Raw genomic sequence first — 71,717 nt, forward strand, 5'->3', positions numbered from 1 at the left:
TGAACTTTGAAAACATGCTAAGTGAACATAAGCCAGACACAAAAGGCCACGTATTATTCCACATAATCATATATGATTCCATGGATCTGAAATGTCCAGAACAGGGACATCTATAGACACAGAAAATAGATAAGCGGTTCTCAACCTTGGGTGGGAGTGGGGATGGATTGGGGAATGACAGTTAATGGGTACAAAGTTTCTTTTGGGGGTGATGAAAATGTTCTGGAATTAGATTGTGGTGATGGTTGTACAACATGCTGAAAACCACGGACTTGGAGACTTTAAATGCGCAAGTTGTATGGCATGTGAATTACGTCTCTATAAAGCTTTAATTTTGTTTCGAAAGACCGCTCTGGTTGCTGGTGGGGGCAGAGTGGCAGCAAGTCGGCCAGGCAGCCAAGAGCGCCATCGCAGGCTCGGAGTGCCCAGCGCACAGTCTGGGGATGCCTCGCACAGGCTGATCCCTGTTCGGGAATGTCCTTCTCTTCCTATCCAGGCTTTCTTAACTCTGGACTGTTCACATTTTGCGCAGGATCATTCTTGGTTGCGGAGGCACCAGGATGTGCTTCACGGGATGTTTAGCGGCCCCCCGGCCTCTACTCGCTAGAAGTCAGCACATCGCCCCACCCCAGCTGCGACAATCAAAAATACCTCCTAGGGGACTACACCGACCCCAGTGGAGAACCACTGCTCTAACCTCTTTTGCTTAGCTGGTGAATTCTTGCTTATCCTTCCAGAATCATTTCCCATATCACCTCTTCTGGGGAGCCTTCATCCTTCATTCTCTAAAGTTTCCCAGTTTCTTAAACAAACCCCCATCATAGCCCTGGCGTGCTGTGTTCACACCACTCTACCCCGCAGCTGTGCAGAAATGGCACCTTATGTACCTTTGGGTCCCAAGCATAGAGTGGCCCTCTGGAGGTCGCTACCGAGCCTTTGCCTCACCTGCCAAGTGTAGAGATCCGATGCCTCCAGGGTTTCTGGGATTAGCGCTCAAATGGGAGCTTACTGATCTGTCCACCCCTCCTGACTCTGGGTAGGGGTGTAGGTTCCAGATCCAGATGGCCTGGGTCTGACTGCTGTGAGACACTGGGCAAGTGACTGAGTTATCTGACTCTTGGTTTCTTCTCTGTAAAATAGGAATATTGATAGGACCTACCTTGTAGGGTTATCATGAACACAGAGCAAAAACGTAACAAGTGTCAGATACTATTGGTAATAATAATTTACTATTCTTTCTTTTTTCTGAGGGGACTCCCAGGATTCAACATAGAGGTGGCCTTGTCACTGGTAAGTTTCGCTGTGCAAAGCCCTGTCCTGGGTGCTGGCCAAGAGGAGGTGGGAGTGGTGGGTTATATTGTCCCTAGAAACCAGACAGTTCTATGTCCACTAATGAGAATATTACATAAAATATGAAAAGTTCAGAAATTATAGAGTCAGGGAACAAATCTCCCATAATCCTGCCACCCACAGGCAAATTTTTTTAACACTCTTTGGTCTATTCCCTTCCAGTCTTTTTTCTAAGTGCTTGCCACAAATTTGTGACCATGCCCTATATATGCTCACGCATAAGCAGGTCCTCATTCATTAAAAACTCTCCGTTTTTAGTAGCCACATGGCTGTCCCATAATTTACTTAATTGATCCCCTACCGGACATTTAGGCACTCTCTGATTGTTGATGAATATCTTTGCATTTGAAAAAGACTTCGTTCATATTCCCGTCATTTCACTTGGATGTCCTCCCTTCTGTTAAAATATCTCTGGCAAAGGAACCTCTCCAGCCTGCCGGGACACCCATTTTCCCACAGCGAGGCATCCATTTTCCCATCATCAGGGATTTCCTCCGCAAGGCTGAGCTAAATCCTTGGGACTGTGACTTAATCCTGTTTCCCCTTCTGTGGACATTGGGGAAGATGGACCACAGCTGGCCTTGTCTTCACCGTGGAGGCATCAGTGGGGAGAGTCAGTTTGGTTAGTCATCAGTGGATGGAGAACGAAAAGGAAAAGCAGCCTAGGCCAATGTTAATGGAGAGACGAGGTTAACTGGGACAAGGTGATAGGGGAAGAGAAGTTGGCTGGCTGGGGGGTGGGCAGCCTGATGTCCGTTTCCTACGCGATGTTGACTAGTGACCTTCCTTCCCGATCCCTAGAGAAATCACTAGGCAAAGGTGCCCCAACTCAGATTCACCTCCTCGTGTTCATACAGCAGCTTCCAGTTACATGCGGAGCAAGAAACCAGTGCCGACTGGGCCTCAGCCAGGTGCCAGGTCCCATGCTCGACACCTTCTACAGTCAGATTTTGGAGCCGGTGTGGTACCATCAGAAGTGCTTGGAATCACGCAGATCTGGGACCAATCCCGGCACAGGCACGTCCTACCAGTGACCATGTGGAAACCATTTGCCCCTGTGAGACTTGGTTTCCTTGTCTGTAATTTTGGGGTTTAACGGCATCAGCTTCCCAGGATCCTTGTGGAGATGATAGCCCACACTGTATGCACAACGCACCAAGTCCCAGGCCAGCACAGAGCAAGTGCAGGAGAAATGTTATTTTCTTGTTCCATTCAATTCCCATCATATCTCACAGTCAAAGATGTCAATAAACGTAATCTATCCCATTGCCTTTTATAACCTCCAGCGACAGGGAACTCCTTAGTTTGAATTTATAACTTCCCATTACAAATAAGATACTGAAGCTCAGACAGATTCCACCAGGAGTTCTTCAAGGCAGAAACTGTCATCTCACAGATTTCGTGTCTCAGAGAACCATCCGGATGCGTGTCTGGAGTGGAAGGGCCTCCTGCCCCCCCCACCCCAATTCCCTGGGCCCTGCTTCATGCCCAGCTGGGCCACTGGCCCCCTCTGGCAAAGGAGACCGGAGAGGACCTGCCACTACAAATGAGTTCCCAGGAGGCAAGGAGAACCAGGACTCTGGTCATTGAAGTTAGGGGATGACAGCTGCCATGGGGGGACACCACAGCCAGCAGGTACATTCCTGACCCACCTGCCTATCCTCAGAACCTTCTCAAAAGGCCATTAGCACCCCCACCCATCTTCACCAGGTTGGAAACTGAGGTTCACATGGTCAAGGTCAACTGCAATTACTTAAGTCAGCGAACTGGGATTCCCAGATGAGGCCACTTGCCTAGCTCATCCCAGAGGCAAATCGGTCCAGGCAAGCGCTGCCCGTCCTTGCTACTGGGCATAGGGCAGCAGCCCAGGAGGACGAAGGCCAGATGCCTGGGCTCCCTGAGGAACTCCCAGCCCCTTCCCGCCCACTCCCAGCGGGTGGCTTTCTTTAAGCAGAATGTCGCTCCACGCTCCCGCAGACACAACGCCCCTAGAAAATGCCACCACTCAGAGCCGGGGTCAAAACAGGGACTCTTTCGGTGCAAGTGGACTTGCCAAATCCACCCCCACGCGGGCAGAGGGGACAATACACCGGACCCCGCGCCCAAAGCACGGGCTTCGAACCGGGGCTGCATCCCGTCCTTGCAACGCCCCCTTGGCGCGCGCACGACCCCCGCGGGTCACAGAGAAGGAAACTGAGGCTCGCAGGCGGAGAGACTCGTCCAAGGTCAGGCACAGTCGGTGAGCCGCGGGGCCAAGCTCGCACTCGGGGTCAGGGTCACGACGGCGGCGGGGACCCCACCCGAGCCGAGGCCCCGCGGGGAGGCGGCGGCCGCGTTACCTTGAGCTGCTGCGTGCGCCGTGTGGCTCCGGCTTCGGCTCCGGACTCGCCGGCGTCCTGCGCCCGCGCCGGCTCCGCTCCGGGCAGGGATGGAGCGGCCGCCCCGCCTGCGCCCCGCGCCCACTTCCTCGTCTCCGCCTCCAGCTCGCTCCTCCTCGCTCTCCGCCGCCCCGCCCTCCTCCCTTCCCTCTCCAGGGCTCTCCTGCTCCCCTCTCTTTCTCAGCCTCTCTCCTCCCGCCTCCGTGCACAGCGCACTCTCTCTCCCTTCGCTCTGCTCCCTCCCCGCGGTCTCTGTCCCCCACGCTCCCCCACTTTCTCCTAGACCTTCTTTCCTTCTGTCTCTGGCTCTGACGCTACCCTTTCCTCTTTCTTTCCATCACACTACCCCTCTTCCTCTCATTTTCCGCCCTCACTTCCACCCACTCCATCCACCTCCAGTCCACCTCCACCCTGTCTGGGGCCCAGTGTCCAGTGGTGAGGGGGTAGGAGTGGAAGGGGACTCCCAGCTGTGGCCCAGATCAGGTGGCCCCCTCAGCATGGGTGCCCAGCACCCCGCTCCTGGAATCAGGCTACAGGAGAAAAAGGACTCGTTTCCTGGGAAAAGCCTGGATAATTCTGGGATCAGTGGAACTTCAGAAAACTCCAGAGAGGGTTTGTTCTAGTTGGAGGAAGGGATAGAGAAAGAGAAGAGCTAGAGAGAAGGGTCTTGGCAAAAGGGCTCTTGGGTATGGAAAACGGGGGCTCAAATGGGAAAACCTATCTCTTAACTATCAAGACAGACGTCCAGGCTGCTGTGCTAACTAACCACGCAGACGTGGGTGGAGGGAGCCTGGGCGGGCAGGATGGCCAAGGGCGTTGTGCCAGGCCTGCGGTAGTCAGCCCAGGGTAGGAGAGGCAGGTGGTCAGATGGGCTGCCCCTAGTTGCTTGGGGAGCCCGATACAAGGAAGGGAGTTTGCGCAGAAGCTTGGCAAAGGAGAGCAGAAGGAGGCTGGCCCAGCTGGGCCTACATGTTGAGGCGCGCTCATGATGCCTGACGTGCCCCCTAAGTCATTTGGACACTATGGGCCTGGCCCTGTGCCTACAGGCTGAGATGCAGACTAAGGCCACAGTCCTCTGGAGCTCTGAGGTCACAGTTTCTTGGGAAGGATGTGGTAGGCCATGCATCCAAGTCACCAGTATCTTGGAAGGACAGCAAGAGCCTCCAAGCCGGCTTGCTCACCCACAATTTACAAAGCCACATAGGTCATCTCTAAAAAAGTGTAAATCAGATCATGCCTCTGTATGTCCTGCTTCAAACCCTCCCATGACTTCCTGTTGGTTAGGATAAAATCCAAGCTCCTTATCACTGCCAGTGTGATCCGATCTTAGGTCTCACCGCATTCTGCCTCACTCCGTGTGGCAGCCCTGGCTGTTCCTACTTGTGCCCGGAATGGGCTGCCCCGGATCATACCACAGGCCATTTGCACTGGCGGTTCCTTCTTCTGAGATTGCTCTTCCCCCACATCTTGCTGGCTGCTCAAACCTCAGAGAGGCCATATGCCCTGATCATTTTACCTAAAGTAGTTACCTCCTCGCCACAGTGCTTTTCGGATCATCCCTTTTTATTATCATAAAAACACTTAACCGATATCTAGAATTTTTTGTTTTAATGCTTACTGTCTGCTTGACCTCACCAGAATGTAACCAGTGAAGGAGGAGGAATCTTGTTGGTCTCATTCCCTGTGTCTCCCCGGAGCCTCTAACAGTAGCTGGCACATACTAATAAATGCCCAACAAATGCTGGTTGAATAACTGAATGAATAAACACGATAATGAAAATGTTTCGAAAAAAGAAAAGGTGCTTGACCCCACCAAGGGGAAAAACGATTGTCTTGAGATAGGAGTGGAGAAGAGGGGAGGGCTGCAGGGCTGGTGGAAACAGCGTGAAGACAGGTGAAGAGCATCAGCTAGCCTGGGGCATCCAGGGAGCTGCTTGGTGGGCCAGCTGGCAGAAATCATATGGGTGGGGGGAGGGCTTTAAGGACACCTCAGGGATGCGAGTTTGGACTTGACCTTGTGAGCAATGGAAGCTGTGGCAGGTTTTGGGGCTGGGTGGCTGGAAAGGCGGGGGGGGGGTGTCCTGGAGAAGAGAAGGCTCCAGCAACTTCTGTCTCTATGAAGGGCTCTCTGAGGGAGCAGATGAGACTCCAGCACTTGGACCAATGGTAGAAATAGAATGAGACAGATTTGGACGCTGTAACGAATTTTTTTAAGGATCTGAAAAGGGAAATCGGCTCTTCGTGGGTGAGATTACGGTACACTTATATTCAGTGCCCCTCCCAGAGAAAGGATGCTATGTCTGTGACCTGTTTGGCCATGGATGTGTTGGTGAGGGTGATTTGTGTCCCTTCTATGCAGGAGGGTCTGGGACAGCAGGTGTCTGCTGTGTCCCTTTCTTCTGTCATGAGACTGGGTCTATTCAGGCCATGATTCAGGGAGAGGCTGCTCTATCACCTTGGGTCCCCGAGTGAAGTCCCAGAGCCTTACCCCGCTCCCAGTGGGCACGTAATGTCATCGAGAGACAAATTCCTCGTAGGCCATTTGGATTTCTGGAGTCATTTGATGTTGCAGGGTAATCGTGGTGCCTCAGTGTCCTTCACTGAGTCAGAGGTCCATTCAAGCCTGTCGGCACTCCTTAGCTATGAGAGATTTTCAAAGACGGCCACAACAACGTGGCCCGAGGGCCTCTGCAATGTGGCAGCACCTCCCAGCAAGAGGTATCCGTTCCCCTAAACTGGGCCGGCCTCATGACTGGCTTTTTTTTTTTTTTTTTTAATTTTGTTTATTTATTTGACAGAGAGAGAGAGAGCACAAGCAGGGGGAGCAGCAGAGGGAGAGGGAGAAGCAGACTCCCCTGCTGAGCAGGAACCCCGATGCACGCTGGGTCCCAGGACCCTGGGGTCATGACGCTTAACCGACTGAGCCACCCCGGCACCCCATGACTGGCTTTAACTGACAGAGCCCCGCGGAAGTGGCGCTGGGTGGCTCCTGAGGCTGGGCTGGTGCTTCAGCTCTCAGTGTCTTGGAATAATGCCTGAGACCACCAGGCCACAAAGACGTCTGGGATGAAGGGCCACACACGAGAGACAGCCAGCTGTCCCAGCTGTCACAGCCACGTGGTACGCACAGGCAAGGCCAGCAGAAGAACCACTCAGCTCACCCACAGAACTGAGAGAAATGATCCATCTTTGTTGTTTTAAGTCCGTAGATTTTGGGGTGGGTTTGGAACAAAGCAATGAATTAGGTAAGGGGCCTTGGGGAGAATCAGTTCCTATCTCTGAGCCCATTTCCTTGACCGTTAAATAAGAATGACAGCAATGTCTGCCTCAAAGAGTTGAGATGAGGCTCAGATGAAAAAAAGAAATGGGTATTAAATTCATTCATTCATTCAACACGTGTCGGTGGGACCTACTATGTTTCAGGCCCTCGGTTAACTCTGGGATACAGCAATGAACCAGATAGGCAAGGATCGGAAATGTGAGGAGGGAAAAGACAATGAACAAGGCAGATAATTTCAGCTAGAGATAATCGCCACCAGGAAGCAAAGCCAAGGTCATGGGGCTGGGAGTCCCCTGATGGATGCTCTTGGTTCCTGCCCCACCACGGCTACTCCAGAGACCCCAGTCAGTGCTTTGTTCACGGTTGGAGAAGGAGTTTCTTAGCCCATGACACCTGAGCCCAGGCCGACATGACGACAGCAGGGAGCAGCATGCCATGGATGAGGGGCAGTGAGTGCAAATGCCCCAAGGCAGGGAGAAGTTCATCACGGCTGAGCTCGTGAGGGAGAGGGACGATGTTTGGAGGTGGTGTTCCTGCAAGGCCACGGTGAGGTGAGTGGATTGCATCCTAAATGAAAAGGAGCCAAGGAAGGATTTCAGCAGGGAAGTGATACCCTTATACACTATGAAGCAAGTTAGTACTGGATTGCTGGAGTCAATTCACGGTTGGTCCCCCCACAGACCGGGAGAACATTTGCAAACCCTTCCAGCTCTAAAAGTTTCCGGTTCTGTATTAGATCTGAAAAACCTTTGGACACTATTGAACACGATCGTATAGGAAGTCATCATTGTAACTAAGAGGCACCCCACCTTGCAAGAGGCTTTGGGATCTGATAGCCTAAATTTTCTCCTTGCTCTGAATACTTAATAAAAAACCATCTTTCAAAGGAAACGGAAGAAGCTTCTTATTCTGAGGAAACCCAAACCACAATTTGACCAAAATAGAAAAAAAAAAACCAAAAACGTGCCTTCTTTGGATGAGTAATCTCTGCCAAGTCTGACAGCTTAACATTGAAAAAAAAATTGCAACAATTAAGATAACGAATGACATGGCATAACGATAACATTTACCGAAGTGGTCTGCGGAAAATTCCGGCGAAACCCACTGGGTTTTGTCATCAGTTATTTCTCATCTCTGTCCTGGGCTCTGGGGTGGCTTTAGGTTTGCGGTAGGGCAACTGAGACTGTGATTGGGATGTGTGGGGTGTAACGTTTCTTGGCCGTCACGTGCTCTGAGTCTTGAGAGAAGCTTTGGAAAGGTCACGGGGCTGGGAGTCCCCTGATGGATGCCCTTGGTCCCTGCCCCACCACGGCTACTCCAGAGACCCCGGACTTGGCTATTCGCGCAGTGTCTCCAACATTATAGATGTCCCAGCTAGGGGCATCTCCGAGCTAGGAAGGAGCACAGTTTGTTGAATATCCATACTCTTCTGTCTACTGTGCTGGATTTTTTGCATGTATCATCTCAACTAATTCTCGCCACAGCCCTGTGAGGTAGATACTATTATCTCATCACCCCTTTATAGATGAGGAAGCTGAAGCTCAGAAAGTCAGAGTTTTCGCGAAGGTCCCACAGCTGGCTGGGGAATTCATTTGACCGGTTCCAAAGCCCCATCTTTTAACCAGTCTACTCTCCTGGGGCACTCCACTAGCCAAAAGGCGAATGTTCTGTGGAACCCAGGGTTGGTAATGATGCATTTAGCCTGGGTCTCCAGCCAGCCAGCCCACCCGATGGATTTTGGGTTTCCCAGCCTCCATAATGGCATGAGCCAATTTCTTAAAATATATCTTTCTATGTCCACATCCTATTGCTTCTGCTTCTCTGGGAACCCTGACTAGTGCATAGAATAGGACCTATTAGCCATTTCCTAAAGGAAGGGTTTCCTAAGAGCAGCTGGAGGATGTGCTGGCTGATGCAGGCAGCCCAGAACTGGGACTCAAGTAAGAGCACAAGGGCCCCGAATGAAGGGAAAGCTAGATTTCGGAATCATGCTCGGCTAAACCCTGGGAGCCTGGCTGGGTCATCAATCAGAGTCCCAAGAGGCAAGGAGTTTGGATGTGAAGGTCAGAAGGTGAGCCTGAGGCCCAGCCAAAGATGCTTGGGAAGCTCCTTTCTGATTCGTGGGGGTGGGGGGTGGAGGGTGGAGGGTGGTGGGCAGCGGGCCCTGCTGTTGTCTACAGCAGTGATTTCCACCGTGCTGTCCCAGCCTCTGCTACGGATGGAGATTGTCATGTGACCTGGTTCAGCCAATGAGAAGAAGGGGAAACTTGGGGGGGTACGGTGATAATTTTCCCTCCTATGACAGGAGAGACAGGCACACCTTCCCCTGATTGTTCAGCTACTTCCCTCTTTTGATCCCACGGCAGAGGCAGCCATGTTGTGACCATGAGGGAAAAACTGTGAGAACTACAAAGAAATGGACTCAAAACCTAATGTTATAGGGCTTCTGGGCCAACTTTTTCACTTCTGAGAGAGTAAGCCCCCTCCCCCTTAAGTCAGGGTTTCTATGATTTACAGCTGAACACATTCCGAGTCAAGGAGGAAGTCCACGAACGTGCACGAATGTGACCCCATCCCCAATTTCTTGTCCTCTGAGAGTACGGCAGGCGGTTTCCTCTGCTGGCACGTTTTTCCTCTCTGTTCTCCACCTGTGCCGCACCTAGGTAGTAACTTCCTGTGCAAGTTCAACCTCAAGTTCCCAGCGGGGTCCCATGGCCTCTTCAGAGCCTTCTTCGCCCGGTGCATCTTCACGAGCCAGTGAACACGTCACAGAATGGGTGCTGGGTGGGGGTGGGGGCAGGAAGAATGGGAGAAGGGAGGGAGCCAGTGATACTTGTCTCCCTCAGCAGGCTTCCACACTGGCCTCACTCGCCCCGGTCAACCACGTGGCCACCGCTGGACCCTTCTAGCCTCCATAGTGGGAGGCAAGCAAGGAGAAGAGGGCTGGGAATGCAAGTGCTGGGCTGGCCATGAAGAGGCATCTGCCACAAATGAAGAAATATTTTATCAAGTTTTTAATGTTTGAACCATATATTATTTGTCTTTTTTTCCTAAATGGAAATACTTTTATTATTTTTTACCCATTCTAAAAGTAAGAAAGCTTGTAGTAAAATTTCAAACCATATGGGTGAAGTGAGTTTCCTGAAATCTTATTCCTCCAGAGATAAGCCTATGAATAATTTGATCTATAGCTCATTCCAGACTTCTTATCTATGCATAAAAATACTTTTTAGGCACTTATTTGTAAAAAAAAAAAAAATGGAAGAGGGTGGTTTTTTTTGGTAAGAACACAAAGCAACTTCAGAAAAAGATCACCGCCTTGCCCTCTGGAAAGTGACGCCCTCCATCCTCGCTCTCTGCTCACTTCTTTCACTGCTCACTCCCTGGGGACCGAGGAAGGGATACTGCTTCTCTCTGCCCGTCTGCTCCACTCTCTTTCCTTCTTTACTGATCAGCTCCTCCACTTAGGAAAGAAGCTTCCTCATGGCTTTCTTCTAGTTTTCAAAAGAAAACCTCTCTATGACGAGAATGTGAATTAATGGGGCAGTGGAGGAAGTCACAGTCATACTGCCATCTCCACCCCATCCCTTCTCTCAGAGTACTGGCAAGGAACTGTGTGATGTCTGTCCTTCTGGTTTTCTTGCTCTGTGGAGGATGCTGATGATGGAAGCTCCTAGTTACTGAGTACTTAGTATGTTCCTAACATGGCTATACGATAATACAGGTTTTCATCCTCGTTAAAACAACCATTTGAAGCTGATATGGTTATTTCTCACTTTAGAAATGAAGAAATTGAGGTTAAGTAATTTGCTCAAAGCCATGTGGCTAATAATATCAGAGCCAGGATTCAAACCCAGGTAGTCTGACTCTGACACACGCAGACACACACACACTATAGACATAAATTTAAAAATAGAGTTTTGTATAATATAAAAACCAGATAATTTTCTGCATCTTTTCCTGTATATAAAGATTTACTTGACTCTTTTGAATTCCTAAATGATACTCCATTATATGGATGAACTATACTTTTTTTCAGTCCATCTCCTATTGATGGACATTTAGTTGCTCCCAATTTGTCACTTTGCTGCCTTCCTCGTGAGAATGTCTGACTTGAGGCTTCAGCTCTGTGGCAGTGACTCTGGCCTTGCCCTGAGGTGACCATTCAGCTCAACTTTCCCCCACCTGATTGCAAGCTCTGTAACTCATCTCTCCATTCAGATCTTCAAGAGAGAGGATCTGATGGGTCTCAGGCCAGCAAATGAGCACATAGGACTCAGGAGGCCAGAGGGAAAGCAGGTCCTTCAGAGGGGCCAGTGTGTGGGGCCAGCAACCTGCCCAGCACCCTTTGGTTCTTTTTCTGGTGTTGCTTGTTCATGGCCTTTGCATGTATTGTAAGCCCAAGAGTTCCTTGAATATCAAGCTTTGTCTGTGCTGTGAATATACTTTCTCACTTTGGTCTTTGTGTCCATGCCTTGTGCCACAAGAAAGTTTTAAACTGCAATGTGGTTAGATCCATTGATCTTTTCTTGTATCTTTATGGGCCCTCGTGTTCTGCTGAGAAAGGGCTTTCTCAACTCAACATTGTCAACCTTTCCCTCCCTTTCTTGTCTCTATTATTTTTATGGTTTTTGTCTCACATTTAAATATCTGATCTATTTCCCTTTATTTTGTCTATTGCTTTTATGGGTTTGCCTTACATTTAAATACCTAATCCATTTCAAATTTTGTTTTTAAAATCAAGTTAATAATCTCTCAATTTTCTCTGTACCATTTGTTGACTAAGCCACCTTTTCCCTACTGATCTGATGTCTTGATGTCCTATCCTATCACCTGTTGTAGTGCTTATGAGCAGAGACATAGGAGCTAGACAGCCTTGGATTCAGAGCTCTGCTCCACCATTCATTGGCTTGTGACCTTCAACAGGTCACATATCTCTGGGCTTATGTTTCTTTATGTGTCAAGTAGGGACCATCAGCGTTCTGGATTCACAGGATTACTAGGGGATGCGATCAAGCAGCACATGCAAAACACTCAGTAAACATCCTGATGATTATTATTTCCTAAGCTCCCCCACCTTCAAGAGACTGTGCCTGGCTCCTCACTGCTTCCCTCTTGTCTGCTACATGGTCCTAGTTCTATGGAATATTTAATATCCATTAGACTGTAAACTTTTTTTTTTTTTACATTTTATTTATTTATTTGACAGAGTCAGAGACAGCCAGTGAGAGAGGGAACACAAGCAAGGGGAGTGGGAGAGGAAGAAGCAGGCTCCCAGCAGAGGAGCCTGATGTGGGGCTCGATCCCAGAACGCTGGGATCACGCCCTGAGCCGAAGGCAGACGCTTAACAACTGCGCCACCCAGGCGCCCCTAGACTGTAAACTTGTTGAGGATGGGGACCGTGTCTTTATTTTCAGCACCTGGTATATAACAGGTGCTCAATAAAAATCCACAAAAAAGAATGGGTGAGTAGTGTAAGCTCCTGTCCTTCTTCCATTTTTTGAGTATTTTCTTGGCTACTCTTGAGCATTTGTTCTTGCAAATTAATTTTAATTAATTTGCCAAGAAAGATCTCCTCTTAGGTACTAATGGGATTTTTATTGACTTTACAACACATTAATGGGTCAACGTGAGGAGCGTCACCCTTACACCCCCAGGGATGTGATCTGCAGTCCCCTCACCCAGCCCTCCTGCTTTGTTGGGCCCTGCAAAGCTCCATGGTATCCTTGCTATAGGCCTTGCCTGATTCCCGAAGTTTATTCCTGGGTATTTTGCTTTCACTCTTGCTCTTTGGAAAGGGTGTCTTTCTCTATTAGAATCTTGAGTTGGACTTCCTCTTGCTGGCTTCTGTGGTTCAGAGCACTGGCTTTGGAGCCTAGCAGATATGGGTGCTAAATCACTTAATAAGTGTGTGACCCTGACAAATCATCCAACTACCAGGAGTCCCAGTTTCCTGGTCTTTGACAGAGAAGAAGTAGTGTCTGCTCCATGGCTGCACTGTAAACGTTAAGTAAGATATTGTAGGTAAAGCTTTGAGGGTGTTTCCTGGTACTGTTGCAAATATGCTCTAAATGTCTGTTATAATGATTACTTAGTAATATTACTGACATAAATATTTTATAACTCTAAGCGATGTCCTACCATGCTGGGTGCTTTATTATTGCTATGTACAACAAATATTTCTAACTCCCTCCCCCTACCTCATCTCTTTGGCAGCTGGGGGACCTTTGTGTTCACACATGTATTTACATGTGTTCAGTACTCAGCCTAATGACTTTTCAGATTCTTGAGGGTGATACTGATGTTGGCTGTGGAGATGCTGGAGGAGAGAGACATTGCTCTAAGACCCCACAGAGACTGGAGATGGGAAATGGGGAATCTTGGGTGGGATGAGGAGGGTATGGGGGAAAGATTCTGAGAGGAGAGAGAGAGAAAGAAGAGAATGGGCGTGAGATATACCAGGTGATGGGAAAGCAGGGCAAAACCAAGTGTCAAATGTCATGCGGGTTTGGGAGGGAGATCTACCCCTTCCTAGCTCCCCCACCCCCACACACTCTCATGGCTATCAACCATGTGGTTGTATTCCAATGCCACCAAGCTGGGTATCCTCAATTCAACTCAGTTTGACACTATCTTCTAGAGATAGCACCAGATCCCACAAGTTAAGGGCTCAGCCCCACAAGACTGCCCCCGCCCACTTCAGATGCCAGTCACGAGACCAGATTGCCACCCGTGCTTCTGGACTGACCGGCTAGAGACTAGAGGTTTCTACCACCCCCTCCTTGGGTTTGTTAACATGCCAGAGCTCTCCGAATTCAGAGAAGTGTTTTACTTACTAGATTACCAGTTTTTTAATCAAAGGATGTAACTGAGGAACAGCCAGATGGAAGAGATGCGTAAAGCGAGGTATGTGGGAAGGGCTCAGAGCTTCCATGCCCTCTCCAAGTGCGCCGTTCACCCCAAGTGTCTGTGCGTTCTCCAACCTGGGAGCTCCCCCAGACCCTGTCCTTTTGGATTTTTACAGAAGCTTCATTACATAAGCGTGACTGAATCGATCATTGGCCGTTGGAGATTGATTCCACCTCCAGCCTCCCTCCTCTCCCCATAAGTGGGGGAATAAGTGGTGAGGGGGTGGGACCAAAAATGCCAACCCTCCAATCACATGGACACAGACCCCACAGGACTGTCCCCTGCCCCCCTGGCAGCACTGAACACAATGAGAAGCCAGAGGCAAGGGAACTCTTTGATATAGTAGGTCTTCGGGGGTGAAGAGAGGGCCTGGAGGGAGGGAGAGGGGTTATCTGTCACAGGGGGGGAGCCACAGTCAGTCTCCAAGAGAGTAATGGCAGGGCACCATTTATACTACTTATTTGATCCCCTCCATAACCCTCTGAAGTAGATACTTCCTTTCTCCTTAGTGAACCAGAGACATAAAGAAAATAACAGACTTCCAAATGTATTCCCAACTGCTCCTTTTAATAAATTCCTACTAAATTTTCTCAAAACCTGAACCTGGTGCCCAGATCTCTCAAAATCTTTTTTTCCCATCCTGGCTTATTCTTGCCAGGTAAAGCATGAGCTCTCTGAGCTCATTCTACTTCAGCCCAGATCCAGAGAGAAGGGTTTTTCCTCCTGACCCTCAGCAGAATTCTCCAGTACAGAGGAATACCTCTCCCCAGAGGGCCTGTAGATTCAGCTGGAATCCTCAGAAAGACTACATGGGAGATGTCCTGTTTTAAATATTCACTATATACCCAACATTGAGGTAAGTATATATATATATATACCTATGTAATAAGTTCATTTCACTCTTATGGTTACATAGGTAATCATCCCTGATTTACAGGTGAGGAAATTGGGGCTTGGAAGGAGAAGGCCCTAGATTAGAGTTACATACAAGACAACCTATACAGCTGCTCAGGCTGTGCACTGCACAACTCCAAGCAGTGACATTCATAAACTACGTGAACTGGCTGGTAAGAGCCAATGCCAAGATTTGAATTGATATTTCTGGCTACACAGTGCATGCTCTCAATCACAATGCTATGTGCCTTTTTAGAAAAGAAGAGCTGTGGGAACTCAGACACCACTAGTTGCAAACCACAGAGCCAAGAGTCATGTCCACCCTGTTTTGTTTGTCTGGCACATTGAAGTCGATGTTTACAAGTTAGATTTCACCTAAAAATCCAGTCTTTTGTCTTCTCGTAAAACATCAGACACTGGACTAATTCTCACAAGAGAGCATTGGATGGGAACTGAGGAGTGCCTCTCTCGACAGGGTGAGTTCTCTACTTCACTGGGGTCCCCACACTTCCCGTGGTCTTAGACACTTGTCCACCGCACGCATGTACCTCACCTCCTGGGCCCCGCAGTCACTGGGCTACAGAACTTTTGCTACAAATGTCCAGTATATATACAGGAGCCTTCTAGGTGCTCGCCAAACAAAACAGGCCTCCCTGCTCTGGCTCCTGTGGCCTCCTGCCCAGGGATGCCCTTTCTCTTTCCGCCGGGAGAAACTCCTACTCGGTCCTTGAGCTTTGGCTTGATGAGCCTCTGATTGCCCCTGAAGAACTACCATAAGCTATTTACTTGTCCCCTCTGGGGTGATGGGCTGATGAGCTTCCTGAGGGCCTGGAAGGTGTCTTTGATCTCTGCATTCCCCGTGCCCAGCATGATGCCTGGTCCAGAGTCAACAGGACACCAATCCAGGCTTATTCCTTATTCCGTCTGCCTCCCGTTCCCCCTCTTCTCCCTACAGGCAAAAAACTGAGGATCAGAAAGGACACGTGACTTGTCCCAGAGCCCACAACACAGCCCTTTTGTAGAGTAGAAAGAGCCCTTGCTGGTCCTGTATTTCCACCCTCTTGTTTTCTGGAACAGCAGGCAGAAAGGCTCAAGGCCCCCCCGCCGGTCTTCTCCCTTTGCTCACAGCCTCTTTTCCACATTCAAATTCTAGCTCCTGTCTTGCGCACAGTAGAAGCATGAGGCCCTTTGTCTGATTCTACCTCGTCCCAGCTGCAAAAAGTGGGGTCTTCCCTTCCAAACTCAGCAGAAAGGACATCTACTCCCAGAAAGTCCTCAGATTCAACTCCACGCAGAGTCCGAGTGTCTTTGGATTTCTGGAATGTCTAATGCCATGGCTGGATTAGGCAAGAATGGAAGGTGGGGACCCCTGGCATTTCTCAATTCCTTCCATCTCTGAGCTCAAAGAAGGAACGCTTACTGGGTCTATTTTAGAGTTGCTGACAGTAGTGTGGACGAAAAGCTCAGTCCCAGGGCTGGGGGTCGCCCCCTGGCCCAACCTCATGACTGTCCTTATTAGTCTGTCACTGCTGCTGGTCCCAGGACCTCAAGCACAGCTGGGTGCCCTCGAGTGAAGGCTATTCATAGATCCGGAGAGGTCCCAGCTCGCAGGCAGCCAGCTAAGGCCTGCATTGTTCATTCCCCTCTTGCAGGCGTGCAACTTCCTTCCAGAGTCAGCATCAATGATTTCCCAGCAATCAGGAAGGGCTCCAAACTGCAGCTTGTGCTGTGCTTGTTCAGTTTCCTTTGCTGAGCAACAGCCTTCTGATCACCTTCTGATTCCGTTTGCCATTCGCTGAGCTCTTATCAGAACAATACAAACAAACACAACAAAGCAAATTAGTTACAGAGTGTCACGATAAAGGAATATGATGTTTCATATTGAACAAGAAGGAAGTAACGGATTTTACCTTCCAAACAAAGCAGTACCTGCATCCACCAAAGAGGGCGTTGATACCTCTAGTGATTGGATAGAAAGGTGCTCAAGATATGCTCTTGTCAGAGGCCACCAACCGAAGACCACCAGGAGCACCCCTGTAGCTAAAAGGTAGCTTTATTTGGCTTGCTGCAGCACGGGGAAATGTACCCCAGGGGAACCACGAGGGTGGAGCTGGGTTGGGAGAGTTTCTTGGAGAATTTGGGTTTGACCAGGATGATTCTTCAGCGGCATTAAGGAAGTGGGTTCTGGTTTGGATGGTGGCAAGCCAATCTGGTCGTTGGGTATCTTAATGCCTTTTATTTTGGAGGCAGTAAGAAACTGTCAGTCATTTACATTAGTCAAAGGAGGGGGTATTTAGTAACTTTTGTGTCCTCTGAATGGCTTTGTCTCTGTCTTATTCGAAACACAGATGCAGCATGGCCCAGTCTGAGCCCTACACTGCTGAGGCTCCGTTTGTATTCTGTGAGCATTAAGCATCATTTCTGTTCAGATGGGAACAACTCGGTCTGGCAGGCAGCAGGGCAAATTTTTATTTCTCATTGATAATAGGGGGGAAGAATAGTTTGAAAGGTTAGGAAAGGGGGCGCACCTGGGTGGCGCAGTCCGTTAAGCATCCGACTCTTGGTTTCGGCTCAGGTCCTGATGTCAGTGTTGTGAGATTGAGCTCCCCACGTGGAGCCCCATGTTGGGCTTGGCACTTAGCACAGAGTCTGCTTGGGAATCTCTCCCTCTCCACTCTCTCTCTCTCTCTCTCTCAAATCAATCAATCAATTAAAAAAAAAAGTTAGGAAAGTACACACAAATACCTAATATAGAAGTATGTTGTGTTTGTATGATAGAAATTAAATAAATGATTTATTAATAGTGTTTTGTTTTGCTTTGCTTTGTAGTTGACAGGTTTTGGCCCTTGTGGAAAATATTTTTAAGATCTGGAAATTTCACATAAAGATAAGAATTAATGGCTTTTACTGATAAATAATGGGAAGATTTGGCAACATTGGGCTTAAACACTTTCCTAAAGTGAAATATGTCAGGGTACTTTGGAAAGAAAGGTGTTGAAACTCTTAACCCCTGCCCTCTGATATTTCAAATTAAGAAATCACAGTGGGATGGGCGCCTGGCTGGCTCACTGGGTAGAGCGTAGGGCTCTTGATCTTATATGGGTTGTAAGTTCGAGCCCCATGTTGGGTGTAGAGATAACTTAAAAAGAAAATAAAAAGAGGTGGGAGGCCCTTGACCTGGATCTGGATCTGGATCTGGATCAGCTAGCAGTAGTAACACCCAAAGAAGAATTAATTCATCACTAAGGGAAGGGAAATCTGTGTTTATGGCAAGAGCTGAGCTCATGTGGCTGGAAGCCGCTCTGGATGCAGCCGTCCTGGCTTGGACTGGGGCTGCGGAAGGAAGAGCTGACTAATTGGTATGTGCCCCAAGAGAGCTGAAATTTGGTGTTACGCATGCAGCACCACTGTGGCATCAACTGGGAGGGTCAGACCAGCCAGGGTGAGTTGCTGTAGTAGACAGGTGTTCTCAGGACCGTTCAAGACCCCTGTTCGATAGGGACACCTGGTGAGGTAACAGAAGCAGCGGACTGGTGGGTGATTAATACCACTTCTCTCTCCCCATGGTGTTTAGAAGCAGGACTCCTAGCACTTGACCTCTTTCCCTCCCTGCTCCAGCCACACTGGTCTTGTTGTTTCATGAACGTGCTAAGCTCATTCCTACCTCAGGGCCTTTGCACTTGCTGCTTTCTTGGCCTAAAATATTCTTCCCTGAGCTCTTCGTATGGCTGGATGCTTTTCATCATTTAGACCCTCCCTGGCCACTCTATCTAAACAGGCCGCTCCTCTCCTTTCCTAGCACTGCTTTCTTTTCTTCGTAGTGTACACTACCCTCTGACATGTTCCTGGTTGCTTAGTTATTTGCCCATTGGTGTAATACAGCTACCGACCCTCCATTTATTGTTTATCTCTTTTCACTGGAATCCAAGTACCATGTTTGCCTGGCTTGTTCACTGCCAAACTGCCAGTGTATAGAATAGTGCCTGGCACATAGTAGGAACTCTAGAACTACCTGTTGAGTAAAAGGTGATTGCTTTAACCCTTTCACTGAAGATCAGCTCACAGATTGACCTGGGGTGGGAGGGTCAGTAGCTGTATTACGCCAATGGAGCCCTGAACTTGTAGTTAACTTTCTCTCTGCCATTTTTCATCTGAATGTTTTGAGCCTTGGTTTTCTCTTCTTTAAAAGATGTGTAATGAGTTAACCATACTCATGGGGGAGGTCACTCTTGGGGGAGGTCAAGTGTGTGTTTATGAAATCTGGAGGTGGTGGGGTACCTTACTCAGTAGCTTCCAGAAGCAGACAGAAAGCCAAAAAAGGCACAGTTTTTTCTAAGCCTCCATCAGCACAGAACTAAGAGGTATCTTTGTCCTGGTCCCACTTTCCTGGAAGCCGGAGGTGGGCATAGTGCCAGTGGACACCTTGGGGAACGGTGGGAGGACCCAGCATTGACGGTGCTGTGAGCAGAAGTGGGGAAGGAGCCAGTGTGAGGAGAGCTGGGAAGCTGGACAAGGCTGGGAGCAGGCAGTAAGAGCTCCCAAGGGCAAGGCACCCCAGAGGGTGAGAGGGAGGCTTCGGACATTCAGAAGTCTTAGCCCTTGCTGGTCTCCCCAGTTTCAGTTCTTGTTCTTCTCCAGAAAGCCTGGCTGAACTCCTCTGGGCAGAATTCATTGCTCCCTCTCCACTGCTCCCATTCAGCTTTGCTCACACATCTGCGAATGCCCTGATTGGGTTGTATTGACGTTATGTATTCGTGGCTTTGCTTCTGTTCTAACCCTCAACTCTGGGCATGGAGGAACCACAAGTTTTCAACTTATGTCCCCAGGCAGCGGGAGGCAGGACTCTTTCTCCAGTGCTCCCCTGAATATGGCACACACATCAGTGATGACAGTGATCAGGTTGATTGGAATTATTTATTCACATGAGTACTTCTCTTAGCACCTGGAATGGACATGCAGCAGTAGTTTGCCGAATGAAACAAGGATAAGGATTGCCTGGGGAATGTCCACCCCACGTGCACCCCGTAGATGGACACATTATTGCTCTGTGCGCGAAACCTCCCTTAGGTTAGAAGGACTCCCAGGACTCGAAGCCGGGAGTGGGGGTGGGGCTGCCTCTCCGGGAGAACTTCCCTCCTCTCTTGCAGGCAGTGAGAGTCGACGGAAGGATGATAGGGAAGACTGTCGGCTGCGGGCTCTCACGTTCATAGTAGTAGCTCGCGCAGTCCCCGCCGCAGCCCTGGCTCGGATCCATACGCAGCCGCGCAAGCTCCCAGTGCTGGGGGAGGCACGATCGGGACCCGGGTCCTGGAGAGGCCAGAGCCACACACTTTCGCCTGCCTTAGGCCACCCCAGAGGCAGCAGCGAATCCCCTGTAATTCAGTGACAGCGGGCTCGAATGATCAATGATCTGCCCTGCTCTGATGCGTGTGGGGAGAAAACTGTCAGCTGGGGGTCTGTTGGATCCAAGCTTCTCGAGGGGGCAGGGGGGTGGTGTGTGGACAGACCTCTGGGAAAACAGTGGGCAGAGGCTCTTCTGACAGGGGCCCTGCTTCCAGAGGCCCCTAATCACCAGGTAAGGGTCGACACTGCTACCAGGGCCCCTGCCTAACAGGCAATAGGCCTCCCTGTGACCTTGCCCGCTGATCTTATCGGCCTATAGCAGGCCATTGACGGCAAAGTGGCATTCCCTCCGCGACACCTACAAACTGCAGTGTTGGGGGGCCCAGTACAGCCAGAAGAAACCCCGGACCTTGACGAGCAAGCACCCCATCATCTCCCAGCGGTGCCCCAGACCTGGCCTCTGTGACTACAGCATGTCCTCAGCCCCCCCCAAAACTTCCTGGTCACCCCGGCAGACTTTCGTCTGGCCCCCGGGGATGTTCCCAAAGCTCAGATCCAATCTGGTGTGACCCCAGAGTCTTCCAACCTTTTGCTAGGCTCTTTTATCTGGAACCACCTCCTTTCTCTCTTCCCCAAACCTGCCGGGTGGGAACTTTTTGCAATGGCATGGGCTGAGTTCCCCGTCATTGCAGATATTCAAGCCAAGGCTGCTGGGGGGCTTTCTTTGTGACTCTGAGGCCTGCAATTCTAGGAGCCCCCTTATTTCTGACAAGCCCTGCAAAAGGAAAAGTGTAGGTCCTCAAATTGGCCCACCTTTCTTTAGAAGTTGTTTGATTGTGGGCAAGCCATTCCTTGATCTCCCTGGGCCTCCATCTTCTCATCTGTACGATGGGATGTGGACACCCACCTTCGAGGGTACTTGAGAAGACGAAATGTGAGGAGGTTTGCGAATCCCCTGGCTCAGTGCCGGGCACACCCATGATGCTTGTTGCTCTGCCGTTTGGGCCCCCGGTGGGCCTGCTGCCTTGTGCCGGAGCCCGGCCGTGGGTCTGGACTGAACTACCTGAGGGTGACAGGGAGCCCACCGGCCCCCGGGAAGGGCCCCCTTCTCTCCCTCACTTTTATATTCCTTCGGTGGGGATTTCCTGTTCCCCGAACATTTGCAACCTCTTAGCCTTGGCTTATGCTGTTCTTTCCATCAGCACATCCTTCTCTCCATCTTTATTCACATGTCCGTTCAACAGTATTGATTTTCCGACCCTGATTTTGTGTGAGGCACCGTTCTAGGCCCTGAGGATACAATTGTGAACAAAACAGACCAGGCCTTTGTTTCATGAAGCTTGTATTCTAGTTGGGAGAGATGTACAGACAGCGAAGCAGGTAACTTTAACCACACTGTCCCATATGCTAATTCGATGATGTGTCTGGTAGAGTGGGTGGGGGCTGGCCGCTGTGGGGAGCGAGGTGAGGGATGATTGCACACTGCAGAAACCAGCTCTGGCTAGTGAGCGCTGATCAGGAACTGAGTGGGGCCCTGGGTAGCTGGATGGATTTACATGTATTAGAGAACAAGACTTGGAAAGGGGGCGGGGCCCAAGTGAGACCGCAGCCAGACCAGCTGTAGCACAGTCAGCCTAGGAAGCCGTCTACGCACCCTGTCTTCTGCCCTGTGGGACCCACGATTTGATTGTTCTCGCCACTGGGGTTAATTTCTGGTTGTCCCATTGGAAGCTAGATCATGCGCTTCCTCCACAATTCCCAGGGGGCAGGAGAGAGCGAGAGACAAGACATCCACCCTTCTTTGACCTTCTTTGATGTGAAGACTGATCTGTTGCTGAGTAGCCAAGAAACAATAAGTACCTGAAGAGGGGACATCTGATTTGAGGTCTAAATGATATAGAACCAGTCATGCAAAAATGGGGGAATGGGTGCTCCAGACAAAAGGGACAGCAAGTGCAAAGGCTCTGGGGCAGAAATGGGCCTGATCTGTTCAGGAAGGAAAAGCAGACCATGTGGTGGGAGAGCAGTGAGTGAGGAGAGACCAGGAGGGTAGATGGGCAGGGGGCGCTGCCCTGCTTTGCGATGCTGCCACTGCCCCAATGTCCCTCCTCCCCGACCCCCTTCCTCCCCATGTTCTGTCGAGACTGCTTGGCTCTGAATTTCCTCTGCATCTGAGTTGCCTTATCTCACGAACACATACTTTCCATCTGATTTGGCCGTTATTCACGGGCATGCCCAAGTCTGAGAGTCCCAGGGGGTTCCATAACAGGGTCATATTTTCATTTCTGTGTCTCAGGGCCCAGAGACAGCTTGGCACAAGAAAGGTCTTAGGGTTGCTGAATGACTGAATCGGTTGCCACCGGGGCCGAGCACGTTAGTAATGCAGGAATGTATGTCAAGAAGCACCATTTCCAGCTCTTACGTCAATCTTGTACTAACCCAGCCGTCTGAGTACCGTATCAGGCTACGTGCATCAGCCTTACGAGAAAGTTCCTAGTATTACCCTGCTTGCTCAGAGCTTGGTGGTCAGATGCCATGTGGCAGACACTGGGGATCGCTCGTCCCACATCCTTGCCCCTCTTCCTTGCTACCAAAGCCCCAGTTTTACCTAGCTGGCAATGTCTAACCCCGGGCGCTGGAGCGTGGTTGGTGTAAGCCGATGGTGTGACCCCGTCATCAACTGCGGTGTAACAAATGAAATCAAAACGCAGAAAAACCACCTCATCTTATTATTTCACAGGCTTTGAGGCTGGCTAAAAATTGGAAGGAATTAGTCCCTTGAGGAGAGTGACAAGAATTGGCAGATACGCTTGGAAACGGCCACATCATGTCATCCCTGCTCTTCTGCCACTGGTTGGTCTAGGGTTGGTCATGGACCCATTTCTGGCCAACGAGACTTAAAGTCTCCTGGAGGTTTCTGAGGAAATGTTTAACGTCTCTGCTTTTGAGAGAGAGAGAACGAGGTCAGGAAGACTTGCCCGAGGTCACGTGGCTGGTCAGGGGCAGAGCTGGGGTCTCCAGGTCTGATGGAGTTGGAGTCCGGCAGAGACTCCTTGCCTCGGGGGTTCTATGATGACTCTTACTCAGCCCTTGTTTCCATGGAGACCGAGCCTGTTGAGACACCCTGAGACCCATAACCCATGTTTCGTGCTTCCTGGTATCACCCTTTCTCACTCATCCACTCCTGTTAATTCTCTGCCCTATCCTCCGAAAGCTGCCTTCGCCCCACCCCGGAGGCTACCCCCCAGTTGAAGCCGCCAGGCCCTCTCCCCAGGGTCACTGGACCCTCTTTACAATGGTCTTCTGGTGTCCAATCATGGCCCCTGTAGTCCAGGTGATTCTTTCTAAAGCATAAACAGTTTACATCCCTCCACAGCGGCTTCTCAGGGCACCTGGAGGAAAGTGCAAACTCCCTGCCGAGGCGTCCCACGCCCGCGGCCCCTCCTGGGCCCTGTGGAGCCCTCCCACTGCAGTCAAAGCCTGACTCCCACTCCCAGGGCCCCTTTCTCTTCTCTCTGCAGCCAGGCAGCCCCTCCTTAAGACCGCCCTTCCCCTGCCTCCTCCTCTCTCTGTCTCCTGCCCCATAACTGGATGCCACAGAACTTTTCCCGTTTGTAACTCTGTGTTAGTTTTTGAGTATTTTCCAAGCCCTGTCTCCTTCACCGAGGCTGTGAGTCCCATGTGGGCAGCAAGGCACTATGGACTCCTGGTCAGAGGGAAGGCTCTGGACTCAGACCAAATTCATAGCCCCATTTGCTTCTGCTTGTGGGCCTTTCACAGTTTCTTTCTGCCTTGTTTGCCCCATCTGTACAGAGGCGGTGATGAGAGAGCCCTCCTCCCTGGGTTGCTATGAAAATTAAATGAAGCAACTCCATGTGATATTATCAGTGCCGAGCCTGGGCATCGGGCTGCACCTGCCCTCGCACCTGACATGGAGGCCCCCTAGGGAGTGCTGGGTCAGAACGTGCGGGCTGAGGAGCAAACGGATAATCTCCCTTGCCCCCCACCGTAGCCCTGTGAGGTGGGATTATTGTTCTTATTTTGCCAGGAAGGAAACAGAGGCGCAGAGGGGACCAGCCTGCCCGGGGCACACAGCAAGTCAGGAGCAGACGTAGGATTTGCTCTCAGGGCTCTTGGCCCCCAGTCAGATCTCTGACCACCACCCATTCCGAGGGTAGATGAGGCCCTGGGGAAGCCCGGCGGGGTCCTCGGCTGGTCAGCAGTAGAGCGCCAGGGATTTGAGTGACCTCCTCCTCTGGGGTCAAGGCTGGAGTTCTAATGCTTATCAAGATGTCCTCACCGGGCATAGAGCCAGCTGAGCGATTAGAAGGCGTCCAGCCCAGCTGCAGATGTCCTTGGGGACAGAGAGGCGTGGAGGGGGAGGGGTGCAGGCCCCAGACCAGGGAGCACACCACACTCATACCCAGATCCCTACTGTTATCTGAGCACCCACTGAGGGCCTGGCCCTGTGTGAGAGTGCCTGCCTGGGCTGTGGCACTAACGTCCCCTTCTACATGGGGTGAGCTTCTCTAAAAGAGAAATCTAAGCTCATCTCTCCTCTGCCCACAGCTCTCCTGGGGCTCTCTACCACCCCAGATTCCTGGGCCTGGCATTTGAGTCTCGCTCTGAAGCTCTTTACTTGTCTACTCATTTCTTGCCCATCTCCTTGCTCCACACTGAAAGCTCTGCAGCTTGTTCGCTGTTGAAACCAGAGCCTAGCACAGCACCTGGAGCCTTCTCCTGCTCACTGGATGAACGAATAAGTGCATACATGAACAGTCTGGCCCTGGCCACCTCTCTAGCCACATCTCCTAATGGTGTCCCCACCCGGCCCCCACCCTGGATTTTATGTTCCAACAATCCCAAGCCCCTCCAAGTTCCCAACAAGGTCCTTCTGTGCCTCTGGGCTGTTGCACATACAGTTTTCCATCCAGAACACCCTCCTTTCTTGGCTTCCTGATTCTCTCCTGTTCGCCAGGTCTCAGTTCTTTCCTGCCTTTGCTTCACCCCGTCTTCCCCTGCCAGGTGCCTCCCCTCCATTCTTCCATGGCCTCTTTCTTACTGCTTTGGGAATTAATGACACCTTGGATCGTGAACCCCCTAAGGATGCCATGTCTGGTTCATTTCCTGAACTCTAGAACCTAGCCAGCCTCGGACATAGCAGACAGTTGGTAAACGCTCGCTGAAAGATGAATTGACTCAGTGCTCACACACCCTACGAGTTAGAGCTCCTTTGTGGCTGGGAGATGCGCTTACTGTTGGCGAGCAGCAGGGACGCTCCATCCCAGGCATGGGGTCAGGCACTGCAGCTCTTAGTCCTAGGCCACGGAGTCTGGTAGACCTGGTGTGAATCTTGGCTTTGCTACGCACACGCAGGGACAGGCCTCCTGATACTCTGTGCTTCAGTTGTTCCACTTGTAAATGGGGATGATAATAGGATCTCCACAGGGAGGCTGAAAGAGTTCAATGGGACGATCCTCAAAAAACCTGGCATACGGTAGGTGCTTAATAAATGTCCACCGCTGTTACTATTGTTGCTGTGATCTTGACTCCATGTCCTGCGCTCCATTGCATTCCACTAACTCGGTTACAACTACACAGAGTAAACTTTGCCAGAAATATAGAAAGTGAAAGCACTAAGTCGGATTCTTTTTGCTCTTGGCCGCAAAGGTAAAGGTCAGAGACATAAGGTCTGCCTGTGCCTTTGATCTGAGGGCTAGGAAGTCAGGATCTCCAACCTGGGGCGGTGGGGGTAGGGGGAGGGGTACCTGGGAGCAATCCAGGGCCTACATCTCTGCGACTCTTAGCTCAGCCCAGTCTGAAGCACCCCGGAGGCCAGATCACTAGACCTGTCTAACCCTGGCAGCCGGTAAGCAAGGAGGCCCCACTATGAAACGGCACAAATGGGTCCCACCTTTCTTATCAAGACCAAAGGGCTCACAGCAAAACAAAGGCCCTTTGTGAAATCAGAAAACTGATTAGCAATCACTGGCTCTGTGGCTGGAGTTTTCCCGTACAGGAGCTTTCCTGATGTTCCCAACTTACCCACGAATCATAGAAGCTGTGGAGAAGACTGTTGGCACTTGCCAAATAGCACGTAGACACCTCCAGCAAATCTTGCCGTATGTGGTAGCCATGTGATGACTACGGCCCAGCAGCTCGTGAGTGGAGGTGATGTGGGTCACTTCCGGACCAAGGCAACCGACAGCCAGTATACCTCCTCCCTCCCTTCTATTCCCACTGTCCTAGTGACCATGGCAACTATGTGCTCTAGATGACATAGTTACAGGACAGAGCAGTGCTGTGAGGGAGGGTGTGAGCAAGAATGAAGCTCTGTTATGTTAGGCGGTATTTGTTACTGTAGCAAAGCCTAGCTGAATCCTGACTAATGGAGATTATGTTTCTATTTTCCAGATGAGAAAGTAACCTTCTGGAATTGAAGTGACATGCTCAAGGCCATCCAACTAGGGAACGGCGCATCTGGAAATGTGCCATTGGCCTTATGTCTTTTTAGGACTCTGTTCAAGCCAGATTCTGGGCTTGGCAGGCTCAGGATCTGGAGTTGGGATGAGCCGAGATAGCACAGTAAGAGGTCTTGGGCAGTGGCTGGGTGAGATGGGGAATCTGGGCAGATCTGGAAGATGACGTGAGCGAGTGAGGAGCCTCCAGCCTTAGCCTAGGAAGTGAAGTTTGGGTCTGAAACTCAGGATCTCAGTCAGAAGGAGATTTAGGGAAGGTCTAAAGTACCTAAAGGTGAAGAGAATGAACCCACATAGAGCTGAATGATGAGCTCAGCCCCCGGAGAGGCTGTTTCCAGGGACAAGATGACTCCCACTTTGAAAACAATAAATTCAGGGCCTGGAAAATTCAATCAAGGCTTTGGGGAGGAGAGAGGAGAGAGGCTTACTCAGGGAGGTGTGTTAAAATAAAGAATATATCTGGTTTTTGTCCTAGCACAGAGCTCCAAAAACTTTTAGAACTTCCTGAGTGAAAGGAGTATCTTTGTCATGCGAATGAAGTGACTGTAGGTGGGCCCCTAGCTGTCTTCCCAATGGGGGCTAGTCACCAGGAAGACCACCTTTGTGATAAGAAAATTGGAACTTTGGGCCAGCCTGACATCTAGGGGTAGAGGGTGGGAGGTGTTGGACATTGAGTCCAAGTATGTGGCCCATGACTTCTTTAATCATGCTTACGTAACGAAGCCCCAATCATGGCATGGTGGAGCTTCCTGGTTGGCAAACGTGTTGATGTGCCGATGAGGTGATGTGTCTGGATTCCACAAACAGAAGGCCTAGAAGCTCTGTGTCTCCCTCTTCAGACCTTGCTTGTCCTGTTTCTCTTCACTTGGCTGCTGCTGATTGGTATCCTTTGTATTAAAACTATAATCATAAGTCTAGTACTTTCAATGAGTTCTGTGAGTTATTCCAGAGAATTATCAAACCTGAGGGAATCATGGGAACCTGTATGTTTATAGTCAGCTGGTAGATATGTGGTGGCTCCTAAGATTTGCAGTTGGCATCTAAGTGGGGGCAGTCTTATGGAGGACTGAGCTTTAGACCTGCGGAAACTGATGCTAACTCCAGGACACCCAACTGATGTTAGAGCACTGGAGATAAATGTGGCCCCAACTATTAGTCTATCTGGAGGAAGGGTTTGAACAAAAGGGTAGTATGCAGGGAGCCTAGAGAAAGGGATTCAGTGTGTCAGCATCCCCACTCAGAGATGCCAGTATCCACTCTTTTTGGTGGGTCTTCTTTGCATTGACAATGGAAAGGACTTATGCTCAGGTGAAGGATTCTAGACATTGGGGCCATCCAATCACTTTCTCTAGTTTTCTTATAAAATCATCATCACCATCATCATCACCATCATCATCATCACCATTGCCATCACCATCAACATCATTATAATCATCACCACCACCATCATCACCATCATCATCACCATCACCATCATCACCATCATCATCACCATCACCATCATCACCATCATCATCACCATCACCATCATCACCATCATCATCACCATCACCATCATCACCATCATCATCACCATCACCATCATCACCATCACCATCATCACCATCATCATCACCATCACCATCATCACCATCACCATCACCATCATCACAATCGCCACCATCATCATCACCATCATCACCATCACCACCATCATCATCACCACCACCATCATCACCATCATCATCACAATCATCACCACCACCATCATCACCACCACCATCATCATCACCATCACCATCATCACCATAATCATCATCACCAGCACCATCATCACCATCACAATCATCACCATCAGCAGCACCATCATCACCAGCACCATTATCATCACATTATCATCACATCACCATCACCACCATCACCACGATCCTCACCACCGTCACCATCACTAACATTGATCTAGGGCTTAGCATGTGCCAGATCCTCCGCTGAATGCTTGCTACACATCCCACGGCAGCCCAGTGAGGTAGACACTGTAATTACCCCATTTTACAGAAGAGGAACCTAAGGGCAGGAAAAGTGAAGCAACTTCTCTCGTCAATGCGAGGGAGGGTCAAGCGGGACGTCAAGCCCAGGCAGCCTCACTGCATAGCCTGAGTTCGTAGGTACCATTCTGTAAGCTGCCATGTAGAAGTCTCCGGAACTGTGAAAATACCAACTTCTGTGATTTAAGTCACTCAGTCTCTGGTGTTTTGTTAGGGCAGACTGAGCCGACTCAGACACAGGCCCCCGAGCAGAGGGCAGGGCGTGGGGATGGGAGTCCCATCATGGAGAGCCTGCTGCAGGCCAAGCGCTGACCCATCCCTCGGGCGCAGAGGCGCAGCATCTGGCGCCCATGGTACTTCAGGGTATCATGAAAATCATGTAATTTCTTTTAAAATCATAAGATTAAAAAAATGAAAAATGTTCTTCACATAAAAAAAGAGGAAATTTCTAGGGCCTCAAAATATTATGATGAAAGGGACCTACGAAGGCAAGAGTTCTGGGGCCCATGAAAGGCATACGCAGTGCTGGGTGCCTGGCTCTGGCTACGTACCTTGCGTCAGGCTGGGGTCAGCAGACCATGGGCCAAATCCACTTGCTGCATGTTTTTGTAAATACATATGGTCTGTGAGAAGCTCAGTCGAGAAGATGCGGCAGAGACAGTATGGCCCACGAAGCTGAAAGTATTTATTATCTGGCCCTGTGCAGAAAGAGTCTGGCAACTCCCCACTTTATGACCATTAGTTGAGCTCATCAACTATTCTCTAGATAGGGACACTGAGGCTGAGTGCCGCTAAATGGCTTGCTGGAGACCCCATCGATTTCCAACGAGCGCGCTGTGACTTCAGCGAGAGCCTGCGTTCTGCTACAACCACCACCAGCTGGGATGTTCGATCTGTTTCCTTCCTGCAATTTCCCTCTGTTCCCCCTCCACTTACCAAATGAATCTGCAACATTAGAGCAAAACTTGTTACCACAATTAGGTTCAATTCAACCAGTGTTTTCTGTGCCAAGCCTTCCCCGTGCTTGGTGCCAGCCGCGTGAAGATGTGCCTGACTCATTCTTTGAAGGAAAGCAGCAGGGCGGTGACTCCAGCGTGAGTGTGGGTGAGATGCGGCAGCCCTGACTGCGCGAGGCCCCTCTCTGAGCCTCGGCTCGCTAGTGTAGTTAAGAGCATGGCTCTGGAGGCAGGCAATCTGAGTTTGAATCTTCTCTAGTAGTGAAACCTATTGTCCTGTGTCCTTGGCTATGAAGTTGGGCGTCTAATGGTTCCTACTTTAGAGGGCTGTTGTAAGAAGCAAAGTCAAACATGTAAATAAATGCCTTAGGGATGCCTGGGTGGCTCAGTCGGGTAAGCATCTGCCTTTGGTTCAGGTCACGATCCCGGGGTTCTGGGATCGAATCCTGCATCGGGCTCCTTGCTCAGTGGAGAGCCTGCTTCTCCCTCTCCCTCTACCCTTCTTCCCTGCTCATGCTCTCTCTCTCACCCTCTCTTTCAAATAAATACATAAAATCTTGGGGCGCCTGGGTGGCTCAGTCGTTAAGCATCTGCCTTCGGCCCAGAGCCTGATCCCAGGGTTCTGGGATCGAGCCCCACATCGGGCTCCCTGCTCCACCAGGAGCCTGCTTCTTCCTCTCCCACTCTCCCTGCTTGTGTTCCCTCTCTCACTGTGTCTCTCTCTCTGTCAAAATAAATAAATAAAATCTTAAAAAAAAAAATACATAAAATCTTTTTTTTAAAAAATGCCTTAGGACAGGGCCTGGCACCCAGCGAAAGCTTTGTGGTTATTGGCTGCCACTGGTGTTCTGCCCCAGGGATTGATAAGAGAGCCTCATTCAGATCTGGTCCCAACTGTTTCCAACTTGTCATATGACCTGAGACAAGCCATTTTCTCTCTCAGGCCCTCAGTTTCCCCAGTTGATCTCCAGGGTTCCACCTGGCATTAATTTTCCCTTTTTCTGGAACTTTTTCATTGCTTCTTCCCTTCTAGGCCTTGATTCTGCCAGGGCCTGCCCAGGGTGGTGCCCGTCCCTGGCTCCACGCCAAGTGGCGAATGTCACCCTTGCCTGCCTGCCAGTGATTCAGATAGGGAGGTCCTGGGAAAGGTCAGAATCCAGGGGCTGAGGCTACCAGGGCCTGGAAAGATAAACAAGAAAGGAAATGAGAACAGGTTACTGCTTACGTAGCTCTAAGGTGTGTCCATTCGCCCCAACGGGGAAACTGAGCCCCTGAGGATTAAGTCTTCACTTGCCCTGGGAAAGCAAGCGTGTCATCTCTCGTAGGTCTTATAAAGCACCTTCATAGCCAGGACCCTTCATCCTCCTTGTCACTGCCTCCAAAAACACTTCTCAATCGGAACAAAATCTGAACCCTGCTCCCTGGCTTCTAGGCCTGCCCACTTGCCTCCTGCGTGCCTCCCTGACAGGTCTCCTACCTGACCACCCCTGGCTCACCACCCGTCAGCCACACTGGCCTGCTGTCTGTTTTCCTGAGAAGCCAGGTTTATTCCCATCCCTTTCGCTGTTATTTCTGTCTGGAATGTTCTCTGCGGCTCTTGTAATCGCTGGCTCCTTTTCATTCTTTCTTCTTGGAGGCCTACCCTGGCTGCCCCTAAATAGTCTTCCCCAGGTACCCTGGGCCCGTCCTTCGGCTCACTTTTACTCTGCCAGTCTCCTGGTCCCGTGCTCGCTGTCTGCGAGTTCCGGGAAGCCGCGGGCCTTGTCTGTCAGATCACTGCTGATCTGACGCACCGACAGGCCCAAGGCAGTGCCTGGGGGGTAGCAGGTTGTCAGGACTACCTGCGACAGGACCGAATGAGTGACATCCACACACATCATCACTTCCCGTGAGAGGAGAGTGAAGGCCCAGGGGGAGAAAGGACGTGAGGGCCTTTCTGAGGAAGCTGGCAGCCTCACTCCGGGCTCTACACCAAAAGCCATTGAGTTGTACACTGAACGGTGAGTTCTCTGATGTGTGACTCATGGCTCCAATAAAGCTGTTTTAAAAACGCTTTCCCATGTCAAAAATGCAGTTGAGGGGCGCCTGGGTGGCTCCGTCAGTTGAGCGTCTGCCTTCGGCTGAGGTCATGATCCCAGGGTCCTGGATCAAGCCCCGCATCGGACTCCTTGCTCAGCGGGGAGCCTGCTTCTCCCTCTGCCTGCCGCTCCCCCTGCCTGTGCTCTCTCTCCCCCTCTCTGTCAAATAAATAAATAAAATCTTAAAAAAAAAATGCAGTTGGGATCCAAAAGGTCAAGTTACCGACCCAGGGCCACAGGCTAGAAGGGACAAAGTGGGACCGGAAGACGAGGCTGCATGAGCCCCAAGGCTGTTCCATCCATCTGCGCTCGGCTACCTACCCTGACAGGGCGAGGACGGTGAGGCGGAGTATTTACCGGGCTAAAAACGAAGGGTCTACACAAACAGGTCTTAGGTAATATTTTAACAGGGTTGTCTGTGGGTGATCAAACTTTCTATCTTTCTTTCTTTCTTCTGGCACTGTACGAATACTTTTTTCCTCCTTTTTTTTTTTTTTTTAAATTGAGGCATAATGGACATATGACATTATATTAGTTTTAGATGTACGGCAATGATTTGTTATTTACATATATTACGAAATGCTTACTGCAAGAGGTCTAGTTTAACCTCGTCACAGAGTTACAGAATTTTTTTCTTGGCATGAGAGCTTTTAGGATCTACCGTCTTAGCAACTTTCAAATATGCGATACAGCGTTGTTAATTACAGTCACCAGGCTGTCCATTATACCCCCAGGACTTACTTACCTTATAACTGGAAGTTACGTGAGTATTTTAATTTAAAAAAATGTTAAAGCCCTTTTTGAAAGCAAACATTATTCCTGAAACGTAGGTGTAGTTCGTTCAATAGGCATCAAGAGTAAACAAGCACTCTGGCAATTGTTCGGTGAAGACCGAGAGCTTTCTGGGGGCTGGGACCGTGCTCGGCTCATGCTGCACAGTACTGCTTGTCGTCCCACCGGCTCTGTGCGGGGAGGCAATGGTTGTCCTCTTGTGCGGATGAGTAAATCAGGGTTCTGAGAAATGAAGTGTTGCGTCCAAGATGACACAGCAGGTGGTGGCAGGGCTGGCATCTATCCTCGGGTCTGGGCAGCTCCAGAGTCTGCTTCTAACCAGGTGTTTCTCGTGCAGACCTACCGTCTAAATCCACAGAGGCAGGAGTCTGGCCACGGGTCACACTGATCAGCTGCAATGTCGGTTTGAGACTTTGCACTGGTGGAGGGCGGTAGGCAAGGAGAGTCAGTAGAGAGGGGAAGACGCAGGGGACCATGCGCTATGGGAGCAGCTGGGGTCAGAGTGGGGAGTGGGTGGTACCATAACACCATACCGCCTCAGTCTCTACCGGGCCCGTTGGGGTGGTCTTACTCTGTGAGGCCGGGAAAGAGGGACATGGGGAGCTGGGACCAATGGTCAAACTCAGGTAGGGGTGGGTTGGGTCTAACTATTTCAGTCTTAGTAGACAGTGACCCCCATCACGGAAGTACACAAGCTGAGGCTTGATTTTAAATTGGCAGAAATGGTGAGAAGTGGCTTTACGCATTGGGTGGAGGTTGTCCTAGATGACCTTGACCTTCTTAGTCAGTGTATGTTGGACAGCAAACAACCCCCCAAAACTCTGTGGCTTACAACAACAAATGGCTATTTCTCATTCACCAGTCTGCGGGTCTGCTGTGGCTCAGCCCGGCTTGGGTTCCGATCTGTTCCATGTATCTTCAATTCTTGCAGTTCCTGGAGCGGGATCTTCTCATGGCCCATGTTGAGAGCATACAAGGAGGAACAGAAATAGCAATGCATCTTAAATTCTCTGCTCAGTATGGCCACACTGTCAGTTCCACTCAGCTTCCATTGGTCAAAGCAAGTCACACGGCCAAGGCCAAGGCCATGGGTTTGGGATGTGTATTCTGCCCACAGAGTGTGGAGAGCAAATATTTACCGAGCACTAATGCAGTCTACCACAATGACCTTTCAGATGATCTGCTCCATACCAATGAAATAGATATGCGATTTTTCGGATCCCTCCAGGAATGCATGGTAATGAGTAAACACATGGCCAACCCCCAACTCCAAAGTGTCTCCTTGCTCCCTCCTGCCTTTCTCTTGGTTTGAGTGCTGTGTTGTCATCCATCCATCATTTCTTCACTCTCTCTATCATCCTTCCCTAGTTCTGGGCAGAAATAGGATCGGGGAGATGAGGAAGACAGTTTCTGACCTTGACTTCCTTATAGCCCCTATGCAGGAGACGGCATAGAAAGAAAAACAACATACAATTCCTGGGACTTCCTTTGTTCCTAGGGGGAGGGATCCCTGACCTGGAATTTGGTCACATGAAGGGAAATGGTAATATCAATGCCCTGCATGTTTTTGGTGCGGCTCAAGGATGGTGCCCAGGAATGGAGAGCCCTTAGCTGAGTGTGTGGGGGGTGGGGTGGGGGTGGGGGTGCCTAGCTGTTCCCAGGAGCTTCAAGCAGAGTAGGGACCAGAAACCCGAAGTCTCTTAATTGGGAGGGAGTTTGGACAGGGACCTGAGGGGAATGGGGAGGCTGTCATGGAAGGAAAAAAGCGGGACAAAAGGTCAACAAGCTAGCGTCTAAGGGTGAATGTAGCCAGGCAGAAATTCTTCCTGGTAGGATTTTAGGATTATACTGGATTTTAGGATCATATTCAAGTTGAGGCTGTTGTCTGCCCTGTGTGGGGTTCAACAACCACCCGTCCTTGCTCCACACTTTCCGTCAGAGTCTGTTACATACAGAGGCTTGTGTGCAGGGTGATTTAGGGCAGAGAAATACTCAGGCTGATGTCCAGTGTGGGGTTGGGGCAGTGGGTGGCCATGGCAGGGAATGGGTGTGGGGGACACACGGGGAACAAAGGTAGCTGGAGGGTGAGCCCTCAGAGAAGCAGAAGAACAAAGGCCGGCTGGGAGGAATGTAGATATCTACATTAGAGCGCCAACTGGCTTTCCTTAACTATCACAGAGCAGGCCTTGCTCAGTAGGCTGGAGGGCTAGGGTCTTCAGGGGGCCACCATCTGACTTATATGTAGGGGCTTAGTTAGGATAATTTTGGCCTGTCTGGAGGACCCTTTGTAGCCTGAGTTGGAACCTGAGTTGGAATCTCTGATGCCTTGGACAAGTCTGCTATCCTCTCTGACTGACCTTTTCCTAACCACCGACCTAGTGTTGACACGAATGGTGTCCTCACAGCACCAGGGGGAGCAGTCCCACGCTGGGCAGCCCCTCAGAACAGAGTCAGAAGGAAATGATGCAAACAAATCTGGGGTGTGGAGTCCCTCAGTTTGAGGCTGGGTATTGCAGTGTGTCAAGGCACCTGCAGCATTGAGAGAACTTTCTAGAGCCTTTCAGTCAAACAAATCCCTTGAGGCATATGCCCTCGAGACACGACCACCTCAGGTGGCTCACTTCCGGGGTATGCTAGAATGCAGTGTGACAGACTGCAAAGGATATACATGGTCTGGGGGGGAGGCGCGTGAGGGGAAAAGCCATCAGTTCTGCCCTGGATGCCTCTGGGGAAGCTCCGTGGAAGACATGGCCTTCCAGCTGGGCCTTGAGGCTGAAGGAGAGTTCATTAGATGCAAAGATGAGGATGGGCTTCTTGGTAAAAGGAAGGATGGGAGGTAGAATCTGAAGAAGGACGATGATACACAATTTCACTAGTTAACATGAGCTTTTTAAGCTCTTTTTTCATGTATTTCTATTTTCTGTTAAAAATGAGAAATTTATTCAGATTTATGCTAATTGCACGCCTTGCACCCAGAATAGAAAAAGTCGTAGGCAGAGGCTGCAGAATCATCACTCCTGTGGGAGCTTCTTGCTGTGAGAGCGGAGTCTGTGGCTTCTGTAGAAGATACCCAGCCCCTGGGGCCTTACGCCTCTGGCTGGACAGCCATACACTGCGGATCCATCACAGACCCTGCGGTCCCACAGACAGGGGTTCAGTGCCCGAGACTGGTGCGCTGCACTGGGGGCTGTGGGACCTTGGGCAAGTCATCTCGTGTCTCTCAGCTTTAAGTCTCCAAAATCTAAAATAGGGATGCAGATCTGTCCTCCTGCTGCTTTGCCTTCTTCAGGCTTCGAGCACTGGGGCTATTTCCCTGGTAGTTAGCCAGTTGGACTCCCAAGGCATCTTACTTGATCTAGAAGCCCTCTGGCTGCCTGGACCAGAGCACAAGATTGCTTTGATCCCTCTTTCGCTCAGTTGCTCAAAAGTCCTTTAAATAAGTGAGAATAAGCAAGCATACCCGTCTTTCCTCCCTGCTGCTCAAGTCGGCTTCCTGGTAACTTCTCACCCCAGATCAATAACACCAGTTCCATCAGTGAGGCTGGCTTCCTGTGCCCCTGGCTTCAGGGTGATGCCCAGAGGGTACATGTCTTCTTTTCAGTCCATGGTGAGCAAGGTGAAGCCATCCCTTCTTCTGGCAGGTTCTGGAATGTTTAGAACCTGAGTTGGAACCTGTAATGCCTTGGACAAGTCTGCTATCCTCTCTGATTGACCTTTTCCTAATCATTTAAATGGGGATGACAGAGTGACCTCACAGAATTATGACCAGGACATTAAATCAGATAATATATGCAAATTGGGAGATGATGACAACTATATATTTGGGTTTTGTTTCTGGTTCCTGGCACAAAGCTCCTAAAACCCTTGGAATATCAAGGAATGATGAGCGTCTTTGTATGCTAATGAGGTGACTGGTGGCTGGGGTCCCCTAGATAGCTTCAGGATGGGGGCTGGCTGCTAGAAAGATCAATCGATGGTTAGAGGGATGGAACTTTCAGCCCCACGCCCACCCTCTGGGGAGAGCTGTGGGGCTAGAGGTTGATTCAGTCACCAATGGCCAGTGATGTTCTCCACCATGCCCATGCAAGGAAACTGCCATAAAACCCTGAATGATTGAGTTCAGAGAGCCTCTGGGTTGGTGAACACATATCCACGAGCTGGGAAGATGGCACATCAAGAGGGGGTGCAGAAGCCCCACCCCACCCCCATACTTTGCCCTGGGCATTACTTCCATCTGGCTGCTCCTGAGTTAGTCTAGCCTTTATGATAAACCGGTAACAGTAGGTAAGGCACTTTCCTGAACTCTGTGAACCATTCTAGCGAATGATCAAGCCTGACAAGGTTGTGGAAACCCCCAGAATTTATAGCCAGTTGGTCAGAAGTATAGGCAACAACCTAGGATTTGTGACTGTCTTTAACAGGGCATCCGTGGGACTGAGCCCTCAACCAGCGGGGCCTGTGCTAACCCAGGCAGTCCATGTCAGGACTGGGTTGAACCACGCGGTGTCCAGAGAGTTGGTATCAGAACCGTTCTCTGGTGTTGGAAACGCGGTTCACAGATGCAGAGAGTAATCAGTAAACAGTGCTATGCACAAACGGTGCTAGAATCTTCCGCAACGCTCATCTGTTGAGAATGCTCCTGGGTTCTGAACACTGCTTCACGGTTTATCAAGAACTTTCACTTACGGTAGAGTCTCATGTGCTTCTCGCAGCACCCCTGTTTTGTGTGTTTGGGCTTTTCTGGCAGAGCAGGACATTGAGGCTTGAAAAGGTGAAGTGCAGAGCTGGGGGTCCAGCCCACTCTTCTGATTCCAAATTGGGGGCTTTCCCCCACTCTGTTGCTCCAGGGGGCAGCTCTCATCAGGGGCCCTTCTGGGCTCAGGGAAGGATGTTCCGGAGGGACTGAGCATGCAGGATGGCCAGGGAAGCAATAGGGTGCATCATCTGAGAATTTAACCACAAAAAGGAGAAAACTAAAAGTCAGTTTGCTTTTCGACTATCACCATATGCCTGCTATTTTAAACAATGTTAGAGAAAGAATCTTCCTCCCTGAAAAAACTTTTTGTTGGTGTAAGTTCTCAAGGATTGCTGTGGTTATAGTTGAGAGTTTTCATAATATATGTCAGCTTCAAATTGGCACGTTTTTATTACTTATTCTTTAAAAAAATATTATTCTACACGGAAACGAATTCTGAGACCTCTGAGCTCTACAGTTGGTGGTGACACACTTAGACTCTGATGGAAGCTCTCGCTTGAGAGGAAGCTGTTAACAGTTTGTAATCGTTCAAGTTTGCTTTGGGAGAGGTTTTAAATGCTATACGCTCCTACGTGTGAACAATCGATTTGAAATAAATGAAAGCACAGTGATTGCAAAGACGAAGACACTGAACTTGGAGCTCTTCAGTCCTGTCATTCTACATGACTACTTGGAGATGGTATTTGTGTTTGAAATTTAAAATGGTGGGGGCACCTGGGGGGCACCTGCCTTTGGCTCAGGTCATGATCCTAGGGTCCTGGGATCAAGTCCTGCATGGGGGGGGGGCTCCCTGCTCAGCGGGGAGTCTCCTTCTCCCTCTGCCTCTGCCCCTCACCCCTGCTCATGCTCTCTTTCACTCTACTCTCTCTCAAATAAATAAATAAAATCTTTAAAAAAAAATTAAAACAATGGAACAAAAGACAAACCGTGAAGTATGATATTTTTTGTTTGCTACTACAAATTTTCATTTGTATATGAAATATATCCATTTCACTTTTGATTATTATTTTATTAAAGATAATTATAAGTAATTACCTACCTTATAGAGAGGAGAGGGTGCTAATAAAATGATCTACTCTGGGTGTCAAATATGGTAGGTACACCCCTACTAGGGAAACAACCAGATTAAGGCCAAGTCCTAGGGGTAGCTGAAGGGACTTTTGCCACTCCCCCCTTCAAGTCAAGACTGTCCAAGAATCTGGGGGAGTGAGCCGATGTGCTGTGGTCATATGAAGGAGGCAGCAGTCGTTGGTACAGCAGATAAAACACAAGCTTTGGAATCAGGGACAGCAGGTGTGCTGTCAGAGCCTCGGTGTTGTCATCTGTCAAAGAGAAATAATGACAGGACCTACCTCCTGGTTCGATAAGAAGGTTCAGGGAGATAACATGGCCCAACTCTGCCTGGCTCACAGTTGGTGGGCAAGGATGGGTGCCCACTGTTAATGATATGATTTCCTTCCATACAGTAGGGAAGAAAAAGACAGGAGGCAGAACAGAGTGTGAGTGTGGGCATTTCTTGTATGATCTGGGGTGGTTGTGGTGACCAGAAGAGCAAGGGCACTGTCCAAGTTCAGAGAGTCTGATTTTGCAAGAGAAGCTGGAACTAGGGAGTTTTAAGTGTCATTTCTCATTGAAAATGTTGGCTCAACTAGTTTTAAAACACTGTGAAGATTGAACGAAACAACTGTGGGCTGAGTTTGATCCACGGCACCAGTGGGCACACAGTCTAAGAAAAGATGGACCCCCAAACACAACAGGAAGGAAGTCTAGTGCTTGGAGAAACATCAGTGAATCTCTTTCCTGTTATCTCTGGCTCTCTGTCTGCATATTTGTCTCTCCCATACTCTATTTTATCTGCAAATATGTCAGTAGTTATCTCTGGAAGATAAGGGCTTTTAAAAATGTAATCACAATACCATTATCCTACCGAAAAAATTAGCACTTTATCAGCTACTCAGTAAATAGTTAACATTCCCCCTGCTGCCTCATATTTTACAATTTGAGTGTTCTAATTGAGTGTTTTCAAAACTTTTTCCATTATGGCCCTCTAAGGAACTACTTAAAATATTTTCCCCCCAATCACACCCTTCCTTACCCTACTCTGTGAAATTTTAATACCACACATATATATATACTGTGTATTTCCTTATGTACTGGGGCCCTTTGGAGGGCCACAAACCATTGAAACAACTAAGTTTTTCCACCCCTCGAAAAACGATTTTTGCTCCCCTTGGGGTGACTTCCGCTGGAAAAACGCATGCTGTAATGTGATCCAAATATGGCATGGCTCGTACTGTAGCAATGGGTTGATGTGCTCTCCCAGACCCCTCTCTCTCTCTCAATTTTTAAAAGCAATTTTGTTGTTGAAGAAATGTGCTGTGTGTCTTATGACATTTCTCCCAGGTTGCATTTGCTGACTGCAGCCTCCAGGTGTGGTTTACATGTTCCTCGGTCCCCTGTATTTCCTGGTCCTTGCTGGCTGGATTCACTAGTCTGAATTAGTATGAGGATTGAACCCGACAAGACTGGGTCTTTTTTAAGTGGGACTAGGCACTGAATATCACAGTCTGGATGCATTAACTCATTAAGAGTCTCTCTCCCTTTTAAGTGAATGATTTTAGAGGGGAGGAAATTTTTTCCTTTCTTCCCTTTTAGGTTCTTTGGCTGGTCCAGTCATTGACGTAAGGCAGATCAACAAGAGAAAAACAAATGTAATTTCATACTATGGGAGCTCTTAAAACTATGTGCTCTCCAAAGTGACAAAAGCAGGTAGCTTTTATATCTTTTAAAAAAGGAAAACAATTATTTGCAAAGAGTTGGCAAAGGGATTTGGGCTTGGGTTAGCAAAGGAATGAAGAAGTAACAGCTTGTTTATACAGCCTTCTCAGTCCCGAATTTCCTATGTCTGGTGATAAGAATGCCTTCCAACCTCTAGCAGGGAGGGTAGACTTCACATATTTCCTCCTTTCAGGGTGACAAAGGCAGTCAGAGTATCCTTCTGGTACCAGCTGTTTCTTAAGAAATTTTGATTCAAAATAATCAACCTGCAGAAGTGGCATATTTTAGGGCACCCTACGCTAAGCCCCATCAGTTTCCAAGAGTTAATTCTTCAAAGGGCTGAAAACTGTAGCATTTCTTAAGGGTTTATCCATTGCACTTTCTGCAAAGAATATTTTAAACCTGCTTAATCTAAAACACAAAAGCTCTAGTTAAAAGTTCAGTCCTGGTAGCTTCTGGAAGGCAGTTAGATAACATATGTGAAATTCACACATTTCATAGCCCTCTACAAGTATAAGGGAAAAGGATGACCATCCCCCAAACACCTGTCTTTCTGCTTTCTTCCTCTCCTTTCTTCCATTAACAAGTACTCTCGAAGCACCTTTTGTGCGTGTTAGACCCTGTCTGAGGCATTTGGGTGAGCAAGACAGAGTAGGGAGGTTACATGCACAGAGCGGACCTGCCCCTTCCCCACAACTCAGCCATGCATTGCCTTTTTTCTTGCTCTGATTTTTTGGTGGCATGAACAATGACCACAGAAGTGTATCCTTGCCTTGGCCGGGACCCAGAGGCACACTTTGGGAAGAGTCCAAGCCAGGAATCCTGGGAGAAGATGGGCATCTCCTTTGCTGCCAGAGACCAAGCCCCGCCCTTGCTCATTCTGTAGGAGCTGGTCTGTGGACATCACCTCGCTGTCCCCTCTCCTGCCTGCACCCCCCACCCCGCCCAACTGAGTTAAGTAGGAATTAGTGACAGGGGTTTATTGTGGGAGGATTGGATGTCCTTGGCTTATCCTATCACATGTAAATGTCCTCCCAGGGATATTTTCACCACTTATAATTTCCTGTTCTTTCCCACTTGCTGATGCGGGGGTCAGGTGGAAGGGGGTGGGGTCAAGACTCCATACTCAGCTCCTTGGTGATAAGAATGCCTTCCCACCTCTAGCAGGGAGGGTAGACACAAGGAAAGATTTTTTTTTTTAAAGATTTATGTATTTATTTGAGAGAGAGAGAGAAAGAGAGAGAGAATGAGCAAGAGGGGCAGAGGGAGAGGAAGAGAGACTCTCAAGCAGACTCTGCTCTGAGCCCCCAGCCTGACTCGGGCTCAATCTCATGACCCTGAGATCATGACCTGAGCCAGAAACCCAAGAGTCGGATGCTCAACCGACTGCGCCACCCAGGTGCCCCACGAAGAGCTTTGATCAGCTTTCATCATGGTCCTGGTATCTCCAGCTACCACCCTCTGTTTTCGCCTGTTGCCTTCTCCCTAAAATAGAACCCCAGCTCCCACCTATCCCCATGAAGGGAGAGGCTGGATAAGGATCTGTTGAGTGAACCCTTTAGGGACAGGCATGCAGCAGCTTCAGGATATTTTCAGAGTGGAAGAGGAAAAGCTCCTTTAAGAGCCAAATGCAGGCTTGGAAGGGGAATAAGCAGAGCCAAGCTGGTTCAAGTGTGACCTTTCACATAAAGCCAGATTGCACAGGGAAGGGCCAAAGCCCTGCTTCCATGCTAATTAGGCAGTATTTTGGAAGAGTAGAGGGAGGAAATGTGAAAATCTGAGTGGGGCTGAGAACCGGGGTCTGCCTTCCGTCCCTAAGCTGGTGTCTCTGGGTATCTAGTTGGTGCTCAAAACTCACTCTTTTTTGATACATGAAAATCAAGTGAGAATATGCATATAGAAGTGTTTTTGCAATCTGTAAAATGCTATAATCACGTGAAGGATTGTCTTTATTAAGGGGAATTTTTATCTTGACCTTGGAAAGTGAAGGTGGGGTGAAGGATATGGAAGGGATGGGAATATTATATGCCTAGTACTTTCAAAACATGGGTCTTGTTTAATTCCTCTAATTCTTATATGAAGTTGGAATTCTTATTCCATGATTTGTCAGACTCCGGAAGTTCATTTTTGATTTTATATATTCCAGAAACATACTGGATTGGGTGCTAGAATGAAGAAAGCCTTCCAGACAGTTCTCCTAGTCAGTTCATTTCCTATTCACTCATTTCATAAATATGTATTGAGTGCTTGCCTCCCAGCTATTTTACAAATGAGGACACTGGAGTTACAGAGCCAACAGCTCACCAGCTGGTTGACCTTGGGCAAGTCGCTTCATTCCTCTGACTCTCATTTCTTCATACATAAAATGAGGATAATAGAATGGCTTTCTGGTCTGCTGTGAGGATTCGCTGAGAACCTTGCATGGAGCGGGGACTCAATAAAGCAGCAGGTCAGGACAGCCCAACCTGAGTCCTCCTTTACTGTGCTGATCCAGGATGTTTACCTGGATGATAGCCTCCCTTTGCAAATGGGAGGCAGTGTTTTTGTTGTCACAGGGATTGTGAATGCTAGCGGCATTTGGGGGAGGGGACAAGGATGCTTGAATCCTGCCATGGGCACGACAGTCTTACACAGCAAGACACAAGGAAGAACGGTCTGCAACCCTCCAGACTTTCAAATGTCCCACCAGGTTACTCGGCACCAATATAATCAATAATAGGTCAATATTTTAATAAGGAAAAGTTTTTACAAGACATTTATGTGAAATCCCAGTAATTTGGGGGATGAGGAGAGAGGTCTTGAGGGAAGAAAAACTCTGTCTTGAGATTATTGGCAATTTCTTTGGGTCTAACTCAGCTAACTCATCTGTCAGAGTGCTTCCGAACTCGTAGTTAGCTGCAAAGGGCTTCCAGCCACCCATCAGTTACTGCGAGAGGAGGTAGTTACTCATTGCCTATTTCTTACAGCAGACTTAGAACCAAATTGCATTAAATTAGTGGAGATACACAAAATGCAGAAAGCTCACTAAATTTCATTAATGTTTTTCAAAAATATTCAAAATTATTGCTCTTCAATATGATTTTATATTTTCATACAGCCGAACTCTAAGAGATCGCTCTTCCGGAATNACACATTAAAATGATTTATTTGGGGCTTGTTACTTTTCATTTTTACTCTGATAGTGTTTTCAGCCAATGACACAACTTTTCTAAGGCATCTTGTGTTATTTATTTATTTATTTATTTTTTTCCGCGCCATAGACCGTGTCCTGTCTCCTCTCCAAGGACACAGTTTCCCAGGTCTCTGAGACTGGGGACATGCCTCGGAATGTCTTCTGGGATTCCTCAGCACTGCCTTGTCTCCCGTTGCAACACAGGGTATTATCTGGGCACTGTACTTCTACAGACGGCCCACCTTCTCCCTGACGCTGGCTCACCTCCTTATTTTCTCCCTTTGTCTCGGCGCGCTAACCAAACTTCAATTAAGATTATTGCCTTTCCTCTTATCACATATAAATACGTCTGATCTGTTGACACTAATCCCAACACTGGTTTTAATGGAAGGTCTGCTCCGCCTCAGCCTGTTCGTTTCCCTGTGCTTCTTATGTCTTCTGTAAGTCATCTGGGCATCTCGCTGCTCTTCAATCCAAATGTATGTATTTTGAAAGGGAAGTGGTGTCTGAGTTCAGGGGGGGGCCTGTGGGGTTACTGGATTTTTTGGATTACTGGATTATGTCACTGCATCTAATATATCTTGTCAGAGTACTTTCCTGTATTGTATTGTGAATTGTTTTCTTTCATACTATGGGTGGGAGATATCGTATATCTATATTAAGTGTGTCTGCACATATGTTGTATTATCTAAAATTTCAGGATAGTAAAGAACACTTCTAAAAAGCAAACAAATTAAGCTTCACCTCGATAGATATTTCTCTGTAACAGCATGGATTGGACATGGCAGTTATCTGTTTTTCTGATCTGCTTTGAAATATTTATTATGAAAAAGGGGGCACGTGTGTGAGAGGACTGGGAGCCACGGGTCTGGAAGAGCCCTCATTCCATCAGTCTCTGTGTGACCCAAGCCTCATTGTGCCTGGGGCGTGTCCCCAGGACACACGTCCTCACTGCTCTGCCTGTCACTGACCTGTCCTGCTTCACTCCATCCCCCCGCCAGGGTGATAGGCTCCCTGCCCTCCTCCCCGCTTACCACCAGTCAAGGAGGGTCATTCAAGATAGACAACACTGTGTATCACGGTGTCTAGATAAACACTCCCTGTTTTGAGAAGATCTGGGCACCAGTTCCCTCCTCTGTCCTGTTGGGAGACTCAGTGGTTGGAAGGATCCAGAGGGCTTCCTACTTCCTGCCTCCTGCAGCGGAACTTCGAACCGTCTTAGAATGGCTGAGGCAGAAGGGCTGGCTTGCTCCCTGCTTCCCCAACTTCAGCGTTTGGAGGACCAGCGTCCTGCCCACATCCTGAGGACGCTGCGGAGAGCTACACTCTAGACCCAGGCTGCCCAGGAGCACATCCTCCCTCTACCAGCCGCTGTGTGACTGTGGGGAAAGGACTCAGCAACTCTGTACCTCTGTTTCTCCATCTGCAAAATGGGTATGATAATGGCACCTGCCTTATAGGGTGGTTATAAAGTGCTAATGAATTAATCCCTGAGCGGCAAGTAAGCATTATACACTTGCTGCATACACACTGTTTAGTGAATATTTTCTTGAGATCCACTCACTTTATTTATTTATTTATTATTTATTTTAAGATTTTATTTATTTTTTTGAGAGAGAGAGAGCAGAGGGAGAGTGAGAGGGAGAAGCAGGCTCCCCGATGAGCAGGGAGCCTGATGTGGGCCTCGATCCCACAGCCTGGGGATCATGACCTGAGCTGAAGGCGGACACTTACCCAACTGAGCCACCCAGGCACCCAAGATCCACTCACTTCAAAAAGACTTAAGTTTAGTTCCTTTCTACAGAATAATTCCTCAGAACAGCAAGGAGTGGATAGGCTAGTTATACATTTTTCTCATTCATTTGTGATAAAGGCAAGACTGTTCAAGTGCCAGCTGTCAGCGTGCACGTCCCACCTTGGGAGGGTGTATGAGGCTGGCCTTGCCATGCCAGCAGGGAAGGCCCGTCTCAGTCCCCAGCATCTGGGGCCTGGGGCCAAGCTGGCGCTGCTGGATATTCTTGGGTAACTGATTGGACCATTGAGGAAAGTGAGTCGGGGGCTTTGTCCAAGGACCCTGCGCACACCTGCCTCCCCTGCTTGCAGCCCACCTACCCAGGGAAAAGGGACGTCCCTGAATTCACTGCCACAGCTCCCAGCCCCAAGGCGTTGCCGAGGAGATTGTGATTCCTTTTTTTTTTTTGCTGACATCATACATTTTGGAGCTATTTGGCTCGCCTTGTGTCCTCCCCTAGTGTGGGGGGCGGGGCGCTGTGGAAATCGTGCTCTGGCAGATAATTAAAATTGCAAGTGAGCGAGGAGTCAGGAGCCCACAGCCCCTGCTGAGATGTGCTGAGCAGCTGGAAGAGAGGGCTGCAGATAAGCTGCCAGGAAGAGGGCCCAAGGGGACGCAGAGATGCCCCTGACCTGCTCCTGGACCCGCTGCCCTCTGCTCTGGTCCCCGGACCACAGCCTGGTCTCGCCCCTGCCGGGTTTCCTCATCTGCCGTCCGGCCTGCGACAGGACCCTTGCCAAGGCAAGAGGACTCGGGCTCCCCTGATGAATGCCCATCGGCCGTCCCCCACGGCCCACTCCAGGCTTCTCTGAGTGAGGTGTGCAGACCAGCGGCGGCAGCAGCATCTGGGAACGTGTTAGAAAAGCAGATCCTTGGCCCCCCTCCAGAGCTACTGACTCAGAGCCTCGGGGGTGGTACCCAGAAATCTGTGTTCAACGAGCCTCCCAGGTCCTGATGCTCGGTGCACGGTGAGAACCACGGTCCTACACAAGGTTCAGCCTTATCAGCCAGGCATCCGGGGCCCTGAGGACTGGGGATGGGCCCCGCCTGCAGGGTGACGGCGTCCCTGCCCTGGACTTCACCCAGGCTCAGATCAGCTTCTGCCCTGGCGCTCACTCTGTGTCCTTGCACAAGTCCCTCCATGCCCGCCGGCCTCCGCCTGAGCCATCACGCATGGGAGTGTCGAGACTTTCAAGGAAATGGCTGTGTAAGGTGGCCCGCTCCGTGCCTGGCACAGAGCAGTCCAGAGATGACCATCCATTGAGCAAGCACGATGTGCCAGGCACGTTACAGGCCTTTGGGGTACATCGAGGAGCGAAACAGATACGCATAAAAAGCAGCACAAGGTGTTCATATTCTACTCGGGGAATTCAGACCACAAACCAAAACACCCCACAATAAATCAGTGCGTGATCGAGAACTGCAGAAGATACAGCCGTGGGGGGAGCACAGAAAGAGTAGGGTAGGAGGGACAGGAGGGTGAGGGGCAGGCACGGCTGTGCGGTTCTGCTCAGAAACAGGGGGTCAGGGAAAGAGACATTCCAGCAGGGGCTGGAAGGGGAGGCGTTAGCCAGGAGATACCAAGGAAGGGCGCCCCTGACAGCAGACGCAACACCACAGCAGAGGCCCTCCGAGGGGGCACTCCTGGCTCGTTGGAGCAATGGCCAGGGGCCAGGGGGCCGGAGCTGAGAGGGTGAGGGGACTGTGGCACAGAGGACAGAAAGGGCAGTGGGCTGGACCTGGAAGGCCTGGTCGGCCCTGACTTCAAGCCAAGGCTTTCCCAGGGGTGCAGTGGGAACTGTGGGGAGTTTTTAAGCAGAAAAATGACATGCATGGGACTTATACTCAGCAGGGCTCGCCATGGGCACTGTGTTGGGAAAGGCTGCACAGGAATAAGGGCGGTGGTAGCCGAGGGCCTCTGAGGAGTGCCTGCAGATCCAAGTCCGAAAAGATGGCGGCCTGACACAAGGGTGACAAGTCCTGGGCTCTTGGATACGTTCTGTGGAGGCAATAGGATGGTCTGTGGAGGGGATGTGGAACGTGGAAGACTCGGGAAAGCAGGGATGACTCCAAGGTTCTGGCTGAGCTGATGGAAGGAGGACATGGCTGCAGGGAGACTGGAAGGCTGTGGGTGGGATGGTGTTTTGAGGGAAGATCTGAGTTAGGTTCAGACAGACTGAGTGGGGCTAGATGTTCAAGCAGAGACCCTGAATAAGGGTGGACGCACTAGGATGGAGTTCGGGGCTGTGCTCTGAAGACAGGAACTGGAGAGTTGGAGGACACAGATGACATTTGAAGCCGTGAGCCCAGCTGAGAGCTCCGTGGTCCAGGGCGCGCCAATAAGCGAAGAAGCTGACCAAGGACTGAGCCCTTGGATTCTCGTTGGACTTGCTGTACGATCTTCCTTCTTCCCTCATTATTTATGAGCTAAATCATATCTTTGACATGTGCTCATTTTGTTTGTATAACAGTCATGATTTTGCTTTTAAAAAAAAAATAAGACCCTTTAACAACTGTTTAATTTGAAGTTGATGGGTACTGTCATTTGTGATGAGTAAAGGGTGGGGGTGGGGATGGAGAGTGAAAAAACAGATTATGTTTGGTTTGCAAGAGATAAAATCCCACCATCCAAACTAGTCCAGTTAAAGAGAGTTTTGTTAGAAAGATCCAGCACCCTTTTATAAAACCCAAGGGTAGACAGAAAGCCCCAGTCTCGTCTAAGCTAGCGAGTAGATGGGGTGCCTGCGTGGCTCAGGTGGTTAAGCCTTGACTCTTGGTCAGGTCATGATCTCAGGGTCTTCATTTCAGGGTCAGGAGATCAAGTTTATGCTCACCAGGCCCTGCACTCATGGCCCCACACTCAAAGTGGAGTCTGCTTAAGATTCTTTCCTCTTCCCTCTCCCTCTCCGTCTACTCCTCCCACCCCAACCCCACTCATACTCTCTCTCTCATAAATAAATAAATAAATAAATAAATAAATAAATAAATAAATAAAATCTAAAAAAAAAAACCTAGCTAGTGGATAGGAGATTAAGTTTGGCTGCATATGACAAAATCAAGAAGTTTCTTTGTCTCCTACAAAAGAAATATGGAAGTCAAAAGCTCAGGACTGGTATGACAGCTTTTCAGTGTCATAAAGGACTCAGACTCCTATTTTTCTACTCTGTCACCTTTAGCATGCTTCCAACCTCAAAGTCACCTCAGTGTCTAATGTGATTGCTGAAGCTCCAGCTATCACTTCCTTATTCCAAGCATCAGGAATGATGTTTGAAAGACTTCCTCCCTTTTAGGAAAACTTCCGCGTAGTCCCACACAACACTCCTGCTGACGGCCCAATACTTCAATTGGCCAGAACTTAGTCACATGGCCATACCCAAATGCAAAGGAGGCTGGGAAATGAAGCTGATGATAGCAAAATTAGACACTCAGACTGTGGTTGGAATCCAGCCTGCAGATGTATTTTGGTTGGCCTTGACAATTTTGAATTTTTAACAACACGATCAATAATTTAAATGTTCTAAGACTTGTCATTTAAAAAATCCAGATTTCCGGATGCTCGAAAATCCTTGGAAGGTCTGACAACCCTGGGCGCACGTTGCACACGGGGACCTCTGAAAGGTCTCCCTTAACTAGAGCCTTGCTCTCCGCTTTGCCTACCTCTTCACGTTGTTTACAGGGCTGGCGACTTTGAACTGCAGCCTTTTTAAGGGAGGAACTGAGGCCCGATCACCTGCTTACTGCAGAGCTGTCCTTGGAATGCTACCCACTCCGGCCCAGTCAGCGCTGGCCACTGCTGGAGACAGTTGGGGGCCACAGGCGCAGATCTCCAGATTGAGCTGTGGTGCAGACATGAACCCCCAAACCTGTCTATTACAGATGATCATTAATCTGCATGGGCACCCTGGGGCCTCCTGCAAGATAGGGCCAGCTGTTAGAGCCCCGAGCTGCCCCTTACTGAGCACCTACTGAATGCTGCATTTATTGGACTCCAAACCCCATTTTACCAGAGTTTCTCCAAGGGGGACACAGAGGCCTCCCGCATCAGCATCACCTGGGGAGTCTAAGCTGTTGACTCCTCGGGCCTGTTCCAGAACCCTCTAGGGAGGGGCCGAGGACGCTGCAGTGATGCAGGTAGGAGCATGGGCCAGGGATCTGCCCCCGTGGCTGTCTGGAGGAGGCCGGGAATCAGCAGGCGCTCTTTCTGGAGGAGGCTGCTGGCCCCTGCCGGGCTCTGCCCTGAAAGGCAGTTTGAGGCAACCTGGAGCATCTCCTGCCCGCAAGGCTAACTCCGGGCTGCAGCGACGGGGTTCTTCTCTTGATTTCTATTTCAGATTTAGGTCGGGGGTGCGGGGGTGTGGAGAGGAAGACAGCAGGCTCTGGAGAGCACGAGTCACACCAGGTTCCACTGCTCCCTCCGCCCTGGGCGCGCGGCTCCCCTCTCCGTGGCTCTGCTCCCTCCCTATAAAGCGGGCAGTCACTAGTAGTGGGGATAGCTATTTTTATGTTATCTACATGCTATCAGTTTTGATGTTATCTATTTCCCTTTCTGCTGTCTTCACTTCCCCTTTCCTGGGGTGGGGGCCCTCGCCCTGTGCCGTGCCTGTGGGCGGGTGGGCAATCCTCCCCTCCCTGCCCCAGGATGGGCATCTGAGCCCCTGAGTGAGATGAGGCCAGTGGGGCCAGAACCAGGACTCGGGTTGAACCCACAGGGAAGGACATTCTCCTCCATGGCTGCTCGCTGTGGGGATATAGGCTGGTCAGCTTGTTGCCCACAAAGGGTAATTCTGCCTGGGAAGGAAGGCAGCGTGCGGACAAGCAAGGTAGAGAGAAAAGAGGCCATGAAAATGTCGGATGGCATCCCAGAAGCTCCTGGATCCGATACAGCCTCAAAGTCGGGTCCGCCCCAGGGTTAATTTGCCGGTGGGCCCCCTTTTTGCTACAATTCACTTGAGTTGGTGTTCTCTCGCTGAGGGAGTGATGGAGGGCCTAATGTAACCGGCTGCCACCACGCCTGAAGCGGGTCCGCTGCTGGGTATGGTATCACTGCGACATAATAGTCTGGTCACTCTTCTGGCTCTTCTTTGCCTTCTTATCATTTGTGCTCTTCTTAGACGCTCTTTTTCCCTTTGTTATTTCATTCCTTGAAAGCCTGGCCCGTGGTAACGGCTGGCAGTTGAATGCTTGTGCAGGAAAAGGCGTGCACCCTTCATCTGGGTGATGACTATTGTCGTGGGGGCCACCTGGAGCGCTGGGTTAAGAATCAGTGGGAAACAAGGCAGGGATTGACCAGCGACGTCTGCCGCGGGGCGGAGCTTCTGTAGGCGCACAGGTGGTATTCTTGCCAATGTGGGTGATCTTCTACTGATACTGGTTTTTCCTAATCAAGAGGAGGGAATTATAAGGGCTGTGTGCTGTATGATTTCCCAAACTGATGCCAGTTCTCAGCGCAATTCAGAACTTGGAGCATGGGCAGATTTGTGGCCAGAGGTGACTGAGGTGCCTGTGGTAGATGGGAATTCCCAAAGGATGCGGTGGGGGGGGGGCAGAGGCCACATTCAGCCTCTACCACTTGCTGGTGATCCTGACACACCCCTCCCCTTCCCCGGGTACCACGGCTGAATTTGCCATGGGATGGGGGGCTGAACCAGGAGGACTGGAGGAGGCCCTTGGATTTGCATGCAAGAGGCGTTGCCCATGCTGTCCTCCCCTGCACGGAATGCTCTGGTGACCTTGACCTACTTGTCATTCCCCAAATGCTCCATTTTGCTTCTGTACCTTTGAGGATGTTTGTCCCCTGTGCGATGTCACCCTCACACACTCTTCATCATTCCTCAGCAGCCTGATCAAATGTCCCCTCCCCCCCACCTTGGGCAGGGAGGGTCAGGTCCTCCACTTGGGCTGATGTTGTCATCTGTCGCCCCAACAGTGAGTTGCTTGAAGGCGGGTCCAGGTCTGATTGAGCTTGGCCTGTGACCTGGCACGGAGCAAGTGTTCAGACAGCATTTGTTGAATAAATTAGTGCATGATCCCTTTCAGGGACATGAAGCTGCTGAGATATTGAGGGGAAAGGGCAACCTCCCAAGGGATTTAATACTTTTGATATTTCTCCTCCCTCCTTTCCCTCCCCCCTCCCTTCTCTCATCTCCCATGGAATTTCCAAGCTGAAAAGCCCGTAAGATGTGAGATCCTCGGTTCGGCCTTTGGAGGTGAAACTCCTGAGTCATGCGACTGGCCTAGGCTGGCTGGGCTCCAGGGAGGCGGGGGTGGGGCCGGGCGGGGAGGCTCCTGATCTGCCCTTACCTCCAAAGGCTGAGCGGCCAGGGGCTCTCCGAAGAGGCAATCAGAGGCACTGTTTACATGCTAAAGCCTGTTTTTCTCTGAACTTCTTGCAAATTGGGCTGAATGTGTTAAATTCATAATGAATCCGCTAAACTCTTTAACACACTTGCACTACTTATTGATGTCCTTGTTGATTACATGTAATTTGCTGAACTGATTTGGCTGTGTGACTTGAAAGGCATTTGGGAGAGATCTCTGTAATTTGTCCCTCAACTCCTCCTGGACTTTAGAATGAATACAGAATGATACATTAAAAAGTTTCAGGGTTGTGATCCAGATTATCTTCGATGGATGGGACCACATTCAAGGCAGCACATTTTGGACTGAATTCCGATTATGTGCCAGGCCCTGTGTGAGTCACCGGGGTTTCACTGATGAATAGGAGTGTGTTTCTGACCGTGGTGTGATCACAGTCTGTTGCAGAGGTGAGTAGACAAGCCCATAGCATTTAAAATTTAGAGAGTGGGAGCACAGAGGAAGAGCATATCAATTCATTTTTGAAGGTCAAAGGAATTTTCAGAGAGAATTTGACCTTTGAGCTGGGTGGTAAGAGATGTGCTGGAGATTCCCGGCAGGCTGGGTATAGCGGGTGTCTGCTGCTCTTGTCTGCCCCGCTTCCCTCCTCCCTTCTTTGAGAATAGTATCCAGGTTTTCTTTGAGAGCTCCCCTGCCCCATCCTGCATGTCACGAGGTCCTGGTGGAAGCAGGTGTGCCCCCAACCACACCCCACGGCTAAGATGTGGGTCCTCAGACTTTGCTCCTGGGACTCTTCCCTTGTTGTGACATCTTGCAAGGACAGAAGGCAGCTGGGGCCGAGATATCCCAGGACGGTTCTCCAGTTTCTGCCGGGAGATTCAGGCCCTACCTGGGTTCTTTCCTTCTCAACTCTCAGCCTATGAGCTGCTCAGCAGCCAGGGTTGGTTTCTGTCACTTACGAGCCAAAGTCTCTAAGTGACACGTAAATGTGGAGGGCCTTTCTCTCCACTCCCCCAATGGAAGAAATTGATCCTTCCTCCTTGGCAAGACCACAATCCCAGGGCCACGCCTCTGTCAGGGCCATGTGGCCACAACCTGCCATTTATATCTCCATCTCGGAGTTCTCCAGGGAGCTCAGAACTTGCATACCCAACTGCCTCACTAACAGAGCCACTTGGATGCCGAACACACATCCAAAACGTGTACCCCGAGTCCCACTGCCCTGCCCCCTCACCAATGGCTTCCTCTCCCATCCCAGTGCGTGGCGTCTTCATCCACCCCCGAACCCAGGCTAGTTGTCATCTGACTGGGCTCTCTCTCCATCTGCCCTATCCCAATCCCATTCATCTGCCAGTCCTGTTGGTTCTGCCCCTGACTTCCATTTTGAACGCAATTTCTTTCTACACTGACTCCACTATCCTAGATCTGGGCATCCGATCTCAGACTCCACAGTCCTATATACCCCTCTGCTTAGCATCCTTCCATGGCACCCCATTGCACATGAGATAATTCAGATTTCTGGGATCTGGTACATTCTGCTCCATTAGGCCCCTTCCCACCTCCCTGTCTTCACTTCTATGCTTCTTCCCTCAGCCAACTGGCCTTCCTGTTCCTGGAACCCATGGGGGACCTCAGGGCAGTTGTTCTGGCTGTGCCTCTGCCTAGGATATGCTTCTCCATCGCAACCTGGCGGCTCCTTCTCAGCATTCTGGATCAGAGTCTCAGCTCAAAGGTCATCTCCTTAGCAAAGCCCTCCTCGATCACACCAAACACCTCTCTCACGTGATCTAGTTTTATTTTTCTCACCGTACGGATTACTGTCAGATACGGCTGGGTTCATTCATTCACCTGTTCAGCGTCGTCTTCCCCACTGCAAGGAGGGCTCTTGCAGAGCAAGGTCTTGTCCGTTTGTCCACCACTGTATCCCCATCACCCTGCACAGGGTGTGCTCAAACATTTCCATTGTACAAACAAAAGAGCGAGTGAAGGAACAAATGAATCAGTAGCACATATTCTCGGTGTTCTGCGTTTGTCCGAAAATGTTACGCAACAATCTCTCCCAGTACACAGGGACTGGGGCTGTGTTTAACCTCAGTATCTGCGGCACCCAGCAGAGAGCGGGCACACGGCAGATGTTCCATGGACGTGTGCTAAAAGAATACAGAAGTGGGCGCCTGGGTGGCTCAGTCGGTTAAGCGTCTGCCTTCGGCTCAGGTCATGATCCCAGGGTTCTGGGATCGAGCCCTACATCGGGCTCCCTGCTCAGTGGAGAGTCTCATTCTCCCTCTGCCCCTACCCCCTGCTCATGATCTCTCTCCCTCTCTCTCTCATACTTTCTCTCTCTCTCAAATAAATAAATAAAATCTTAAAAAAAAAAAAAGAATACAGAAGAAAATGGCATTTGTGAGAGTGGGAACAGGAGAGGGAAAAGCGTGGAGGATTGATTTGTGTTACACAGATTGACACTCTTCTTGGAGAAACACTGAACACAACTATCTTTATGGCACTAGGAGTGCATGCATACCCGCACATAGTTGCAGGAAAGAGATGGGGCAACAAAGTTCCAGCTGATAAAATCTTTACAATGAAGCCTGCCTTCTCATGCAAAGCTCTGCAGTGGAACGATTTTCAAGGATCAGGGTCCAGAGGGGAAAAATACGAAATATGAAAGTCATGAATTTCTATAACAGGAGAAGTGGTGGGAGGGGAAGTTGAGATTTGATAAATGCCCAGACTTTGTAAGATTGCAGGCTTAAAAGGGACTTCCCATTTTTCTAGGCCAGAAGTTGTCAAATGTTAGCAAACATTAGAATCATGTGGAGATTTTGATAAACGGCCAAATTCGTGGGGTCCATTCCCAGAGATGCGGATTCCGTAGGTCTGGGCCGAAGTTTCCTTCCATCTGTGAATCTATATTTTTACGATTACCCCGTGATGCTGACACAAGCTGTCATTGACTCTCCAGGCCAGAGAAAGCCTGAGCTGAACCAAACTTTATTTGATGCCGTGAATTCTCTCTGTAATATCCCCTCTGAAGGCCTTTCATCCTGCCTAGGATCCTCATAGTGACGGGAGCCCCTGTCTTTGGACATCTAAGGCTGTTAGGAAGTTTTATTGCTATGGGGTGGGGTGGGGGACAGGAATGCCATTTGAGGCAAAAGGTACAGCTTATATAAAAGCTGCTAAGAAGAAAAAATGCCTATTTGTTGCTGAAGTTCGAGTAATGGAAAACAGATGGATCCTGGATTACAGGAAGATGTGCAGAGCCTGGAAGTGGAAACTGCAGATTGAAGCCAGATCAGGGAGGCCTTGGATGCCAAATGGTGAAGTTTGGACATTATTACCAGACCCTGGGAACTTGTTGAAGAGTTTTCAGGAAAGAATATCTTACTTAAACCAGCCCAGCTGGGGTATGATTACTATTTGTCACAGACTGATCCAAAAAGACCCAGTTTCTTTCTCTCCCCTTTTCTTGACTCTGCTACCTCAGTGTTGACTTTGTTACCAGACCTCATGTCACAAGAGGGCTGCAGCAGTTCCAGCCATTCTAATTCCTCTCTAGGTGAAAAGAGCCACAGTGTATTCCTGAAATTCACAGAAAGCATCCAAGGGCATCTCATTGGCTGTAACTGGGTTTAGGTGCCCATCTCTGAACCAATCACCATGACTAAGGGAATATGATAATCGGATTGGCCAGGGTTAAGTCACATGTCTATGGAAGGGGTAAAGTCAACTCTACTGGAAACAAAGGGATTGCTTGTGGAGGATGGGTGGTCCCCCAAAAAGAGCTTTGATGAGTCAGTGTAGAATGATTTATTCATTATCTACAGAGAACTGGGGCCAGAGAATGGGAGAGTGTGAGGTGGAGACTGTGGAAAGGTACAGGCCGAATGTTTTGGAGGAGACAAACTAGATTGCACGATGCTTCATGGGTCAAGGTCTGGCCTAGCCATTTACTTCCTGGGTGGCCTTGGGCATGTCTCTCATTCCTTTGTGTCTCATTCTTCATCTCTAAAGCAGTCCATGAACTGTGTCTTTTAGCTCCCTGTGTTGGGAGCTGATGAACTAGGTAGTCCCTGGCACATTGGAACTACTCCATAAAAAAGCAACAATTACAACATTTCCTGGATTGTATGACAAACATCGATTATACGTGAATTGTTGGTTTAGGTAAAAGAGAAGAAAAAGCTCCTATAGCAATTGTATTTCAGAAATGTTAAAATGTGAGAAAAAGTGTCTTTGGATTGAGGACATGAACAGTGATGATGATGCCGGTGGGGGGGGGACTGGGGCAGGTGGTCAGTGGGTAAGAGGTAATAGCACAAACTTGGAGTTGACACAATCGCACATAAACTCTGGTTTTGACACCCACCTGCTGCCTGATGTTGAGATGCATGTATCGTAAAAAAGGACTCATCACATAGCTCCCTTTCCTTCCCCCTTCTGTGCCTCAGTTTCCCTTTTCATTCTCCTATCCCATGCCATCAAACTTCACAATTTTTGCGTTCCTTATGTGTATTTGTATTCACCCACTTTTCTAAAAATTTGAAAAATAATCAAATTGTTTTGATAATTTAGGAAAATTCCTCCTAGAAAATTAAAAGGTAGAGATCCTCCTATGTCATTCCCACCCGCTGAAGGTAACTCTTTACTACGGAATTGGATTTCTTTCCCTGGTATTTTTCTGTGTAGAAGGTTTTGCTGTTGTCACAGTAGAAATCATCTATAATTTCAATTTTGTATTCTGTCTCCCTCCCGGTTCTTACCAGCTCTCCCCAAATAGAATTTTAATGACCGTAACATAGTTCATCGTGTGTGTAGAAGTGGTTCACTTAATCATTTTCTATTTTTGAACACTCAGTAGTTTCCAAATTTTTACTGGAGTTGAGAACATAGGGATGAACAATTTTCTGTGGAAACGGATTTCCTATTTCGGATAACATCATGAGGAAATAATCTTGGATGTAGAAATATTGGGACAAGAGTTGGGACTTATTTTCGGTTCTTGGTTGCCAGTGTGTCTTGCAAGATAGTTTTAACACTGTGTGATCTTACAGCTATCTGTCAGGCCTGCTTCAAATGCTTGCGTGTGATAGCTGTGCGTGCACGAACACACACGTGTGTGTAGCGTTTGTCATGAGTCGCCCCCGGGGCTGGGAAGAGTGGGTCTCCGTAACCAGGGAAACAGCCCTTCAAAAGTCTGCCACCCCCAGCTCAATGTTAAAATAACCCGAAGAGTCTCCCGTAGGAGCGGACCGGAGTGTAGCTGCCATTTATCTTGCCAGTTCTGGCTCAAGCACTAGGTGCTGGCTTTAACCCTGGGCCCCCTCCCTCGACTGAGATGTGGGCTCAGACCTGAACTTATTTCTCGTGCCCCCAGCCCCCTGCACAGTGCAAAGTCCCCTGGGCAATTTCCTCAGGGCTTCAGGGACCATGTCCCCCCTCTGCTTCCTTGTCCGGCAAGCTCTCCAATGGGCCCTGGGCAGGTGACCCCACCAGGGAGATTTGCTCCTAGAATGGTCTGTAGGAAAAGACATCGGGATGTGAGCATAAACACCAGAACGTCTCATATTTTCAAAAAGGTTTTTTTGTGTGTGTGAAAAATAATCCATGTTCAGAAAAGTACATGCCATAGAAACGTGCAGCTTCGGGAATGGTTTTAAAATGAGCATCTGTGTAACCACCACCCGGCTCAAGAATTGTCCGGATTGGGCCACAGAGGCTCAGGAGAGTCAGGGCACGGCCCTGGTAAGTGGCAGATGCACGATGATTCGTTGATTTGTTAGACACGTACTGTTGAGAACCCGCTGTGTGCCGGACCCCGTGCCGGACTCCTGCTCTCAGGGGGCTCCCACCTGGAGGAGAGGGACACATAACAAGTAATCGTACAAGTGAACAACGTTAGCTCAGTCTGGGGAAGTGTCATGAAGCAGGTGGACAGGGCAAGGAGAGCCGCTTCCGACGGCCGGCTCAGGGTGGCCTCCCGGAGGAGGTGAGCTGGGAACAGAGGCCTGAATGAAGAGGGGCTGCCCACACACGGAGAACAGCAATCTTGGCAGAGAGAGCAGCAAGAAAAAAGCCCCAACAGGGAAACAACCTGGGTGTTTGAGAACAGAGAGAAGGCCGGTATGTCTGGACCACGATGAGGGGCAAGCGGAATGAGGGTGAGGTCGACGCAGACAGGAGAGAATCACACAAGGGTCCTGTAGGCTGCAGGAGGATTGAATTTGATTCCAAGGGCTGTGGGAAGCTGCTGGAGGGCTTTACCTAGCGGAGGGGCATGATGTGATTTATAGTTTAAAGGGAGCACTCTGGGGGCGCCTGGGTGGCTCAGTCGGTTAAGCATCTGCCTTCGGCTCAGGTCATGATCCCAGAGTCCTGGGATTGAGTCCCGCATTGGGCTCCTTGCTAGGCAGGAGCCTGCTTCTCCCTCTGCCTACTGCTCTCCCTGCTATGCTCTCTCTGACAAATAAATAAAATCTTTAAAAAATAAAATAAAATGAAGGGAGCACTCTGGGTGCTGCGTGAGGCAAGAGAGGGAACAGCCAGGCTAGTCCGATGACCATGGCCTCAATTCAGGGATGACAGCTGGGACTAGGATGGGGCAGTGGAGGTATAGACAAGCCAGGAGACAAAGCCCGTGCATCTCCCAGGTTTTTTTTTTTTTTAATTGAGATGTAATTTACATCCCATAAAATTGACCATTTCTAAGTGTACAAATCAGTGATTTTTAGTGTATTCACAAGGTTATGCAACTAGACCACTATCTACTTCCAGAATCTTTCCACCATCCCTCAAAGAAATGCCCCCATCACTAATTTCTAGGGATTAGACCATGTGGGACATTGCCCACGATGCAATCATGCAATATATGGTCTTCTGTGTCTGGCTTCGTTCACTGAGCGTCTTTGCAATTCGTCATGTTGTCCCATGAATCACAACTTCATTTCTTTTTGTTGCCAAACAAAATACCATTGTACGGACCTATCACCTTTTGTTTCTCCATTCTTCAGTTGATGGACATGTGGGTTGTTTCCACATCTTGACTATTACAAATAATATTGCTATAAATATTCCCATTCAGGTTTTTGTGTTGACATGTTTTCAGCTCTCCTTGAGTATCTTTCTAGGAGCAGAATTGCTGGGTCTTGTGGTGACTTTATATTTAATTTTTCAGGAACTGCCGGCCTGTTTTCCAAAGAAGCTGCACCATTTTACCTTTTCTCCAGCAGTGGATGAGCGCGCCAAGCTTCCACGCCCTCCCGAGCCAACACTCTCTGGTCATCCTTCTCAGTGCAGCCGTTCCAGCAGGTGTGAAGTCGTATCTCACTGTGGTTTCGATTTGAGTCTCTCCGATGCCTAATGATGTTGGGCATCCTTTCATGTGCTTATCGGCCATTTGTGCATCTTCTTTGGAGAAATGTCTGTTCAAGACCTTTGTCTACTTTTTAATTGGGTCCGCTGCCTGATAAGTCCCTGAACCACCCAGGTCCTTGCTATGCCTCTAATTCCTTCTCTTCCTACCCTAGTCTCATTCATTTGATTCCAACCTTTCTGGCCTACTCACTGTTCTCAGAATCTGCCTTGGGGCCTCAGGGCATTTTCGTATTCTCTTCCTTCTGCCTGGAACCCTCTTCCTCAGTTATCCACAAGACTCCCTCCCTTGCTTCATCCAGGTCTCTGCTCCAATGTCCCCTCTTCAGAGTCACTCCGTTGCCTTGCCCTCCTATATCATGAACATGTCTGTGTATTGTCAGCTTCATCGGAGCAAAGCCTTTGTTGTGTTCTTGTGTCCCCGACACATGGTAGGCAGCCAATAAATGGCTGTTAAATGAATAAATGAAAGAAATTTCTGAGCATAGTAGCTCTGTTCACAGTGACTTTAGAGAGGGGAGCGGCAGGGGGAAAAGATAATGCTCCAGGTCAGTGCACTGTGGAATTAAGACGACTTTAAGGCATCTTGGAGAATCTTGGAGAATCTTGGAGGGCACGCTGGGCTGGAGGCGGTACTTAGGAGTCATTGGCACAGTGCTGGTAACAAAGTATAGGAGCCTGCCCAGGGTAGTGTGAGAGAGTGAGAAGAAATGGGGGTCTGTCCTGTGGGACTGGGGGTCCAAAGAAGAGGGGGAAAGAACATGAAGACGGGGCATGGGGAGGGAGTGGGGGTATAGGGAGAGTCAAGTGTCACAGAGACACTGAGGAAGAGGAGGCCTGGACAACAGGAGTGCTTTCAGGCACAGCAAGAAAATGAGACCTGGAAATAACATTTCTCAAATCAATTGTTGCTTTAGTCATCCTTAGCAAAATAAACTGGCATTTCAAAAATAACCACAAAGTTTAAAGCTAAAAGCAGACGAGTTATTCCCAGTGCAGAAAGCACTGCTTTTAATCAAAGCAATGGAGTTTGGCATTTTTTCCTAAGGCCCCAGACTGGGAGCTCACCAGTTCCACGGGGTCCACCATGGGGCCAAGCAGATCTTTAAAAAATACGGAATGTGCAGCTCACATTTAAAACTTGGGGGATTTCACATAAAAACCCCATTTTAAGGTGCTTTGAAAAACTGGAATATTTGGGCACACTGGCCCCTAATTCCAATGAGGCATCAGTGAGCTGCCTTCTTGATTTTATGCTTAGTTTAGGATATTTTGGATAAGCAAATAACGTTAAAAATCCTTTTTTTGCCATGAGAAATTTCAAACATACTGAGAAGTGGAGAAGAGAGACAAAGATTTCTAAAAAATCATAACCACAATACTATTATCATATCCAACACAATTAATGATAATTCCTTAATATCATTTAATACCCAAATGCTGTTCAATAAGGACCCCCCCCCCCCGCTACATTGGGTTGTTGGGTCCTCTTAAATTTCTTTTAATCTATAATTAGTTCCTTCCCCCCTCCTTTTCTTCCCCCTTCTTTGTTGAGGAAAGTGGGTCATTTGTCCTGTAGAACGGCACATATTCTGGGTTTAACTGCTTGTTTTCTCCTGCCGTATTGTCTTTTACATGCTTCTCGATCCTTCTACACCGAGGTGAGGTTAGATCCAAGGCATTGCCTTCTTTTTTTGCGAGTATTACTCACTGCTGCTGGAGGCTCATAATTTTTAATATTTTTATTTTTAGTTTTTTTAAAAGATGTATTTATTTATTTGAGACACAGAGAGGGAATGGTGGGGAGGGGCAGAGGGAGATGATCCTGAGATCATGACCTGAGCCGAAACCAAGAGTCTGAAGCTGAATTGACTGAACCACCCAGGTGCTCCCGTGTCGCTCCACATTTTTAAGAATGGTTCAGATGATGTCAGCAGATATTGTCATGATAACGTTCCCCCCCCAGAGCATGGGTGACCATTGTCTAGGTCACACATTCTCAACCGGGCTGATAATGCCTCCCAAGAGGCCAAAATTAGTGTGTGGAGAGGGGTAGAAAAAAATCGTGACCTTCTAATGTAGAAAGCACAGATGTATAGAGTGCGTAAATGGAAATACAGAACATCTGTGGCATTAAAATTTCATGGGGGCTGTGATTAGGAAGACAAAGTGTCTAAAAGGGCTCCTTAGGGGAATGATAATAAAAAGAAGGCCGAGGAACGCTGGCACGGATGTATTATTTCATTAGGGATTGCAAATTGGTAATTTCCCAACGCTATCAGTCCTTGGCTATGATTCTTCTATAAAGAACTTCTCCTTATCAACAATTTGGCTTTTCTGAAATCCAATTCATACAGGAAAGGCAAGATAAATGCTTATCCTTTGCTTCTCAATTTTCAGAATAATGAATTGGTGTCTAGCAACTTGCAAGGGAACCAGTGAGATTTTTTGGTATCATTTTGAACTTACAGATTTCATGTGCTGGGTGTGATTTTTCAATTCATTTTAGTGACTATTTTTCTTGATGCTCAAATTAATTTTGTTTCGACCAATGGTACCCCTTCAAATAGGCTCCTGTGTCTATCGACGTATTCCCAAATCTGTGTTCTTGCTTTTAGTCGTGACAAGAGGTCCCAGATTTATCTTGGACATTTCTTCCCCAAATCTTCTAATACCCGTTTCTCTGAGGAGCACTGGTTCCTTTCAGAGGGGAAGGGGAACGGTATGCAGAGAGCACAGTCTGAGGGCTGAAGGTGCTGCTGGTTATAGCAGAGAGAAGTAAGAAATAAATATTTTTAGAAAGGGGAAAAATAATAAGTTCATAGAGCTGTTTCCAATTCAAATCAAAGATTAGCATTTGTATTGAACAGTTTTGATATATTTTCATTCTTGAAATTATGCTAATTATCCTGATTTCTAAGGAAATTAATGTAATTATTTGCTTTATCTCCTTACATATACACCTAGAAGATACAAATACGTGTGTTTACATATATAAAAATACACACGCACAAGCTTAACATAACAGCACTAATTTTTTACTAAGTATTTGACTACTGAATGCAGTTTAAAATATCTTTTTATTTCTTTGGTTACTTTTTTTTTTTTTAAGATTTTTATTTATTTATTTGACAGAGAGACAGCCAGCGAGAGAGGGAACACAAGCAGGGGGAGTGGGAGAGGAAGAAGCAGGCTCATAGTGGAGGAGCATGATGTGGGACTCGATCCCATAATGCTGGGATCACGCCCTGAGCCGAAGGCAGACGCTTAACCGCTGTGCCTCCCAGGCACCCCTTCTTTGGTTACTTTTAAAAAGTAACTTGAAATAGTTCTTCTGTGTGTAATTGTACCACTATCTTCTTATGCAGCTGGGTTTTGTTTCTCTGTTTTGCTTAAATTTTTTTTTTTTTTAATATGTCTGGGGTCTTGGAAACTTGACTGCGTCACGTTCTCCTACAAATGGACGTTGAGAGCTTGTTCGGAGGTTCTAGCAAGGGGAGCCCGGCTACTCGTATACTTTTGGCAGAAGAACGGTCCTCCTCTAACAGGGAAGGCCGTCCTCTTCAGCCGAGGGCGCAGCCTCGGGGGGGACGCACATGGAGCCATGAGGGCGAAGGGGACACCCGCTTAGCCAGCCAGATCCGCCCAATCAACCCCGGTGATCCAGGGGGTGACAGATGTCGCAGCCAGATCTCCCTCACATCCTCTTTTTGCTTTGATTTTTAAAAACTATGTGAAACATCGACATCCTTAGAAAATAAAGGCTATAAGACATGTACATTCTGAGAGGACGAACTTCGGTCCCTGTCCGTTTCTTCTGGTCCAGTAGTCCCCCTTATCCGCAGGGAACGTGTTCCAAGCCCCCCGGGGGGTGAGTACAATCACAGTTAGAACTGAACATTATCTATACCGTTCTTTCCTATACATACGTACCTATGATAAAGCTTAATTTATAAATTAGGCACATAAGAGATTAAAACACTAATAATAGAACAATTAGAGGTCTACACTGACCACTGAATGTGGTCTCTCTCTCTCAAGATATCTGATCGCCCTGTGCTCAGCCTTCTTGTGAGAATATGAGAAGATAAAGCACCTGGGTGATGAAATGAAGTGAGGTGAATGACACAGGCGTTGTACGGGCCGTCGGGTTACTGTTGGTCATCTGACGATACAGCCGGATTGTCTGCCTCTGGATTGTGGTTGACCACGGGCAACCAGAACCACAAGGCAAAACTGTGGGAATGGGGTGCAGGAAAGGGACTGTAGTACGAGGTTTTGTACTTTCGTCCTAATGGCTGCATTATATTAATAGCTTTGTGTGATATTTGTAGCCCTTTCTTTATCCGTTTGTCTATTGGTTTCCGACTACAAGGAATACTGAAATTAACGAAGACCTTTTTGTACCCTCCCCTCCTTCCTCAGCGTCTGTCTTAAAGTAACATCTTTTTACTTCCAGTGAGTACCAGCGAGGCCGTCATAGAGGTTATTGCACTTTTCGTACACTCTCTCCTCTCCCCACGTGTTGAAACTTGGATCACACGCGGTTGTCAGAAATGTCAGTTACATACTCGTCCATCACTCCTGCCCCGTCACCGAGTGCTGCGTCTGTTGTTAAACACACGGCTCCCCACCAACCCTGGTGCTGAGTCTTTGTTTGCCGACTGTCTGAAGCTGGCTCTTCAGTAGGTTTCTCAGAAAATGATCACGGAACAATATTCTCTGAGTTCTTTGAAGCTTGTGACGGCTTGTGCTGCGCTTTTTTTTACTTGATCTCTTTGACTGGATATGGAACCCTTGACTCTTACTTCCTTTCCTTGAACTTCTTAAACATGTCACTCTTTAGAGTTCTGACAGAAAGCATTTCTGATGACAAGTTCGATATCTGAAAAAACTGATTTTCTTTCCCGGTCAAATAATGTGTTCATTCTATCCAGATATCCAATGTACTTTTTCTTCTAAAGTCCAAATGTTTTACTAAAGTATGTCTTGGTGTTGGCCATTTGGGGTTGCTTTTCTCAGCTTGTATAATTCAAGAGATTCTTTTTTCCAGAAAAGTTTCTCAGGTTATAGCTTTTGCTATTTACGTCGTTGCGTTGCGTTTTCCCCCCTTGGGAACTGGTATATACATGTTGGACATTTTACTCTCTCTTTTGTGTCTATCATTCTCTGCCAGATCTTTCCTTAGGGGCATCTTCATTTCTGTTCCACTTCTTTCCCCCTTTTTGCCTCGTCATTCTCTCACAGTGATTTTCTATGGCGTTTTATTAATTTTACCTCTAATTTGTTCCTGAGCTTTTCTAATTCTGTTTTATGTTGTTCTTTCTTAACTGCTAGCTACAATCCTTCAATTTTTTTGGTCTTCTAGCTCATTTTGAAATATTAGGTTACAGTTTTCCTCTGCTTGGAGTGATATATTTCTAATGTGTTTCTTATTCTTCACAGATCTATTACTCTGATAATTACTCTGTTTTTTAAAAAATTCTTTGAGCACTATCTTTCTCTGTTTATTTATATTTAAGCACAATGGGTTTCCCCGTCCTTTTTGGAGGAAGTAACTGTTGCTAAGAGATAATTTTCAGAAATAGGTAAAATCACGAGTCTCATACAGATATAAATATGAACACAGGTTAAAAATTGTATTCTGTTAAACAACGGGGGAACCAGGCAGATGTTATAACTAGTTCTGAGGAAAAGCCAGAAAAACACAAATTTTCATGGAGTAAAGGAGTGTCCAAACGAATTGCGAAAGAAGGCAAACTCTGTGTGCAGGGAGGGGCGAGACAGGGCAGAACCTGCATGTCTGTCAGTTTCATGCTGGTTACAGAGCTGGGAAAGAGCCCCCACAGAGTCAGTCTAATAAGGCCTAGGGTGAGCTACAGGCAATGCAGAGTTTTTGAGGGCCGTACAAGATGATGTCTTCCCTGTGGGGAAGGTGGGGCGGGCCGGGGCTCCAAGCCACTGCACCAAATCGTGGACTTGCCCAGCACAGAGGACTTGCCCACACTGTGCTAAGAGACTTGACCCAGCTGTCGCCGGGCATCCATCTACACTAGGCCAAGTCTCCAAAGGTGACCCCGGGCTCTGGGCTGAGTCTTCTCTCAAGAAAACGCAATATGGCCAAACCATAAAATGTCCGTTATCCCCAGCCATACTGGCCACACTGCCAAACCATCGTCATTGTCTACTTCCACCTTCCTCCCATTTCCTCCCGGCCCCTTTTAATTCCCCCTTTGTCCTCCCTTTAAGATCCCAAGTCACCTTTGTTCCTAGTCAAAGTTGGGCTCCATTTATACCCAAGACGACCTTCCCTATGCCCCTGGTCTCAATAAAATCTCTCTTGCGGCCTCTGCTGTGGACCCAGTGCTGTTCCAGGGCTGTCTTCGGCTGTCCCCACAAAGCACTGAGAACTGTAATCTCTCGGTGCAGCCAGCTCCCTGCACTTGTAGAGATTAGCTCCTCTGGGCCCCTCCCCCACAAGCAGCTAGATCTTTCTCCACCTTTGCCCACAACCTTCCTGTGTGGTCGGTAGGTGGGTCGCTCTATGTGCTGTTCTCAGCAGTTTTCCCCCCTGTGGCTCTGTCTATTCCCCCCACCCCCGCATTTTGGAGAAGCCCGAGGGCCCAGGTCACCCCAGCCCCTAGGCCCCCTCGGTCCCCTTGTGATGAGGGAACAGAAGGGCAAGCTGAGGACAAAGCAGAAACTGACTCCCCCGCAACCCCCCCCCCCCCAAGGGGTGTATGTGACATTCCTCAGGCACTCCTGACTGCCCTAAAGGGCAAAGAAACAGTTAACCTATAGACACCACAATCCTGCAAGACTGAAGTCTCCCTCAGTTTCCCAATGTCTTAGCAGTCTCCAAGAACAAAGCATTTCTATCAGTAACCTAGCTTCCAGAAGGGAATGTAAATACAATTTAATGTCTTTATAACCTGCAGCCCACAGACAGATACTGGAAGCAGGCAGAGTGCAACGTTCCTCCAGGAAGTTCCCAGCTATCTTCATGTTCACGCCTTACTAGAGCCGTAAACAACCTTAACTTGACAATGGCAAGGCCTCTGGTATCCTGTGAGTCTTCTTTAACATATGAAAGTACTTTCTTGAAACCTCCCTTTTTCCTTACCTCCCCCAACCCCAGAGTGTATCATCAGCCACCCCTCACAACCCGGGGCAGCCGCTCTTTCTGCCCTCGGGGGTCCTGTCCCCGTGCTTTAATAAACCACCAATTTTGCACCAGAGACGTCTCAAGAACTCTTTCTTGGTCGTGGGCTCCGGACTCCACCCCACTGAGCCTCCCCTGTATTCCACAGCCTCATCACTTGTCCTCATCCGCACTGGGCAGCCAGTCGTGCATTCATACGTAGTCCCCCGTCCTCCGGACCGCCTTCTCAAGGTGACTAACCATTGGCAATCTCTGCAGTTCCGGGACTTCTGCACGCCCTGTCTTCCTCCGCCGCTCCCACGCTGCTGGGACCCCTGTGCCTCTGCCACCATCAGCGGCTTCCCCCCAGCTGCCCACGTACTGGGGTACCTGGTCACCAGGTTGTGTGAAACGTGTCCTCTGCACCTTCTTTCCTTTTGCCCCCCCCGCTGATTCTGTATGTGGCTGTACGGGAAGATGGGGATGCTAAGAAATAACACGGCTGTGGCCGCACCTTTTCAACAGGACAGGTACTGTCCCCAGCGCCAGGAAGGGTCCCCAGCAGGTGGCTTCACTTCCTTAGGACTTACCGCATACAGCGCCCTGACCCCAGAGGTCCGTTTCCCCACTGCTCTGGGCCCTTTTCCCCTACCCACCATCTGGCTCAGTGCGTTGTCTCAGAACCTAGCTGTTTGCTTTTTCTTTACTTTTTAAAAATATTTTATATTTTTTCTTTATAATATCTAAGGAGTCGTTCCTGCATCTTTCTTCCTTCTTTCTCCCTCCCTCCCTCCCTCCCTTCCTCTTTCTTTCTTTCTCTCTCTTTCTTTCTCTCTTTCTTTCTTTCCTTCCTTCCTTCCTTCCTTCCTTTCTTTCTTTCTTTCTTTCTTTCTCTACACTGTTTTCTTTGTTTTGTATTAAAAAGGATGAGATTCAGTCTCCCCCTCAGGCACTTTGGAGGCACTTTCTTGAACTGTCGAGAAGCAATTTCATCATCTGTGAAATGGAAACAATACACGCGCATCAGAGACTTTGAGGAGAGTAAGCCCACGCGTAGGTCGTCGTCCATCCGTCCGTGCCCGGCTGCATCTCCTACTGGACCCTAGACTGCTGGTCAAGTACATTGCCAAGTGTCCTGTTTGCATTTATCAAATAGTTGTACAGCTTGTTTTGTTTTTAAAAACAGATGTGTATACAGAATGTTTTAAAATTCCTCTTTGAAGAAAGATCCCCTGTTGGGAAGAAAAAAAAGAAGAAGAAAAAGGAAACCAGGAATTCAGATGCTTTTTCTTCTGCCTCGTCAGTCAGTCACTGCTTTTCCCCGGGTCAGGGCCGCTCACAGGAGAAGAAAAAGAAAACGGGCTTTCTGCCCATGATTCAAATTAACCCCTCTTACGACCGTATTTTTTCTTTCTGAATTGATATCTCCCTGTGCCACATTTTTTTAGCCTTTTAAAAAACTGCCAGAAATGATTAGAAAGGAGAACAAAAGGACTGGGGACTCTGAAAGGTAAAGACGCCCCACGTTTGAATTCAATCACCTCTTTTATGATGCAAATACGGCCCCTTTGATTCTGCCTTCCTTGTGGGATTCAGTGGAGACTCTCAGGATAAATGGGGCACAGATGCAGAAATGAAGGTTCCCCATTTCCCAAGTCCCCTTTCCTTAGGAGTCTCCTCCCACAGCCCCAGCTATGGCCCCTGTTCCCAGTGGGGACAGAAATGTTGAATTATTGTTCCCGGCTCAGAGCTAACAGCAAAACCCCAAAGCCCCTTCCCTGGTGGCCCAGAGCTGCCTCCACTAGCCAGGTGCAGAGCTGGGAGGTGCTTCCTGGCTTACATTTTCACTGAGCTTCCTGGACGCCAGGCACCCTCTCCATCCCCGGCTCCGGTCACGCCCCACAGCTGTGTGAGGCTGGCACGTCCTCTGAGGAGCTCACATTGCGGGCACTAAGAGCCCAAGACTTACTCAGGTGAAGTCATTCCGGGATTGGAGCCCAAAGACAGCTTCTGAGATCGGGCACCACTACCCACCGGGCAAAGGGACGGGGGCCCCAGCCTGGGTTTTGGTGTCATTCTGGACCCTGAGTTGGCAGAAACAGAGCCAAACAGGAGGACGGCATCATGTGCTCAAAAGGAAAGGAAAGAACGAAGGAGTGAATGAAGGAGTGAATGAATGGGTACCAATCTGAGAACCACGCAGGACCGGAGAGAGGGAAGAACAGCGGCTTTGGACCCCCGCATCTGGGTTCCAGTCCCAGCCATGCCAGAGGCTTGCACGGGGGTTTTGTACAATTATCTAGTCTCTCTGGGTCTCAATCTGCTCATCTATCAAATGGTGCCAGAAACAGCCCTATCTCAAGGTTGTGGGGAGGATAAAGTTTAAAAATCCACAGGGAAGCGCCTTGTTAATAACAGCACTTTGTAGAGGGAGACATACAATTTGTTCTTCAAACCAGGTGTTGTGTGTTGGTTTGCTGTGATTTCAGGTCCACTTGTTTATGGCTTCAGTGCACTTGTTCTGTTCCGAGGGTGACTTCGTTTACACTGGGGAAGCCGTGTCGGGATGATGTCATCACAACCGTTGTGCTACCGAGCGCTTATGCGCGTGAACGGATGAAGGAACTACTGCGACGTCATGGACATTTGAGCCTTGATGACTAAGAATTTGGGAAGACATACCGAGAGCGGTCCGTTTGGGCAAGGCTACTCGTTGCTGATCTAAGCACCTCTCCAAAGACCATGGGACAATAGTGCCTGCCATGGCAAGGCTACTCTTTGCCGGCAGTGGTGAAAACCATTCAGAGGCCCCATGACGGAGATCATCTTACCTGCAACGCTGGTGTCTGAGTCCCACTAAACATCGCGCTCGAGCACCAGCCGGCTTCCAAGTCGCACTGGCCGCTGGACATCAGCTCTTGGTTGGCTAAGCCAGCTCTTCCAAGAACCGCCCCTTAGAAAGCTCTCCCTCAGCTAATTTCTTATTTCTTCCGTCTCCCCTTGGCCTGGAACAATAGTGTAATTAATCTATCATTGAGGCGTGTTATTTCTCCACCGGTTTATGAAGCGACGTTATCCTGCATGGTATTGGTTGTGAAATATTATTATTATAAACTATAACTCCCACCGTGAACCTGTGTGAAATAAATTATTGGCAGGGGCACCTGGGTAGCGCAGTCGTTAAGCGTCTGCCTTCGGCTCAGGGCGTGATCCCGGCGTTCCGGGATCGAGTCCCACATCGGGCTCCTCCGCTGGGAGCCTGCTTCTTCCTCTCCCACTCCCCTGCTGTGTTGCCTCTCTCGCTGGCTGTGTCTCTGTCACATAAATAAATAAAATCTTTATAAACAAACAAATAAATAAATAAATAAATAAATAAATTATTGGCAAAGACAATCTCCATCTCTGAGCATGTTTTGAACAAAACACCTGGGATCCTGGGAACGGGAGAGGGCGCTATTAAAAATGACACCCAGTCCATCTGAATGCAGGCCATTCTCCTTCTAAATGCAAATGGTGGCTTCTTCGGCTTCCCTAAGCTGAGCGATGTTTCAGGAGGAGGAGCTTTGGGAAGTGTTCAGGAAGGTCATTAACTTAGCCTTCTTGGCACCTGGCTCTGTCCTAGCCACTCACCAGGCTCAGGCCACTTCACAGAATCATGCTATTTCAGTTAAATTCAGCAGAAGTCGAGATGATTGATGTTAGGTCTTATTTTGTATGTTGGAGTCCCATTTCTGCCTCTTACCGGCTGTATGATCTTGGATAAGGTATGTAACCTCTCTTTGCCTCAGTTATGTTCCCTACAAAATGGGGACGTTAACCCCCAAGCTTATGGGGTGCTTAGCGCAGTCCCTAACACACAGAAGCTCTTGATAACTGGAGTTTCCATTCTTCCCTTCCAGCGAACCATGGGGCCAGTTTGAGTATTGGAATTTGAGCAGCATAGAGAACAGTGAAATTAGATTGTATGGTTGTGTGAAAATCTATAACCAGAGCAGAAATGCTGGACGCTCCACTCCACACCCCTGCGGCCCTCCAGGGTTGGCTCCCAGGCTGACCTCTTCCTCCTCAAGCACACACATCTCTTCTCCGCTCAGGCTTCTCTCCTCAGGCAGATGCGCTCAGAGGTACAGCGGGCTGTCACTGCCTCCCAGGGCAACCCCTGGAGGTAGGGGGAGGAGAGTCCTGATAAAGGCCCAGCCTCCCCGCCTCAGGGGAACGATCCTGATGATCCTGACGATCCTGACGTGATTCTACACTGTTTCTCAGAGGGTCTCTGGAGGGCCTGAGCCCCAGGTGCTCACAGCAGGAACTCACTCAGGACAATACCTTGTTCTGGCCCTTCTCTCTTCATTCTCCCAGTTCCCTCTGCCCTTCCTGGGGTCACGTATAAATAAACAATGAACCCAAGTCTTATTCTTTGAAGAACTGAAAGTGAGAGGGTAACCAGTGATTGTTACAATCTGTATGTTTGTGTGGCCCCCAAATTCATATGTAGAAATCCTAACTCCCAAGGTGGTGATGCTCGGAGGTGGGGCCTTTGGGACCTGATTATGTCATGAGGGCAGAGCCCTTGTGATTGGGATAATCTACGTTATACAGGAGACTTCAGAGAGCCCCGTGCCCCTTCTACCACGAGTGGATGCCACGTGAGGATGGCCACCAAGACGAAGCATGCTGTCTCCAGACACCAAAGCTACCTGCGCTTTGACCTTGGACTCCAGAACCATAAGAAATAAATTTCTGTTGTTGATAAGCCGCCTGGTCTATAGTATCATTAGAGCGGCCCCAACAGACCGAGACAGTGACTAACATGGAAGTGTTGGCTGTGTGCCCGGTGCTGTGCTGAGCACTTTACAAGCACCGCTTTGTGCAAAATAAATCCTCACAAAAATGTTAGGAGATTGGTATTAGTTTTATGCTCCTTTTACAGATGAGAAAACCGAGGCTCAGAGAAGTAAGTGACTTCCCCAAGTTCACACAGTGACTTAGCCCTTTTCCAAGACCGAGTACCCGGGCCAGACGCCAGCTCTGCAGTGGTTGATTTATTGGGGTGGAAAAGTTTTTCCCTTCTCCCTTCTCGGTTCTTTGGCTGATCTAATAATTACATTGACATAAGACAGACTAACAGGAGGAAAACAAATTTAATTTGTACATACGGGAGCCTGCCCCATAAAAATACAAGAAAGACCCAAAGGCAATCAAGCAACTGAGACTTATATGCCATCTTTTTTTTTTTTTTTTTGGTAACTAGGTAGAAGGATTTACTCATAGCAGGGGAAGGACAAGGAGGTCGACAGAAGTGGAAATAGTACCAAGGACAGCAGAGGGCATTCCTGTGGCTCAGGCCTCCCTGCCCCCTCAGGGTGTTTCTGCTGCGGGTGTTTGTCCGGACTGGGGGTGGGGGAGGTGGGGGGGACTCTCGAAGCAGGTGCTGCCGGGCTCCAGACCATGCAGGTGGTGGTGGGGGTAGCATTTGCTGCTCTGGGCTCAGGTGAAGGAACAGAGGCAGCTCACAGCCTTGGGGTGTTTGCGTTCTGTGCCCTGGCAGGGGCTGGGGTTTCTGGAAAGCGGCAGTCCAGCTTCTTGTGGTCCATGAGAGCAGTGGCGGCCTCCAACGGAAAGGCTAGCAGGCAGCCGCCGCAGGTCAACAGGTCTGAGTGTTTGTGGGTCCCGGGAGGGCAGTCCTGAGGGTTGAGGATCAGTGGTGCCCACGGCACCCACTGCTTCTATGCGCCCAGGGCGTGGAGGGGGCCCCCCACGGGGGCCCAGGGAGTGTCGGGGTTCTCACTTGGACTGCCCTGGCGGTGGGCACCTCCTTCAGGGAGAAGGGGTCCCAGCCCCGGGGCCTCTAGAATCCGTGCCTTTGGCTGGGCTTCACTTTGACGGCAAGGTCTGACATCTACAG

General features: G+C 49.1%; 1 protein-coding gene across 1 annotated transcript; it reads left to right on the forward strand.

Moving 5' to 3' along the window:
- The first annotated feature begins 18,208 nt into the window (after positions 1-18,208).
- LOC121102776 (putative protein TPRXL) lies at positions 18,209-28,605 on the forward strand. The gene is given in 5 exon segments (XM_040630612.1): positions 18,209-18,254; positions 19,960-20,076; positions 23,697-23,765; positions 26,670-26,740; positions 28,072-28,605. Coding segments are annotated over 5 exon segments (837 nt in total).
- Positions 28,606-71,717: the final 43,112 nt, after the last annotated feature.

The sequence above is a fragment of the Ursus maritimus genome, unplaced genomic scaffold (genome assembly GCF_017311325.1).
Source record: "Ursus maritimus isolate PB19 unplaced genomic scaffold, ASM1731132v1 scaffold_15, whole genome shotgun sequence".
NCBI classification, from domain to species: Eukaryota; Metazoa; Chordata; class Mammalia; order Carnivora; family Ursidae; genus Ursus; species Ursus maritimus.